Source organism: Lolium rigidum, chromosome 1 (assembly GCF_022539505.1).
Source record: "Lolium rigidum isolate FL_2022 chromosome 1, APGP_CSIRO_Lrig_0.1, whole genome shotgun sequence".
Taxonomy (NCBI): Eukaryota; Viridiplantae; Streptophyta; class Magnoliopsida; order Poales; family Poaceae; genus Lolium; species Lolium rigidum.
The window spans coordinates 250338784-250408729 of record NC_061508.1 but is presented as its reverse complement, the minus strand read 5'-3'; the positions used below and the strand labels follow the sequence as shown (position 1 = coordinate 250408729).

General features: G+C 47.5%; 5 protein-coding genes and 1 pseudogene across 6 annotated transcripts; 1 reads left to right on the top strand and 5 right to left on the bottom strand.

Annotated features, from left to right (window-relative positions):
• Window positions 1–2887: 2887 nt before the first annotated feature.
• On the bottom strand, window positions 2888–4999 carry LOC124692576 (cold-regulated protein 27-like). Its single transcript, XM_047225975.1, has 3 exons — window positions 4653–4999; window positions 3740–4157; window positions 2888–3456 (listed from the first exon to the last, which is right to left on the bottom strand). The coding sequence occupies exons 1-3, from the start codon at window positions 4701–4703 to the stop codon at window positions 3338–3340; spliced, it is 588 nt and encodes a 195-aa protein (XP_047081931.1). The 5' UTR covers window positions 4704–4999; the 3' UTR covers window positions 2888–3337.
• A 1996-nt stretch (window positions 5000–6995) lies between these two features.
• Window positions 6996–26339, bottom strand: LOC124692562 (cold-regulated protein 27-like). 2 transcript variants are annotated; one of them, XR_006999590.1, is made up of 4 exons: window positions 25933–26339; window positions 24763–25183; window positions 24278–24554; window positions 6996–7344 (listed from the first exon to the last, which is right to left on the bottom strand). XR_006999590.1 is itself a non-coding variant. In XM_047225961.1 (3 exons), the coding sequence occupies exons 1-3, from the start codon at window positions 25993–25995 to the stop codon at window positions 24436–24438; spliced, it is 603 nt and encodes a 200-aa protein (XP_047081917.1). In that variant the 5' UTR covers window positions 25996–26339; the 3' UTR covers window positions 23892–24435. The 2 variants fall into 2 exon arrangements, 1 of the variants encoding a protein (XP_047081917.1); XM_047225961.1 differs by lacking the exon at window positions 6996–7344 and having other exon boundaries at window positions 23892–24554.
• Window positions 7065–9102, bottom strand: LOC124692584 (cold-regulated protein 27-like). The gene is made up of 3 exons (XM_047225986.1): window positions 8744–9102; window positions 7831–8248; window positions 7065–7621 (listed from the first exon to the last, which is right to left on the bottom strand). The coding sequence occupies exons 1-3, from the start codon at window positions 8792–8794 to the stop codon at window positions 7503–7505; spliced, it is 588 nt and encodes a 195-aa protein (XP_047081942.1). The 5' UTR covers window positions 8795–9102; the 3' UTR covers window positions 7065–7502.
• An 18607-nt stretch (window positions 26340–44946) lies between the features above and the next one.
• On the bottom strand, window positions 44947–48187 carry LOC124657381 (annotated as a pseudogene).
• A 1060-nt stretch (window positions 48188–49247) lies between these two features.
• Window positions 49248–54860, bottom strand: LOC124692543 (15-cis-phytoene desaturase, chloroplastic/chromoplastic). Its single transcript, XM_047225942.1, has 15 exons — window positions 54683–54860; window positions 53715–53988; window positions 53486–53618; window positions 53287–53375; window positions 53072–53129; window positions 52452–52607; window positions 52065–52213; window positions 51469–51588; window positions 51013–51226; window positions 50840–50942; window positions 50703–50750; window positions 50491–50536; window positions 49912–50099; window positions 49645–49807; window positions 49248–49534 (listed from the first exon to the last, which is right to left on the bottom strand). Exons 2-15 carry the CDS (start codon window positions 53916–53918, stop codon window positions 49463–49465), a joined length of 1743 nt encoding a protein of 580 aa, XP_047081898.1. The 5' UTR covers window positions 53919–53988; window positions 54683–54860; the 3' UTR covers window positions 49248–49462.
• A 2807-nt stretch (window positions 54861–57667) lies between these two features.
• LOC124692552 (ATPase 10, plasma membrane-type-like) lies at window positions 57668–62603 on the top strand. Its single transcript, XM_047225949.1, has 20 exons — window positions 57668–57725; window positions 57846–57942; window positions 58036–58155; window positions 58322–58420; window positions 58554–58691; window positions 58760–58894; window positions 58972–59151; window positions 59248–59454; window positions 59543–59662; window positions 59776–59895; window positions 59970–60092; window positions 60233–60337; window positions 60453–60995; window positions 61080–61112; window positions 61188–61269; window positions 61374–61534; window positions 61618–61791; window positions 61906–62088; window positions 62166–62335; window positions 62507–62603. The coding sequence occupies exons 2-20, from the start codon at window positions 57874–57876 to the stop codon at window positions 62601–62603; spliced, it is 2859 nt and encodes a 952-aa protein (XP_047081905.1). The 5' UTR covers window positions 57668–57725; window positions 57846–57873.
• The last annotated feature ends 7343 nt before the right edge of the window (window positions 62604–69946 follow it).

The following is a 69946-nucleotide window of genomic DNA, read 5'->3' as shown; positions in this document are numbered from 1 at the left end:
GCTAAGCAAAGTAGCTTTAAACGAAGGCCTAGCGATAAAGAGGAGGATGACGATGAAAGAAGCCGGAGGACGTCAGCCTCCCTGATTAAAGAAGACCCCGGTGTCATCTATGATTAAAGTAACTTTGTAAAGTAGTTCGTCTAGTCAAAGATGCTATTAGGGTTTCTTCCCCTGTAAGCCACCCTCTCCCCTATATAAGGAGAGGGGGCACACCCGTACTCGGGGGCGACGATCAGTAGAGAAAGAGAGATCCTGTAAGCACAAACTTGTAACCTGTGGAGATCAATAAAGAAGATGATCTAGAGCGAGTTCTTCCTTATGTCTTTCTTCTTCAACCTCTAGCCGTGGCTAAGTTCTTGAGGAAACCATCCGGAAGTTCATCCCATCTAATCACAAACCCTCCCCCGAATCCTCTAGCGTCCATTCGGCCCCAACTTAAGCCATCCTATGGCATCTGTCTGTTCACCACGACGAAAAAATACAAGTAATATGGATGAATATGAGCAGTAGTAACGGCGCCAGAAAAGTACTTGCTGGCGTGCAGATGATGGTAGTAATATTGCAGGAAGTAAAGATGCAGTAAAACAGTAAACAAGCGATGATTGCAGTATTTGGAAACAAGGCCTAGGGATCATACTTTCACTAGTGGACACTCTCAACATTGTAATCATAAAGGGATATAAATAAGCACTTCACTATGCTACTCTGAATTACTCTGTGGCAAGATAACGAACACTAATTCATCATGTAGGCAAACCTTAAAGATGCATTCCCAAGTACTAATGAACACCCCACGCTGTCACTTTGAGCATTCACAGGAGGTACTAACACACCACAATTTCATAGAGACATCCAACTCAAATCATAACTCGGTGAATAAGTATTCGTGAAATATAGCCTAAGAGACCCACACGGTGCACACATCGTCACCTTTACACACGTGGGACAAGGAGTCTCCGGAGATCACATAAGTAAAATTCACTTGAATAGCATAATGACATCTAGATTACAAACTCATCATATGGATCTCAATCATGTAAAGCAGCTCATGAGATCATTGTATTGAAGTACATAGGAGAGAGATTAACCACGTAGCTACCGGTACAGCCCCGAACCTCGATGGAGAACTACTCCCTCCTCATGGGAGACAGCAGCGTTGATGAAGATGGCGGTGGTATCGATGGAGGAGCCTTCCGGGGGCACTTCCCCGTCCCGGCGGCGTGCCGGAACAGAGACTCCTGTCCCCCAGATCTTGGCTTCGCGATGGCGGCGGCTCTGGAAGGTTTCTCGTACCGTGGCTTTTCCGTATCGAGGTTTTAGGTCAGGGACCTTTAAATAGGCGAAGAGGCGGAGTCGGAGGGCTGACGGGGCTATGACACAACAGGGGGGCGCGACCCAGGCCCTGGCCGTGCCGCCCTATCATCTGGGCCCACCAGGGCTCCCCTCTGGTGGCTCTCGGGTGTTCTGGAAGCTTCTTGAAAAAATAGGATGCTGAACATTGATTTCGTCCGATTCCGAGAATATTTCCTTACTAGGATTTCTGGAACCAAAAACAGCAGAAAACAACAACTGGCACTTCGGCATCTCGTTAATAGGTTAGTTCCGGAAAACGCATCAAAACGATGTAAAGTGTGTATAAAACATGTGAGTATCATCATAAAAGTAGCATGGAACATAAGAAATTATAGATACGTTTGGGACGTATCAGTGCCTCGCTATCGACGGGAACATCGCCTCCCACTGAAAAATATTACGCATTTTTAATGAGACACCAAAGTGTCAAACCTGAAGTTTGAACTCTGGTGGGTTGGGGTGCCGCTAATGAAAAAACATGGAGCCCCCATGTATAGGAAAGTGCAAGAGAGAGATTCCGGTAAATTCCCTCAAGAATGACACTTCAGTCATTCCATTTCTTATGAACAACATTCCAATTTAGTTGGTCCATTATACCAACATGTGTGTAACATCCATGGAACTGTGGGAAAAAGCAATAATCTAAGACCACTCATTTTCGTGCAAACAAACATGAACACTTCATGCACATGGAAAGAAGCAGTCGTCAAACACACAACAACAACAAATGCATTACACTTATATCTAATAAAATAAAGAGTAAATTCCGTTTTTTACCCTCTAGTTTCACATTTGTGACAACAATTACCCCATTTAACAAAAACTCCTCCAGCTTACCCCATTTAGCTGAACATGTGCCAACTTTTACCCCATTTAATGGTTTACCATGTTTTTAGCTGGACGAAGTTATCGTGTACTATGTGTCTTTTAACATTGGAGGTATATTTTGAACCTAGCATATTTTATCCTTTAGACCTTTACAATATTTTCCTCATAGTCCTCCCCCATTTTGTTATGCCACCGTACCGCACAACGCGTCCTCTCTCGCCGGTTGCTGGCGTAGCCTGACCAGTTTTCTTGCCCTCATCTCCTACCATTACTTGCATCAATCGATGGCTGAAACCTATGGAGAAGTTAGCCCAATGCAAATGCCGGGTGTGCTATTATGTACTGGTAGCAAAACAAGAAAAGTGACTGTATTAAGAGTACAACCAACATATATGTACATCAAATTTTCGAAAGAAAAAACATATACGTACATCAATATGTAGACTACAACTAAAGCACTAGAATGATGAAGCTGAATTCAGTCTTATTTAGTTGTCCCCAGCCAGCAGAACAAGACTACGGGGTAGTTGCCAACACAACTATTGCGGCAACGTTTGGTTGCACAATCCGATAAACCGTTTGTTATTTCGCCAATGGACGGGAGCACAATGCTAGTGCCTTAGCGTGGTACTAATAGGAAGACTATAATGCCAACTTGCCAAGGATTGCATGTGAGATAGAGAGAGCACAACACGATGTGAACGTGTAACTGATTAAAGGGGGTAAAGCCTGGCATAAGTTTTACTAAATGGGGTAAACAGAAAGAATTTCTGCTAGACGGGGTTATTAGTGTCACAAAAGTCAAACTAAGAGATAAAAAATGGAATTCACTCTAAAATAAACCATATTACCTAGCTACAAGTGGTGAATGAGTTGCCTCACAGGATAGTGACTCGAGTGGACTACTCAAGCTAAAGGAAACTGCAAAATAGACAGATACATAACCAGAAGAATCTAATCTGTTAAAACGCCAACACTTAACTCCTCAGTACTAACTGCTGGTTGCACATATACTGAGAAATACTCTGTCATGTTTTACTTCAGAGCATCCTGGCTCCAATTTCCCAATAGATTTTGAGGTAGCAAAGAAGCTCTTTTGAGTAACTGGGTTTGTTGCTTTTCATAACGTTTGACTAATATAGTTAATCACGTGGATTCACTTGATCATTCGGTCGCAGTACATGGAAGTAATGCTTAATCTCCTTTTCTTGCATGCTTTACTTGATTCTGCATCAACTTCCCCCTCATCATCAGCAAAGTTCTGATCAGAGACCTCTGCAGAGAGAAAATTGGCATCAGAAATTTAGTTCATGGCAGGACGCTGCTTCAGAACATGTTAGCAGCATTCTACTGCGCCCATATCCAACTGTTAAAATAGGTACATTCAGACAGAAAGAACCACAAGTGTACTATATGTTGGAGCTTAAGCACAATGATTTTTTTTCATTGTTCATGCATATCTTCCAAAAAATCAGTTAGTGCTAAAAAAACATAAGTGTGTATTGTAAATTTGTAATGCACCAGACACCAAATGAGGCAATTGAGTTAAGCTAGCTACCTGCATTTTCAGCGAGAAGGTTTGCTGCCTTGTAAGCTCCCAATTCCCTTCCATGCGACAGCGAAGTCCTCCCATGGACAGTTCGGATACCCGATTCGTGATCACCCACTGAAGTTTCTTCCCCATCACCTCCTGTATTACCGTTGTATTCACGTGGTCTAAAATGTCGGATCCACGGGCTCGCAGGCAGGCGGCATTTGCCACTGACTGGAGCAGAAGCATTGGTCCGCTCAAATTTGAGTTTCTCCCACACTCCACCGCGGAGAACCTTGAACCCATCGCCGCTTGGATCCTTGTGGTTCGCATTGCGTCCATGATTGTAGAGTTGGTCCATGAAAGAAGCTTCCATGGAGCTTATGTAAAGCGTGTGCGTCTCATCTGTCCAGCCTGCTGACACCAAGTCTGAAAACTGATTACCCTGTCAAAGAACAGGATGACACCAATAAATCAGCATATTTCCAGGGTATAGGTATTTGCTAGCAACATGAAGCAAAGGAGGGATTCCGTATTCATGTTCAAAGACAAACTTGTTCTATTGAAAAAATGCGAGAGCAGTACTGTATTCATTACTTACTCGTTCAACTGTATGCACATAATGAGCAGGAGCACTGTGTGTGAATTTTTTTTTTCATTTTGTGAAAAGAGAGTAGTATTATGTGAAAATAACTCATTCTAAACAATGGCATGACGATTCAGACAAACACAATTAATAGACCATGAAATTTACCGAATAGTTCTAGCAGATCGAACAAGCAGGCATCATATAGCCATAGACTGCGTAGCTATCATGATAAAAGAAGCACATGGAATGGAACTAATGAGCGGTATGGAAAACTGAGAATGAAGATAACTCAGAAAAACTCAGTAAACAGGATGTGCCAATAAGAACAAAGAACAGTTCGTTGATTATTACCTGGGCCACCCGCTCTGCCTTAATCGGTCGCTCCAGAGACATACCACCCATCTGATCCTTCCTTCCGAAGAAAAGAAGGAACCAACAAGGGGGCAGAAACGATTGTTTTTTTTTGTCCTGAAACTATACGAATACGAGATCTTCTCCTCGTAGATATTTTTTTGTGAACTCTCTGTGGAGCGGTAGGAGATCAAGGAAGAAGCGATTTGTGAGAGAAGGGCAGAAAGATTCCGGCGAGCGCTAGAGCGGATCAAGAAATCGTGGGGGAAGAAGAAGATATTTATGGGATTTCGCCGGGCCGTGGGGAGGAGAGAGGCGGCACGGAGAGAATGACCAAAGTAGACGAAGGAAGGAAGCCACGGCCGTATGGGGACGCAAGTATGAAAGCAAAGCGGAGGCGCCTCCTGTTCCTTTACGCCTACGTGCCGGCGCTTTTTCCAGGTGGCGCGGCGGAGGAAAATATCTCGCCTGCTCGACGGTCGACGCCCGATATTTATCGGCCAGAAAGATCTGCGGTGAGGCCCGCGAGCGCGAGGTCTCCGTCCGACGCCGCAGGAGAAGAAGAATCTGCGTGCGCAAGCCCTGCTTTACCAGCCCGGCAAGTGGCAACCGCGAGGTCTAACCGTTTCCTTTCTCGTAGGATTACGTTAACGAAGCTGGGGTATGCATGTGCACCGGCGACGAAGGTGGCAACGTTTGTGACGTGCACCGGTTTAGGGCATCTCTAGCCGATCCGTGACGGCTCATCATATAGTCATATTTAGTCTGCTAGTAGCTAAAAACGGTTCTACCAATCCAGCTGATCACTGAGCTTACAACTCTCTAAACAAAGAAACTCATCTAGTTAATTCGTCGGACACTTCGAGGTCAAAGGAGGTGAGAAGGTTGGCAACGCATTGAGCCGATGCCGAAGCTATGAGAAGGGCGGCGGGGCTCCAAGACGGCTGGAAGTTGACGGAGTGACTCGGAGGACAAATCTTACCGGTTGCCAGTTGAATTTTCCGGTGACCAAATCGACGCGGACGTGGTGGATCTATGGCTTGATTCCAGCAGCAGCAACGAGGGAGCGGCGAAGGGGCTGTTATACGGCCAGGATTCGACAGAGGGGCTCGAAGGATGAATCTTGCCACTCACCGGTTGGATTTTCCAGCGACCAAATCGACGCGCCCGCGGTGGAGCTATGGCCCAAATCCGGCAAAGGCCGAGGGGTGGCGGGGCCGTAAGACAGTTGGAAGTTGATGGAGGGGCTTGGAGGACAAATCTTGCCGGTCACCGGTTGGATTTTCCGGCGACCAAATCGACACGGCTACAATAGAGCTATAGCCCAATTCTAGAGACACTGGCAACCGGCGATCGGTTGCGGGGCTGCAAGATGGCCAAAAGTCGATGGAGGGGCTGGCATGACGAAGCTTGCTAGTCACCAGCTGGAGTTTTGGACAATGCAATTGACACGGCGACTGCTGAGCTATGGTTCGATTCCGGCGACGACATCAACCAGCGAACGAGTCGGAGTGAGGGTGGCGGAGGCTACAGGATCTCGGTGGAGCCTAATGGTGGTAGCCAGAGGCAACAATGTGATGCCTATGGAAGAGCCTGTCGGCATAAGGTGGATGATAGTAGCTTTACTTATCGACTCAGCGGCCGAGTATATTTGAGAGTGGGAGATTTACTCCTCTAGTCTTTAAAGGATCGGCAAGATCTTGTGTAGCCTCTTAAAACGAAATTTTTATTCCTCTAATGCCTTTTAGAGATCGGCTAGGCATGTCCTTGCTCACTGTAGGTGACATGTCTGTTAATTACCATGGCTTTACTACAGATTAAATCAATTTAATTAATTCACAAAAAAGATTAAATCAATTTAATTACACCTGCGACACCAGGATCCATTTCATCTGGTAACATCCGCGTAATCAATTCATTTTCTCACCTATATTTTGGCGTTGTAAAAAGAGAGAGATGACTGGTGTACATGCTATGATACAGTATCAAAGAAGGTGGAACTAGAAAAATTAGGCCCATAAATCTTATACATAGCTTTACATCGATATTTTACAAATTACTATATATAATAATAATATTATGTGATACGGAGTACTTCATTATTAACGGGAGAGTTGCCTTTTGGAGTACAGGGGACATGGAGCTCTGTTCCCAGAAAATCAAAATCTTTGTTCAAAATTTTAAAATAAAACCAAATAAGAAATCATGGATGTAGTCAATAACATATTCTACCATTGTGGCGACATTTACTAATTGAGTCATACAAAATGACTTGTACATAAACTCTTCTTTATCTATCAATGCATCGAAACGCAAGGCTTTTACGTTTTCGCGAGAAAAAAAAAACTGCGGACTTGACACCTTCCTAAACAAGGATCAAAAGAAACAACATGTGTTTTACAACAATTCAAGTGTTGCAAAAAGGAACAATTTAGGACCAATCTCATCTTGTGGCCAGCAGTAGCCATAACATACAGCGACAACAAAAATCACTACATCCATAAAATGAAACGATATTGTCTACTACTACTAAGTTGTTAGTAAGCTTGCTTGTTGTTTCTTCTGACAGATACTGAGACACTAGAGTGAACTACACAGCTCACAAACACTGCAAAATAGGCAGATACATGGCCAGAAGAATCAAATATGTTAAATCGCCAACACTAAGTCCTCTATTGCTCACTGGGTGTACCTTAACCGAGAAATATCCTTCCATGCTTTACTTCAGAGCATCCTTCCTTCGAAGTTCCAACAGATTTTGAGCTAACAAACAGCCTCTTTTCAGTCATTCAGTGTTTTGCTTTTCATCTCAACACTTGCAACAGACTACCTATGATTAATCATGTGAATTCACTTGATCAATGGGGCACAGTAAGTGGAAGTACTGCTTAATCTCCTTTTCTTGCATAATTGGCTTGATTCTGCATCAACTTCTGCTTCGTCGTCAGAGAAGTTCTGATCAGAGACCTCTGCAGATGGAAAAATTGGCATCAGAAATTTGTTCACTACATGATGCTCCTTCAGTACACGGTTTAGCAGAATTCAACAGAAAGAACCATATAGTAATATCTTGGGAGTTTAAGCCGAATTGATTTTTCTATTTTTCATGCATCTTTCATAAAATCAGCTAATGTTGAGAAAATATATGTTTGTATCATGACGAAACAGAGCTAGCTACCTGCATTTTCAGCGACAAGGATTGCTGCCTTGGAAGCTCCCAATTCCCTTCCATGCGACAACAAAGTCCTCCCATGGACAGTTCGGACACCCGACTCATGATCACCCACTGAAGTTTCTTCCCCATCACCTCCTGTGTTACCGCTGTATTCACGTGGTCTGAAATGTCGAATCCACGGGCTCGCAGGCAGGCGGCATTTGCTACTGACTGGAGCACAAGCATTGGTCCTCTCAAATTTGAGTTTCTCCCACACTCCACCGCGGAGAACCTTGAACCCATCGCCGCTTGGATCTTTGTGGTTCGCTTTGCTTCCATGATTGTAGAGTTGGTCCATGAAAGAAGTTTCCATGGAGCTTATGTAAAGCGTGTGCGTCTCATCTGTCCATCCTGCTGACATCAAGTTCGCAATCTGATCACCCTGTCAAAGAATAGCAAGACACCAATAAATCAGCATATTTCCAGTGTATAGGTATTTGCTAACAACATGAAGCAAGGGTGGGATTACATATTCATGTTCAAAGACACACATGTTGTCTTAAAAAAATTGAGAGTAGTACTGTATTAGTTACTTACTCGTTCAACTGTATGCATATAACGAGCAGGAGCACTGCGTGTGATTTTTTTTTTCATTTTGTGAAAAGAGAGTAGTATTATGTGAAAATACCTCATTCTAAACAATGGCATGACGATTCAGACAAACACAATTAATAGACCATGAAATTTACCGAATAGTTCTAGCAGATCGAACAAGCAGGCATCATATAGGCATAGACTGCGTAGCTATCATGATAAAACAAGCACATGGAAGATGGAACTAATGACCGGTATGGAAATCTGAGAATGAAGATAACTCAGAAAAACTCAGTAAACAGGATGTGCCAATAAGAACAAAGAACAGTTCGTTGATTATTACCTGGGCCACCCGCTCTGCCTTAATCGGTCGCTCCAGAGACACATCACCCATCTGATCCTTCCTTCCGAAGAAAAGAAGGAACCAACAAGGGGGCAGAAAGGATTTTTTTTTGTCCTGAAACTATACGAATACGAGATCTTCTCCTCGTAGATATTTTTTGTGAACTGTCTCTGTAGCGATAGGAGATCAAGGAAGAAGCAATTTGTGAGAGAAGAGCAGAAATCGCTCGAGATTCAGGCGAGCGCTAGAGCGGATCAAGAAATCGTGGGGGAAGAAGAAGATATTTATGGGATTTCGCCGGGCCGTGGGGAGGAGAGAGGCGGCACGGAGAGAATGACCAAAGCGACGAAGGAAGGAAGCCACGGCCGTATGGGGACGCAAGTATGAAAGCCCTCCTGTTCCTTTACGCCTACGTGCCGGCGCTTTTTCCAGGTGGCGCGGCGGAGGAGGAAAATATCTCGCCTGCTCGACGGTCGACGCCCGATATTTATCGGCCAGAAAGATCTGCGGTGAGGCCCGCGAGCGCGAGGTCTCCGTCCGACGCCGCAGGAGAAGAAGAATCTGCGTGCCGTGCGCAAGCCCTGCTTTACCGGCCGGCAAGTGGCAACCGCGAGCAGAGCACGGTCTAACCGTTTCCTTTCTCGTAGGATTACGTTAACGAAGCTGGGGGTATGCATGTGCACCGGCGACGAAGGTGGCAAAGTTTTTGACGTGCACCGGTTTAGGGCATCTCTAGCCGATCCGTGACGGCTCATCATATAGTCATATTTAGTCTGCTAGTAGCTAAAAACGGTTCTAGCAATCCAGCTGATCTCTGAACTTATAACTCTCTAAACAAAGAAACTCATCTAGTTAATTCGTCGGACGCTTTGAGGTCAAAGGAGGTGAGAAGATTGGCCGCCGATGCCGAAGCTATGAGAAGGGTGGCGGGGCTCCAAGACGGCTGGAAGTTGGCGGAGTGACTCGGAGGACAAATCTTACCGGTCGCCAGTTGAATTTTCCGGTGACCAAATCGACGCGGACGTGGTGGAGCTATGGCTTGATTCCAGCGGAAGCAACGAGCGAGCGGCGAAGGGGCTGTTATACGGCCAGGATTTGACAGAGGGGCTCGAAGGATGAATCTTGCCCACTCACCGGTTGGATTTTCCAGCGACCAAATCGACCGCTCGCGGTGGAGCTATGGCCCAATTCCGGCAAAGGCCGAGTGTTGTGGGTATACTTCATAGGTGTACCATCGACAGTGCCTAGATCCGGCAAGCCCGGGTGGCCCACAGACGGTGATGAGGCATGTGGCCCATCGGGCGGCCCAGTTGCTGTTGATCATGAAGGAAGAAGTCCAGCCCAGGATCAGCAGGCCGGATCCGTACCGACATAGGAGTAACCCGGATCCATGGAGGCCCATGAAGAACCCGGATCCAGGACGACGTGTATGGAAGGCGGATCCGTGACGTGCACGGCAAGATATTGTACCGTAGATAGTCTATCTGTAATCCGGCTAGGACTCTCCATGTAAACCCTAGATCCGTGCGCCTTTATAAGCCGGATCCCGGGAGCCCTAGAGGCACAACCACAACTCATTGTAACAACGCGAAAGCGCCCGGATAATTCCGGACAAGCAGCAGTAGGCCCCGTCATCGTGCGGGTGTTCCGAAGGCTGGGTAACTCGCGTACCACCGTCCCGTGTGCACTCCGCCCTATGGCCCCTACTTCTTCTCCCCTCGTGAGGATCCCTCCTCCGAGGTACCGTCGATTAGGCAACGACAGTTGGCGCCCACCGTGGGGCCTGCGGCGTCCGGAGGCCGGAACCGGGAGGGTTCCGCCATGGGAAGCTACGACGACACCATCGCTGTGGGGCGTGTCCTTTACGCCGGAAATCTGCCGATCGTCCCTCCGGATGAGTGTTGGATTCCGGCTAAAACCGACCCCGTCAAGCTCTCCATCATCCCAGTTGGCGGCATACACATCTTCATCGGGGAGACTGTCGATTCCGACGGAAACCCACTGGTAAGTAACGCAGACGCGACCGCCGCAGAGCTGGACGCTGTCGCGAAGATCCAATCTGAGACGCAGGAACTTCCCAAGAAAGATTCCGCCTTAGATCTGGAAATTTCAAGGCCCACCCAATCCGCCCCTGAGCAGGAAACAAAGGTGGAAGACCAATGCAGATCCGCCTGGGTCTCCCAGGTGTTAGAAAAGCAGAGGTGCCACTTCGTACACTTCTTGGCCCATACCGCCGGAACCGCCCCTCAAGAAGTTGGAGCTGGTCCCGAGCAGGAAGAGGCACCGGAAAGCGGCGCAGATCCGGATCAGGCTCAGCCTGTCGGAGAAAGCGAAGCTCCGGTTGAAGAGTCGATCTTGGGCAATCTGAGCCCAATTTCCGGAGACACCCCGTCCATGGAATCTGATGACTTCGTACGCAAGTTGGAGGAGTATGGTCTCGGCGATCAGCCTGAAGTCAACTCCGCCCAGCCGAAGCAGGTTCTCGCAACGGTAGCAGCGCTGGGACAAACCGGATCTGGAGACCAAGTTAGCCAATCTGAACCATCCCAACAAGGATCTCCAATGTCTCGGGTGCGACCCCAAAGGGATTCCCCTTCGGAGGAAATCCTGTCAGCAGAAGAGGTGGCCGCGCGAGCAGTTCTTAACACACCTATAACTCCGGGCCACGCCGCAGATCTGGAGGCTCTAGAGACCGCCAGAAAGGAGATGCTGGCCACGGCCAAGAGGCTCGCCGACACCGAAGCTGCATTAAAGATAGGAAGGGCAGATCATGCAGCCTGGCTGGAAAACTTCGACGGACGAGGACCGCGAGATTACTACCACACTCGGGCACGTCAAGAGCATGAGGGCTGAGTGGGAAGTAAAGATGACCTACGCGCGAGACGGAGGCTGATCGTATTGTCGGAGAAGCAATTCCGCCTCGCAGGATAGCCTTCAACACGCCCGCAGTTCACCGGCCCGCTGGAAACTCCAAAGGACAACATGCTGAAAGCAGCGGAATTGCTCGAAGAAGAAGGACGAAGAAGTTGATATCAACCATCTCCGCACACTTGTCGCTTCAGCAATGCGGCAGCAGAGCAAGGCAGATACTTCGCGCAGGTTGGAATCCAATCCGGATAACTGTGTATCTACCGCGCAGAAGGACGCCCGCGCCGATCGGCATCCCGACGATGAATCACACACCGGATCCTCAGAGCGCAGAAGAAGGGCCAGGGAACACCCAAATCCGATCCCCGTCCCATCACAGACGCCTCCGTCGGATCCAAGAAAGGGAAAGGATGCGATGTACTCCGGACGAGACGGATACCGCAACCCCTCTCCTCCGCCCAACGGTTACCCGCGACCCCCTCGCCGCCGTAGTCCAGCCGGAAACACCAGGCCCATAGGGCACGGTGCGATTGTTATCCGCGACAACGTGCTGCCAAGAAACGAAACGAGGAGCGTTCGCCGGAACCTCGCCGGAACCAGAACAATGTTCCCGAGCCCGAGCCCGAAGGAGCCGGAATGAAGACCGCGGCCCAGAACCTCGCCGGAACCGCGATCCGGAACCTCGTCGGAGCCGCGACCCGAGCCTCGTCGGAGCCGTGACCCGGAGCCTCGCCGGAATGACCAGGGCAGCCAGCGCCAAGGTGAAGGCAGCCACAGAAGCCGGAGTCAGCACCAGGAAGGTCGCGGAGATTCAGATGGCGGAAGCAAGAAGTCAGACCGCCCACCTCGCAGGTCTCCCTCACCACCACCTAGCGGTGGCGGCGGAGGTGGAGGCGGAGGAAATGGCCGGAGATCTCGCTCGCGCTCAAAGTCTCCCCGCCACGGCTCGCGCGACGCACGGGACCGCCTTAACGAGTACAGAACTGACTACATTGGTCCGAAATGCTTTGGCAGGATGATTCGAGAGGAACCAAAGCCAAGGAGCTCCCTCAAGCTACCCGGAAATCTGAAGCATTATGATGGCACCGAAAGGCCGGATACCTGGATTGAGGACTACTACAATGCAGTAACCTTTGCCGGAGGAACCCCTAATATCGCCTGCCGCATGCTCCAGCTTGTACCTTGTAGGACCAGCCCGGATCCGGCTCGGTGACATCGAGAAAAACTCTATCTTTTGCTCGGTTCGACCCGAAGACCGCTTTTGAGAAACACTTCGGAGGCACCTACAAAAGACCCGCCACGGCAAGCGACTTACAAGCTTGTATCCGGAAGAAGGGAGAAACCTCAAGAAACTTCCTCACACGATGGTTGGCATGCGAAACGAGTGCGAAAACGTCGATCACACCACTGCCATGTACGCCTTTATTGGTGGACTGCAGAGAGGAGGATTGCTGAGGCATAAGCTTACATGTTTGGCTAACGCCAACAAACTGACTTTGGATGAAATGATCTCCATCGCCAGTGACCACACTGCCGCCGATGACGACGCAGGCGGTGATATCGCAGCTACAGCAATCCCCCTGCACCAGCAAAAGAAGAACCGTGACAACGGTAACAACAGCGGCCACAAACGCAAAAACCCTGATGACCAGAAGAATGGCGGATCCGAGATGGTCGCCATGGCGTTCCAGCGCGGAGGTTCAGGAGGCGGAAGAGGACGCGGCCGTGGAGGCGGAGCCGGCAGGGGTCAGCAGCATGGCACTGAGGTCACCGCTGGCGGATCCCGCGCCCCGCAAACCTACGAGGAGTACAGAGACATGCCCTGCCCGGCCCACTTGGATCCGGCTACGGGGAAGTCCACTCATACCAACCGCAACCGCAAGTGGGTCAACGACCTCAAGAACGACCCGGAGGCGAGGATACAAGCGAGCCCGGAAGCACCGCCCACGCGGCAAAGGAGGCAAGGGCAAGAACAAGGACAAGGAGGAGGACAGTTCCGAGGCGATGGACGAGGATGATAACTCGCCGGATCCCAAAGCCGGATCCGCGGGAAAATCCAACCCCTTCGAGAAAAAGAGCGTGGGGGCTTACCACACTTTCCTCGGAACCCCAACAGTCCGTGCTACAAAGTCAGCTACCCGGATCCTGAACGCCACAGTTCCGGCTGTGCCGCGATATGTCGAGTGGTCGGAAGTTCCGTGCACATTTGATAGGGAAGATCATCCCGCCATTGTGCCAAAAGAATACTACGCCTTGGTTGTGAGTCCCCGCATAGACGGGTATGACTTCTCCAAGTGCCTCATGGATGGCGGAGCCAGCCTTGAACATCATGTACCCGGAGACTCTGGAGCGGATGAACCTCACCAAGGAACAGCTCAAACACAGCACAACTGAGTTTCACGGCGTGGTTCCGGGTAAGAAGGCAAACTCCCTCGGCAGCATTACACTCCCCGTGGCCTTCGGCGATGTTCATAATTTCCGCGAAGAGAAGATCACGTTCGAAGTTGTGCCCTTCAAGAGCTCCTACCATGTCATCTTCGGCAGGCCCACCTACCACAAGTTCCACGCAAGAGCGTGCTATATTTACAACAAGCTCAAGATGCCGGGTCCTAATGGTATGATCACCATAACCGGAGACTACAAAAAGGCTCACGAGTGCGAGTTGGGCGAAGCCGCCTTCGCAGAGTCTGTCATATCCGGAGAAGAGCTGAAAGGCTACGGGGCCGCGGTGGATCCGACCGAGATGCAGACCACCAAGAAGCGGATCTCCGAGCAGTAAAACCTCTTTCAAGCCCGCGATAGAAACCAAGAAGCACGACCTCATTCCGGGTGACTCTTCCAAGCAGGTTTCAGTCGGGGCCAACATGGACCCCAAATAGGAAAGCGCGCTCGTCGAGTTCCTCCGCGCTAACATGGATATCTTCGCATGGCAACCTTCTGACATGTCCGGAGTACCTAGGGAACTCGCCGAGCACTACCTCAACATAAATCCGGGGCTAAACCAATGAAGCAAGCTATGCGACGCTTTGGAGATAAGAAGCGCCGCGCCATAGGAATGGAACTAGCAAAGTTACTAGAAGCAGGTTTTGTAACAGAAGTTATCCACACCGATTGGGTCGCGAATCCCGTCCTTGTACCCAAAAAGAACACTGAAATACTAAGAATGTGCATCGATTACTCCGGCTTGAACAAACATTGCCCGAAGGCTCCGTTTCCCTGCCGCGCATTGACCAAGTCATTGATTCGACGGCGGGGGCGGAACTTCTGTGTTTTCTTGATGCGTATTCCGGGTACCATCAGATCCGGATGAAGGAATCCGACCAAAAGGCGACTTCATTCATCACCCCGTTTGGTACTTACTGCTATGTTACTATGCCTTTTGGTTTGAAAAATGCAGGTGCTACTTACCAACGTACGATGCAGCGGTGCCTGAAGGACCAAATAGGCCGGAACGTGCACGCTTACGTCGACGACATCGCGGTCATGACCCGGAAAGGATCCGACTTGATCAGCGACCTCACGAAACCTTCGACAACCTCCGCAGGTACAAGATGATGTTGAATCCGCTGAAGTGCGTCTTTGGCGTACCAGCCGGAAAACTCCTTGGCTTCATAGTCTCTCACAGAGGCATTGAGGTGAACCCGGAAAAGATCAAGGCAATCCGGTGCATCAAACGACCAACTTGTCTCAAAGATGTGCAACGACTAACCGAGTTGCGTCGCAGCAATCAGCAGGTTTGTTAGCCGTCTTGGCGAGAAGGCGCTACCTCGCGTACAAGCTGCTGAAGAAAACGGACAAATTTGTCTGGGACGACGCAGCCGACGCAGCTCTTCGTGGGTTGAAGGAAATACTTACCTCCCCACCTATCTTGGCAGCCCCAGCAGAGTCAGAGCCAATGCTCCTTTATCCGGCGGCTACCAACAAGGTCGTCAACCTCGTCATCGTGGTGGAGCGAAAGGAAGAAGGTCATGAATATGACGTACAGAGACCTGTCTACTACATTAGCGAGGTGCTGACAGAATCAAAGCAAAGATACCCTCACTTTCAGAAGCTTGCTTATGGAGTTTTCCTAGGCAGCCGGAAGCTGAGACACTATTTCCAGGAGCACCCAGTAACAGTTGTGAGCAAAGCTCCGCTGTCAACAATTCTCAACAACGCTGACGCAACAGGACGAACAGCTAAATGGGGCATCGAATTATCCGCCTTCGACATCGCTTACAAGCCAAGGACTGCGGTCAAATCCCAAGTCTTGGCAGATTTCGTTGCAGATTGGACGAAGCTCCGGATGCAAGTCTGGAGCCGGAACCAGAAACATGGGTCATGCACTTCGACGGATCCAAGCAGCATCAAGGCTCGGGAGCCGGAGTCACCCTGAAGTCCCCTACCGGAGAAGAACTGCAGTATGTTCTGCAGATCCACTTCGAAGCTACAAATAACATGGCGGAATACGAGGCTCTACTGCACGGATTGCGCATCGCTAAGGAAATAGGGATTAAGCACATCATTTGTTGCGGAGATTCCGACCTGGTGGCTCAGCAAGTAGCCGGAACCTGGAACGCCAGAAATTCCGTCATGGCGGCCTACGGAGACGAAGTTGACGAGATCGCCAAGAGCTTCCTCGGATACGAAGTCAAGTACGTCGAAGAGACGACAATACAGCGTGCAGACATGCTATCCAAGCTCGGATCCGCGTGAAAGCCAATTCCGCCCGGAATTTACCTAGAGCATCTCCGGATACCCTCTCGTGAAGGGCGCTAACCCGGAAAACCTGTAAGTGGCCGTGTCTCCGGCTAAAGAGGTATTGGCTACCATTCCGGCTTGGACACAGCCTTTCCCGGACTACCTCATCGATCGAAGTTGCCGGAGGACGAGGTCCTCGCACGCCAGATCATCAGACGAGCACGATCCTACACAATTGTCGATGGACAGCTCTACAAACGAAGCACAACAGGGGTGTTTCTCAAATGCGTCTCCAATCAAGATGGCATTGAAATCCTCAGAGAGATCCACGCAGGGGACTGCGGGCACCATGCCGCTCCCAGGTCACTCGTTGCAAAAGCTTTTCGGCTAGGCTTTTATTGGCTCACAGCTAAAGAAGATGCTGATAAGATAGTCAAAACCTGCCGAGGTTGTCAGTACTACGCTACTCAACCAAACGCTCCAGCCCAAGAGCTGAAGACCATACCTATCACCTGGCCATTTGCGGTCTGGGGGCTCGATATGGTTGGTAAGTTAAAAAGATCATCTCCTGGTGGTTGTGAATACCTCCTGGTCGCTGTTGACAAGTTCAGCAAGTGGATCGAGGCCAAGCCAGTGAGAAAAGCCGATGGTGCTACGGCACTAAAATTTGTCATCAGCCTCGTAATGAGATTCGGCATCCCGCACAGCATAATCACAGATAATGGCACAAACTTCGCTCAGGGAGAATTGAAGGATTATTGTGAGACAATGGGGATTCGATTGGACCTTGCATCTGTGGCTCACCCACAATCCAATGGTCAAGTTGAAAGAGCTAACGGTCTAATATTATCGGGAATCAAGCCACGCTTGAAGAACCGCTGCGACGAGCAGCTGGAGCTTGGGCCGATGAACTAGACGCTGTCTTGTGGAGTTTGCGAACTACCCCTAACAGGTCAACAGGGTTTACCCCTTTCTTCCTGGTATACGGATCCGAAGCCGTGATTCCCTCCGATATCATCCACGATTCACCGCGAATTTCCGCCTATACTGAAGAAACAGCCGACGAGGCCAGACAGCTATCTCGTGGACCTGATCGAAGAAGCTCGGAACCTAGCTGACCAGCGCTCCGCCATCTACCAGCAGAAGCTCCGACGCTATCACAGTCGTCGAGTTCGGAAACGCTCCTTCATGGCCGGAGACCTGGTCCTCCGCCTTCGACAGGTGAAAGACCATAAGTTGCAATCTCCATGGGAAGGACCCTTTGTCGTCAGCAGCAAGTGCTTCATAACGGATCGTACTACCTTGTCGATTTCCGCGAGCTGAGGGATAGACCCGCTAACCGGCGCCGGAAACGCAAGCGTGAGGATCCGGATGACATCTACGATGAAACAGATCGCCCTTGGAATATAGCACAGCCTACGTCCTTTCTACACTTAGCATATTTTTCCGAGTTACAAACTCTGTAATAGTTATACATGATCAATGAAATAAAGCTTATGGTTCACTCTTTGAGTCTTTTACCTCCTTTACTTGTTCATTTTAGATCGTGTATGTTTTTTCCGACTAAAACCGCAGAGCTGGATGTTTTCCGCCTAGGCGTGTATAACAGTTGTGATTTCTAAAATCGTCCTTTAGGACGTAAGCTTAAGTTTTCTGATTAAGTTGTTATCTGTTGCGAACTCGTGGATTCCTAGTAGCGATTTCCGGCACCTATGCCCGGGGGCTTGTTTCCGCGGTTATGGACGGATTGCCATTGGGCTTCGTCGCCGCTGGCGAGCATTTCCGGCTAAGGTTTTCCGGCTCGTGGAAGGTCAAGCGGGCTAGCCGGAAAATAACGAGATCAGCACTTGCTTTCCGACATAAAACGAAACATGCACATAATAGTAAACGGATAGCAGGATAAGTGTTTCCGCCCCATGCATAATCGTTTCGTTCCTAGCTACTTAAGAATTTAAAGTTTTATTACAAACCCTCGCTGGGGCCAAAATGATGCATTGTTTTTCCCGCAGGAATAAAAGTTCTCACTCCCCCTTAGCCGGAGAAGTCTTGCCCTCTCGGATCTTGTTCCTTGGCGCCTTCGGCCGGAGAAGACACATCTTCTTCACTTTCTTTTTCAGAAGCAGCAGCGCTGGTCTTGGGTTCCTCTTGGGGAGTTTCCTTGGAGCTGGTCCAGGTGAATTGGGTTCCGGATTCCGCAGGTCGCGCCTTGGCAGCAAGCTCCTTCTGAAGTTCAGCTTCTAAGGGCTCGTCAGCAGGGAGGACGACCTTGTCGTAGAATTCCTCGTGCCGGATCCTGCGCGCGATACGGGTGTCGTAGCCGCTCACTGCATCCAGTAGCGCGTTGACATCCGCATCCGGAGGAACGCCCGTGGTCACTTCATCAAGATCAAGATCCGGAGTATGTGCCGGGCACATGGTTAAGGCCATTGCAGCTGCGCCTGGGCTGAGGATGCTTGCGGATCCGTCACCGGTTCCGGCAGGATATCCATCTTCCCGATAAGTTTCCGGACGTCGCAAGTGCGGCTCCTCTTGATGGATAAGTTGTAACATATCTTGCGGGAGGCGGAGATAAGATCTTTGCAGTCATCGCCTGCAAGTTGAAGGAGGTCGTCACGTGGGTACAAATTCCGGCGCTCTTCCGAGTACCCAAGCGGCTCGCACAACACATTCGGGGTATAAGCATACAGTATTGAGCATAAAATAAAACGTCGGAACAAATATCCGGGCAGGGTTCCGATATTGGTACCCATGATGTTCTCATTGAGCAAGTCCCGGTGCTGCTCCGCCGTCCTCATAAATTTCCGGAGTCCGTCAATCTCTTTTTGCTGCCTCTTGATGGTCTCGCTATCAGCATTCTTTTTTAGTACCAGCTCGCCCTTTTCCCTGATATGCTCGGAGTTTTTCTCCGCCAGTTGCTTTTCAGCTTGCTCCCTCTTAAGTTCCGCCTCCTTCAGCTTCGTTTCCAATTCTTGGTACGAGGAGCGCAGGTTCTCAAGTTCGGTTGAGGCTGTAGCAAGGGAAGAGGATGCGCCTATAATAGTATAAGTTAACAATAAGTTCAAAGTCGGAAATTGGTTAAGGACGAAGAAGGCGGAAACCAACCTTGGGCGTCCGCCAGTTGTTTAGCCAAATCTGCATTCTCATCCTTCAGGGTCCGGATATTCTCCGCCTGACTCAGAGTAACGCGGCGCTGCAAGGCAATGTTCTTGTGCAGCTCGTAGTGCAGCGCCTGGCTGTTCTCGTAAAATTTAAACGGTGCAGGAGTAAAAATTCCGCCTGTAGCGAGTGGTTTCTCTTAAAAGCATCATTGCCGGAACCTTTCCGCCATAATGCTTGGGGGCTACTTGGTTCATTCTAAAAAACTTTCCCGGAAGTAATCTTTCTCTAAGCATCTAAGCGCTAACTACTTTTTCAGTTTCCGCTTACATGCTTGGGGGCTACTGGGGAGTACCTTTTGCTTGCAGATGAGTTGGTCGCAGAACCGGCCAACATTTTTCTTGAAGTCTTGGATTTCCGACGTCCTGGAATCAGGTTTCCCCCAGGCGTTGTTCAGCATGGCGTTAAGCAGGTCTTGTTGAAGCTCCCACTTTTCCGCCTCAGTCAGCTTGTTGAAAAATTTAGTGGCATAGGCCTTTGGGGTGGAAGTGGTGTCGACCGGATCTCCAAAGTTCTTCGGGAAAACGACCATGTCGCCAGCCGCCTTCCCGGCTTTCTCGGAAGAAGTTACTTCCACCTCTCCTTGTACTTGTTTTTCCGCCTCCTCTTGGGCTGGGCCTTTGGCCTTAGGGCCTTCATCGCCCGCATGCTCGCTGCTAACCGGAATTATTTCCGGTGGAGTGTTTGCAGCAGGTGGGGGAGATGGATCCGCCTGAGGGGGCGACGGTTGGGGAGTTGGGTGGGTGACGCTTGGTGGAACTGGGGTAGAGGGACCAACAACCGGAGATTTCTTCATATATTTTGTGATGGGCTCTTGGCTGGTGGTCCGCGTGGCAGTGATTTTCGGATTCCTGCGAACAAATGAAAGGGTTTAGACAAGAGATAATTTCGTTAAGATAAAATCGCGTCATGACTCGGAAACTTACGGGCGCCGGGGATGATGGGGCGCGTGCCTTGGCCAGCCGTTGAGAGCATCCTTATACGAGCACGCTCCGCTTTCCTTGAGTCTAGCGGAGGTGGTTTTACCGTCTTCGGTTTCTTGGCGGAGGCCTCGCCGCTAGCTCCGGCTTGGAGCCGGAAGCCTTGGCGCGGGGACGCTTCGTAGGTCGAGGGGCCGCCTTGCGAGGTGCCTGTTCCTCTTCCTCCTCATCGTCATCCGGAACCTCCTCCGCCGTGTCTTCGGTGACGGGGACGCGGAGAATGGCGCGAAAGTCTTCCTCCGCCAAAGTGTTGAGCTGGAAGGAAGATGGATAAAAGTTAAGTTAAAACATCTAAAAACTTGTGAAGTTTGAAGCACTGAAAGGAACAAAGCTTACCGGAGGACACTGGTCGTTTGTAAAGATGTCTTTGGTCAGTTCCGGGACCTGTTGGCCCCTCGGAATCTTCACCAGCGTCTTGATCCTTCTCTTCAGAGAATCGGCCGGAAGGTCGTGGCGGGTTACTCGGAGAAGATCATCCGCCCCGGTGTAAGCGCACATCAGGCGCGCGTTGTAGCGTAGAGGCTGGATTCTCCGAGAAAACCAGCTAAGTGTGAGCTGGGCTCCGGTTAGTCCGTCGTGGACTAGCCAGGAGATTCTCCGCGCAGCCTTCTCCGGAGCTGGGGTCCGGGCGAGCGAAGGGACGAAGCTCCAGCCTTGCAAGCTCTTCCGGAGGTTCGTTGACAAGCGGGGGAGGCCTTCATGAACTTTCGGAACTGAGGCGTTCCTCTCATAAAACCATCCGGCGTTCCAGTACCGGACGGATTCGTGTGAGTCATGAGGAGGGTACATGCGACTAGGGCGGAGCATAAATGTCATGCTTCCGCAGTTCACCATAGCTTTCTCCTTGGTTTCTTTCTTCACCCGGAAAAAGAACCGCCACAACTTGACGTCCGGCCGGATCCCAAGATGTCCTTCGCGAGAGTCACGAAGTTGGACAAAAGAAGGTATGAGTTCGGGCAAATGTTGTGGGGCTGGAGCCCGTAGGTGCTGAGGATGGAGAGGAAAAATTCCGAACAAGGAAGTGAAAGTCCGCGTTCCACCCAAGCCTTAGTCATAACAACTTCTCCGGCTTCTGGCTTGGGGACGACGGAATCACGTGTGAAGCTCCAATGCGAGGAGATCATTCCTTCGTTCTGGAGCTCTCTAAGCTCCATGTCTGTGGTTTCGCAAGGCCACCATTGACCCCGTTCTCCTTCGCGGATCCGGGCCTTGGACGCCTTCTTGTTTTCCGCCTCCTGCACCTTTGCTGCCATTCGAGCTTGTCCCTCGAGTTCTTCTTGGAGCTCTTGAAGGGTAGGAATCCGGCTTGGAGCGGTGCTGGAAGATGCGGAAAAAGGTTGAGCTAGTCTGATGTCGGAAACATACGGTGGCAGGAATGATATGGGATCCGGGCATATGGGTTCTATCCGATTGGGATCCGGGCTACTCGAAGAGCTACCAGTGCAAAGTGACGATTCGAGTGGCATGCTTCCGGCTGCACCCATACAAAGTGTTTGAGTACCCGGATCACTAAGCCTATCCTCTACACTAGGTTGTCTTCTACAAGGCCGGCGTACTTACCGCTAATGGCGCGGTGGCTCGACGGAGCTCCGGCGGAGATGAGGTCGCCGAACTTGAAGGAAAACGGCCCGCGTGACCACGAATCGGCGGCGGAGCGAGTTTCTCGTTCAACCGTGAGAATCTTGGTGCGAGGGGAACCTTGGTTCGGCGGCGCGCGAAGTTCACCGTGGCGAAGATCACCGGAGTCGAGATCTGGCGAGCGGCACTGGCGCGAGGAGGAAGACGATGTGGTGAGAGGGGGTGAAAGAATGATTTTTTACCGAGCCGCAGGGTATTTATAGGCCGCGTTCGGAGATTCGGGATCCGGATCCAACGGTGGAAACTGAACGGTCACGCCGTTGGATGGATGACACGTGTTTAGGTCAAATGCGGTAAAACGACGTGGAGGTAATTTAACCATGCACTCCCGAAAATTCCGGCTGAAGATTTGCGTCCGCGAAAATTTAGCGCGGGAAATAAGGAAGTTGTGCGCGGGAAATACGGAACTTCCGTTGTTGCGTGTGATCTGAAGATGAAGGATTTCCGAAGCTGTTTGAGTCTCTTAAGATTCCGGGTAAATAAGTTGTCTCTCATTCGAGTAGGGAGTAACCCGGAGATGTTCATTTGAACGTCGATGGATGAAGTCCCGCGGGGTGGGAGTATTTTCCGGCTATAAGTTGGAAAAAGGAAAATGCAAAGTTGGAGCTCTTCAAGTTTCTCCGCGTTACCAACGTTTGCCGGAGATTGTGATGAACCGACAAGGCGGAAACCGCAGGTGAAACTCGGAGAACTGCGGGGGCTACTCGTTGTGGGTATACTTCATAGGTGTACCATCGACGGTGCCTAGATCCGGCAAGCCCGGGTGGCCCACGGACGGTGATGAGGCATGTGGCCCATCGGGCGGCCCGACTTGCCGTTGATCATGAAGGAAGAAGTCCAGCCCGGGATCGGCAGGCCGGATCCGTACCGACATAGGAGTAACCCGGATCCATGGAGGCCCATGAAGAACCCGGATCCAGGACGACGTGTATGGAAGGCGGATCCGTGACGTGCACGGCAAGATATTGTACCGTAGATAGTCTATCTGTAATCCGGCTAGGACTCTCCATGTAAACCCTAGATCCGTGCGCCTTTATAAGCCGGATCCCGGGAGCCCTAGAGGCACAACCACAACTCATTGTAACAACGCGAAAGCGCCCAGATAATTCCGGACAAGCGGCGAGTAGGCCCTGTCATCGTGCAGGTGTTCCGAAGCTGGGTAACTCGCGTACCACCGTCCCGTGTGCACTCCGCCCTATGGCCTCTACTTCTTCTCCCCCTCGTGAGGATCCCTCCTCCGAGGTACCGTCGATTAGGCAACGACACCGAGCGGCGAGTATATTTGAGAGTGGGAGATTTTACTCCTCTAGCCTTTAAAGGATCGGCAAGATCTTGTTTAGCCTCTTAAAAACGAAATTTATATTCCTCTAATGCCATGTCCTTGCTCACTGTAGGTGACATGTCTGTTAATTACCATGGCTTTACTACAGATTAAATCAATTTAATTAATTCACAAAAAAGATTAAATCAATTTAATTACACCTGCGACACCGGGATCCATTTCATCTGGTAACATCCACGTAATCAATTCATTTTCTCACCTATATTTTGGCGTTGTAAAAAGAGAGAGATGATTGGTGTACATGCTATGATACAGTATCAAAGAAGGTGGAACTAGAAAAATTAGGCCCATAAATCTTATACATAGGTTTACATCGATATTTTACAAATTACCATATATAATAATAATATTATGTGATACGGAGTACTTCATTATTAAAGGGAGAGTTGCCTTTTGGAGTACAGGGGACATGGAGCTCTGTTCCCAGAAAATCAAAATCTTTGTTTAAAATTTTAAAATAAAACCAAATAAGAAATCATGGATGTAGTCAATAATGTATTCTACCATTGTGGCGACATTTACTAATTGAGTCATACAAACTGCGGACTTGACACCTTCCTAAACAAGGATCAAAAGAAACAACATGTGTTTTACAACAATGCAAGTGTTGCAAAAAGGAACAATTTAGGACCAATCTCATCTTGTGGCCAGCAGTAGCCATAACATACAGCAACAACAAAAATCACTACATCCATAAAATGAAACGATATTATCTACTACTACTAAGTTGTTAGTAAGCTTGCTTGTTGTTTCTTCGAGACACTAGAGTGGACTACACAACTCACAAACACTGCAAAATAGGCAGATACATGGCCAGAAGAATCAAATATGTTAAATCGCCAACACTAACTCCTCTATTGCTCACAGTACCTTAACCAAGAAATACTCTTCCATGCTTTACTTCAGAGCATCCTTCCTTCCAAGTTCCAACAGATTTTGAGCTAACAAACAACCTCTTTTGAGTCATTCAGTGTTTTGCTTTTCATCTCCACACTTGCAACAGACTATCTATAATTAATCATGTGAATTCACTTGATCAATGGGGCACAGTAAGTGGAAGTGCTGCTTAATCTCCTTTTCTTGCATAATTGGCTTGATTCTGCATCAACTTCTGCTTCATCGTCAGAGAAGTTCTGACCAGACACCTCTGCAGATAGAAAAATTGGCATCAGAAATTTGTTCATCACATGATGCTGCTTCTGGACATGGTTTAGCAGAATTCAACAGAAAGAACCGTATAATATATTGGGAGCTTAAGCAGAATTGCTTTTCTATTTTTCATGCATCTTTCATAAAAAAAACAGCTAATGTTGAGAAAACATGTGTTTGTATCATGAGGTAGCAGAGCTAGCTACCTGTATTTTCATCGAGTAGGTTTTCTCCCTGGCAAGCTCCCAATTCCCTTCCATGTGACAGCGGAGTACTCCCACGGACAGTGCGGATACCCGACTCATGATCACCCACTACAGTTTCAGCCTCATCGCCTCTTGTATTGCTGCTGCAGTCACGCGGTCTGAAACGCTGAATCCACGGGTTTGCAGGAAGGCGGCATTTGGCCGTGACTGGAGCACGCGCGTTAGTTCTCTCGAAATTGAGTTTCTCCCACACTCCACCGCGGAGAACCTTGAACCCGTTGGCACTTGAATCGTTCTGGTTCGCATCACGCCCGCGTTTGTAGAGCTGATCCATGAAAGAAGATTCCATGGAGCTTATATACAGCGTGTGCCTCTCATCTGTCCAGCCCGGCGACATCATCAAGTTTGTAATCTCATTAGCCTGTCAAAGAAGAGCAGAACACTAAATCAGCTCGTTTCCATGGGGAATAGGAATCTGCTATGGTAAACTTCATGTTCGAAGTCACGCTAGTACAAAGTTTTCCTTATTTTTTTGCGAGACTGCAGTGTTTTCAGGACTTGCAACTATATGCAAATAACTCGCAGGAGCAGTTTGTTTTCGTCTCTGGGGAAGCGGAGGAGCACTATCCCAAGTAATTGCATGATGATTCAGAGAAAGAACAAGTGTTAAACTCGTTTCCATGGGGAATAGGAATCTGCTATCGTAAATTTCATGTTCGAAGTCACGCTAGTACAAAGTTTTCCTTATTTTTTTGCGAGACTGCAGTGTTTTCATGACTTGCAACTGTATGCAGATAAGATAACAAGCAGGAGCAGTTTGCTTTCGTCTCTTGGGAAGCGGAGGAGCACTATCCCAGCCATAGTAAAACTTATATCTGAGTAATCGCATGATGATCCAGATAAAGAACAAGTGTTAAAGCACGTTGGTATTTATTCTTTTTTTTTTCCTTCCTAATATGATATGAACCTAGTACTAATATGTTTTTTTGCGGGTAGTATGAACATCATGAATGAAAAGGAATTGCAAGCAAGAATTAGTACCAGAAGAGTAGGAGTTGACCAAATAAATAGTACTAGTTGCATACAAATTGATAACATAGGTAGCATGGTGATAAATCAAAATCTGAACCCGATGGGCAGCAGCAGAAAAGAAGATGAGGTGAATATTACCTGGGCAATGGCGTGGGTCGCTGGCTCTGCCTTAACCGGTGGATGCAGTGACACATCACCCATCTGATTCTTCCTCGGCTGCAGAAAGAAACTCCCAAGAAAGAATGGATTCGCCCGAAGCTACACGAGATCTCCCCGGCCGCAGAGTGCGGAGAGAGGGAGATGGACGCGATCCGGGGTAGGAACAAGGAAGCAGATCCGTCGAGGTTCAGAGAATACGAACGCGCAAAAGGATTTGGACCTCCAACAACCGGAAAACAAAGAAAGCCAAGGAAGACCCAAACAAATTTCGCAGGACGAGGGAGGTGTGCACAGATGAATCGATCGATCGTCGCAGGGGGAACGGGATATTTATTTATGGGATTTGGGCGGGCCAAAGGGGATGGATGGATTCGAGGGGAAGGCAGAGAAGGAATGGATGACCATCCAAACTGACGAAGCCGACGCAAATATCTAGTCTAGTCTAGCAAGGCAAAGCGGAGCCGCATCCTACGTGCCAGCGCTTTTCCGACGTGGCGTGGCAGGGGCGGGCGAAAATATCTGGCGGGCTCGGGGTCGGCGCCAGATATTTGTTGGGGAGGGCCGCCACAAAGATCTGCGGGGAGGCGGGACCCACACCGCCGCGCCCAGATCCGTGTGCGCCACAACGACCAGAGTAGGGGAATCTGCGTGCTCTTTGCTTGCTTTTCCGCCCTGCCGGCAAGTGCCAGCTGCAGCTGCAAACTGCTTTCTCCTATGATCAATGTATACGTGGATAGGTCTTTTTTTTTTGCTGGGATATGAAGCGTAGTGAGGTTACGTCCGCACGTACTCTACAGCTAGCATGTTCTCTTAATTACCGTGGTTTTGCTACGGATCACGTCCAAGTGCACGTGATTTTTTTTATGAAACAACCACATATTTCGATAATAGAAAATTAAGTTGCATGAGTAAGCAAATGTAGAAACTAACATACAATAAAACGAGAAAATAGGTGATCCGCAAACTTAAAAAAAAAAACTATCCCTAGGGTTTCCTGCACTCGCCGGCTACCACAAAACTCTAACGCCGCCTAGACGCGCACGCGTTGGAAGAGACGCCAACCTCCAATATTACCAGACCCAAAAGAGCAAAATCGCCAACGAGGCTTCGAGAGTCGATGAACGAGCCCGCTTAAAGCAGCGAGACTGGTGACGATGTGGCACGTCGACTAGGGGACGTCCCCATGCTAACTTGGATCAAGATCTGCCGCATCCCATCCATGAAGTCGAGGAATAAGGACAAATCCACCGCCTCCGGACCTAAATCCTCGCACCAGAGCATCCACCTTGCTCCGGTCCCTAGCGCCGCCATGGATAACGACGAACGCCAGCAACACGCCGAGAAACGAATCTCGCCATATTTGAAGAAAGGCAATGTCAAGCCGTCGATCTGAAGAATCGACAAGCACACGATGCCATCAACTCCAAGATCGACGTCGTCGTGAAGGTCGATGTCGGTGTGGGAATAGAGTTAAGGCGGATTTATTTACCCGGCCCCTCTCCCACCAAACCAGTGGCGCACCACACTAGACAAACCCTAAACATTAAAAACTAGACCATAACAGATGAGCGAGGTCCCCCTCCCTCATGCCGCCAAAGCGGTAATCGCAAGGAGAGGAGACCATCCCTCACGCCGACGGAGATCTGGGGGCGGAGAGGTTGTCGCCTCCGCCTCTATTGCGGGAGATGAAGATGTTACATTGCATGGGAATTCAGTTCCTCTCGAGAAGCCCTCAGATGATGAATCTTCCATTTGTGTGAGTGTAAGCCGGAACAAGAAGGGAAAACATATCTCAGTGCACTCTATTTTCATCGAGTCAGGATTACCTCTTGCTTCATGGTACGATTATGTATCTAGACGCGTTTAAGTATGTAGATACTGCTCGAATTTGGCCTTGGACCTTAGCCCATGCCCCAATACAAATTATGAAATTCTCTTGACCAATGTGGGAATGGCAAGGGGTGGGACTAAAGTTTACTCCCACATTGCTAGTTGGGAGAGAGTTAGAGTGGTATATAACGTGGGTTGTTCTAGTCCTTGTAACTGAGTGAGAAGAGAGAGAGCCTCGCGCACTCCTCCTCCTCTGCCGCCCGCCTCGCCTCGTCACGCACGTTCACGACGCGCCACGGGTTTCGTTCCAGTTTTTCTGCATCGTGGACTCGGATGTGGGCTGCGCTCCACAACCTTCCCGAACCGCACTATATAAGCGCGGACGCGAACCCTAGCCTGTACGACACACCATATGCGACCGCCTCTTTCCGGTACATTGCGCCACCGCCTTCTTCTTCCTCATCCCGTTCTTCGGCATGTACCGAGCGACGGGACAGTAGGCCTCCGGAACCTTGCCTCTCGTAGACCTATACGGGTGAGGGGCAATCAGGTATTTGGGGAGCGCTTACGCGCGACTACTAGCAACACGACATCGTGTTCTGATGTTTCCATGTTTTCTTCTTATCAGATTGCAAGGACTTGCTCCGTGCTAATGGGAAATGGCTCGCGTGCTTCTGTTCATGGTGTTGGTACAGTAATCTGAAGTTTACTTTGGGGAAGACCATCCAGCTGAAGAATGTGCATCACGTTCCTCCATCAATAAAAATCTCGTCAGCCGATCGCTTTTATGTCGAGATGGTTTTAAGTTGGTTTTTGAGTCCAATAAAATTGTAATTTTTAAGTATGGACAATTTGTTGGAAAAGGTTATGAGTGCGGAGGCTTGTTCCTCTTATCTTTATCAGACGTATGTACTCAAATTATTAATCATGTCTGCAATGATAGTGAGTCCAATATTTGACATTCATGACTTTGTCATATTAATTTTGGGTGCGTGATGCGGCTAACCAATATGAATTTAATTCCGAAATTTACTACTGACAAGAGTTCCAAGTGTCAAGTGTGTGTGCAAGCTAAGCAACCTCGCAAGTCTCACAAGACTGTTGAGGTAAGAGATTTTTCACCGCTAGAACTCATACATTCAGATCTTTGTGAGATGAATGGTGAGTTGACAAAAGGTGAAAAAGATACTTCATGACTTCAATTGATGACTCCACTCGATATTTTTATGTGTACCTTCTGAAATCTAAATTTGAAGCTTTTAATCACTTCAAAATCTATAAAGTTGAAGCAAAAAACCAACTTGATCGAAAGATTAAACGGCTTAGATCTGATCGTGGTGGAGAGTATTTTTCAAATGAGTTTGATTCTTTTTGTGCAGAGCATGGTATTATCCATGAGAGGACGCCTCCCTATTCACCTCAGTCTAATGGGGTGTCCGAAAGAAAGAACCGTACTCTAACTGATTTTGTTAACGCCATGTTAGATACATTGAGTCTATCCAAGGTATGGTGGAGGGAGGCGATAATGATAACGTGTCATGTCCTAAACCGTGTTCCCACAAAGAAAAGAAAAAACCATTACCCCATTTGAGGAATGGGAAAGAAAAAGGCTAAAACTCTCCTACATACGGACTTGAGGTTGTTTGGAGAAAGTGAACGTGCCAATACCCAAGAAGCGCAAGCTTGGACCAAAAACTTTGGATTGTGTTTATTTATGCATTTCATAGCATTGTCTTAGATTTTTTATAGTCAAATTTGAGGTATCCGACATGCATGTTGGTACAATTATGGAGTCGAATGATGCGACTTTATTTGAGGACATCTTTCCTATGAAAGACATGTCTAGCTCATCAAATCAGGAGATGCCTAGTTCATCCAGTCAGGAGTTAATTACAATTCCTGAACCTACCATTTCGATAGAACACTTTGACAATCCTGTGGAAGACGACAATGAAGCTCCCAAAAGGAGCAAGAGACAGAGGAATACAAAGTCCTTTGGTCATGATTTCATTTTGTAACTCGTGGATGATACTCCCACTTCTATCTCAGAAGCCTATGCATCTCAGGATGTTGCTGTAAAGAAGGTGTCCGTAGTGATATGGACTCCATCTTAGCTAATGGAACTTGGGAGGTTACTGATCGTCCTTATGGGCGCAAACCTGTAGGATGCAAGTGGGTGTTCAAGGAAAAGCTTAGGCCTGATGGTACTATTGAAAAGTACAAGGCACGACTTGTGGCCAAGGGTTATACTCGTAAAGAAGGCGAAGACTTCTTTGGTACATACTCACATGTAGCTCGACTGACCACTATTCGAGTACTACTTTTCTTGGCTGCCTCACATGGTCTACCCGTTCATCAAATGGACGTTAAGATAGCTTTCCTAAATGGAGAGCTCGATGAGGAAATTTATATGGAGCAGCCTGATGGATTTGTAGTAGATGGTCAGGAAGGAAAGGTGTGTAAGTTGTTGAAGTCTTTGTATGGTTGTAAGCAAGCACCTAAGCAGTGGCATGAGAAGTTCGAAAGAACCTTAACCGTTGAAGGCTTTGTTGTAAACGAAGCTGACAAGTGTGTATACTATCGCCATGGTGGGGGCGAGGGAGTTATCCTTTGTCTCTATGTGGATGACATATTGATATTTGGGACCAGAGGTCAAAGAGTTCCTATCTCGCTGCTTTGAGATGAAGAACTCAGGAGTAGCTGATGTAATCTTAAACATCAAGCTTCTCAAGGATGACGACGATGGGATTACATTGCTTCAATCACACTATGTGGAAAAGATATTGAGTTGCTCCGGGTATAGCGACTGCAAGTCTTCCCCAACGCCTTATGATCCTAGAGATCAATTGAGATATTCTCAAATCATTGGCTCGCTTATGTATTTATCCAGCGCTACTAGGCCTGATATCTCTTTTGATGTAAGCAAATTGGCTCGATTTGTATCAAGACCTGTAGATGTTCATTGGCATGCTCTTGAGAGAGTGTTGCGCAATTTGAAAGGCATTGCGAGCTTACGTATTCACTATACTGGGTATCCGAGGGTACTTGAGGGTTAAGTGATTCCAACTGGATTTCTGATGCTGATGAGACTAAGGCCACGAGTGGTTATTTGTTTGCACTTGGTGGTGGCACTGTTTCCTAGAAGTATTGCAAGCAGACCATCTTAACGAGGTCATCAACGGAAGCAGAACTCACAGCACTAGACACTGCCACTGTTGAAGCAGAGTGGCTTCGTGAGCTCTTGATGGACTTACCTGTGGTTGAGAAACCAATACCCGCTATTCCTATGAACTGTGATAACCAATGTGATCATCAAAGTAAACAGTTCTAAGGATAATATGAAGTCATCAAGGCATATGAAGAGGAGATTGAAATCTGTCAGGAAAATGAGAAACTCCGGAGTTATTGCGTTGGATTATATCCAAACGTCTAGAAACTTGGCAGATCCTTTCACAAAGGGTATATCACGAAATGTGATAGAGAATGCATCGAGGGAGATGGGCTTGAGATCCACATTATGAGTTGCCTACAGTGGTAGCCCACTCTATGTGATCGGAGATCCCGTGAACTACAGTTGGGATGTTAGTTAGCTGGGAGGCCGGAGAGTATCCCTATACTAGATTTACCCTCTCCATGAAGATGCAATACTCTCCTGGTCTGCATGGAAGGTTGATATTTATCTTAATGTGTTCTAAGTGGCTTATTCAAGCAAAGATGTTGTCATGCAGAACATCCTCTGAAGAACACACTTATATGAGTCTGATTGTTAAACGTCTCAATCTATGAGAGTTGGGTGCTCTCTAATAAAATCATGAAAGACTCTGGATTATAACGTATATGTAGGATAACGTAGCATAGAAAACAAAAATTTTCCTACCGCGAACACGCAATCCAAGCCAAGATGCAATCTAGAAGACGGTAGCAACGAGGGGGTATCGAGTCTCACCCTTGAAGAGATTCCAAAGCCTACAAGATGAGGCTCTTGTTGCTGCGGTAGACGTTCACTTGCCGCTTGCCAAAGCGCGTAGAAGATCTTGATCACGATCGGTTCCGGCGCCACGAACGGGCAGCACCTCCGTACTCGGTCACACGTTCGGTTGTTGATGAAGACGACGTCCACCTCCCCGTTCCGAGCGGGCAGCGGAAGTAGTAGCTCCTCTTGAATCCGACAGCACGACGGCGTGGTGTCGGTGGTGGTGGAGAAGTCCGGCGGAGCTTCGCTAAGCGTGCGGGAAGTGGAGGAGCGAGGCGGCTAGGGTTTGGGGAGAGGGGGCGCCGGCCACTATAGGGGTGCGGCCACCTTGGTGGTGTTTGAGGTGGCCGGCCCCCTCCCCCTTGTCCCTCATTATATAGGTGGAACCCCAAGAGGTGGTGTCCAAGTCTTCGAATAAGACCCGAACCAAATCCTTCCATAGGAGGGGGCAATCCTAGCCCAACTAGGACTCCCACCCAAAGGTGGGATTCCCACCTCCCATGTGGGGGTGGCCGGCCCCTAAGGGGAGTCCACTTGGGACTCCTCCCCCACTAGGGTTGGCCGGCCATGGGGGGTGGAGTCCCTTGTGGACTCCACCTTCCTTGGTGGTTTCTTCCGGACTTTTCTAGAACCTTCTAGAACCTTCCATAGAACCTTCCGCGACATTTTATTCACATAAAATGACATCCTATATATGAATCTTATTCTCCGGACCATTCCGGACTCCTCGTGATGTCCGGGATCACATCCGGGACTCCGAACAAATATTCCAACTTCATTCCATATTCAAGAACTACCATTTCAACATCCAACTTTAAGTGTGTCACCCTACGGTTCGAGAACTATGCGGACATGGTTGAGTACTCACTCCGACCAATAACCAATAGCGGGATCCGGAGATCCATAATGGCTCCCACATATTCAACGATGACTTTAGTGATCGAATGAACCATTCACATACATTACCAATTCCCTTTGTCTCGCGATATTTTACTTGTCCGAGGTTTGATCTTCGGTATCACTCTATACCTTGTTCAACCTCGTCTCCTGACAAGTACTCTTTTACTCGTACCGTGGTATGTGGTCTCTTATGAACTCATTCATATGCTTGCAAGACATTAGACGACATTCCACCGAGAGGGCCCGGAGTATATCTATCCGTCATCGGGATGGACAAATCCCACTATTGATCCATATGCCTCAACTCATACTTTCCGGATACTTAATCCCACCTTTATAGCCACCCATTTACGCAGTGGTGTTTGGTGTAATCAAAGTACCTTTCCGGTATAAGTGATTTACATGATCTCATGGTCATAAGGACTAGGTAACTATGTATCGAAAGCTTATAGCAAATAACTTAATGACGAGATCTTATGCTACGCTTAATTGGGTGTGTCCATTACATCATTCATATAATGATATAACCTTGTTATTAATAACATCCAATGTTCATGATTATGAAACTAATCATCCATTAATCAACAAGCTAGTTTAAGAGGCATACTAGGGACTTCTTGTTGTCTACATATCACACATGTACTAATGTTTCGGTTAATACAATTCTAGCATGATATATAAACATTTATCATAAACATAAAGATATAAATAATAACCACTTTATTATTGCCTCTAGGGCATATCTCCTTCAGTCTCCCACTTGCACTAGAGTCAATAATCTAGATTACATAGTAATATACCTAACACCCATGGCATTCGGTGTTGGTCATGCTTTGCCCTAGGGAGAGCTTTAGTCAACGGATCTGCTACATTCGGATCGGTGTGTACTTTGCAAATCTTTACTTCTCCATCTTCGATGTACTCGCGAATCGAGTGGTAACGCAGCTTGATATGCTTCAGCCTCTTGTGTGACCTTGGTTCTTGTGCATTGGCGATGGCACCCATGTTATCACAATAAATGATTAATGGGTCCAATGCACTAGGAACCACACCGAGCTCTACAATGAACCTCTTCATCCATACCGCTTCGATGAAGCCTCCGAAGCCGCTATGTACTCCGATTCCGTTGAAGACTTCGCCACCGTGCACTGCTTCGAGCTTGCCCAGCTTACTGCAGCACCATTCAATATAAACACGTACCCAGATTGTGACTTAGAGTCATCAGGATCAGTGTTCCAACTTGCATCGGTGTAACCGTTTACAACGAGCTCTTGGTCACCTCCATAACAAAGAAACATATCCTTAGTTCTTTTCAAGTACTTCAGGATATTCTTGACCGCTGTCCAGTTGTTCCATTCCTGGATCACTTTGATATCTCGCTAGTCAAACTAACGAGCATGTGCTATATCCGGTCTAGTACATAGCATGGCATACATGATAGATCCTACTCGCCGAGGCATAGGGGATATTATTCATCCTTTCACTTTCTTCCGCCGTAGCCGGTCCTTGAGTCTTACTCAATACCTTGCCTGGTAACATAGGTAAGAACCCTTTCTTACTTTCGTCCATTCTAAATTTCTTTAGAATCTTGTCCAGAATATGTACTCTGTGATAGCCCTATTAGGCGTCTTGATCTATCTCTATAAATCTTGATGCCTAATATATATGATGCTTCACCAAGGTCTTTCATTGAAAAACTATTATTCAAATAACCCTTAACACTCGCTTAATAGTTCTATATCATTCCCGATCAATAATATGTCATCTACATATAATATCAGGAATGCTACGGAGCTCCCACTCACTTTCTTGTAAATACGGGCCTCTCCATGACATCGTATAAACCCGAAGTCTTTGATCACCTTATCAAAGCGTCGGTTCCAACTTCTTGATGCTTGCTTCAATCCATAGATTGAACGCTGAAGTTTGCATACTTTGTCAGCATTTTTAGGATCGACAAAACCTTTGGGTTGTACCATATACAACTCTTCCTCAATGTCTCCATTAAGGAATGCCGTTTTGACATCCATCTGCCAAATCTCATAATCGAAAAATGCAGCTATTGCTAACAAAATCCTCACGGATTTTAGCTTCGCTACCGGTGAGAAAGTCTCATCGTAGTCAACTCCTTGAATTTGTCGGAAACCCTTTGCGACAAGTCGAGCTTTATAGACAGTAATATTACCATCAGCATCTGTTTTTCTCTTGAAGATCCATTTATTCTCGACAGCCTTTCGGCTCTCAGGTAATTCTACCAAAGTCCATACTTTGTTATCATACATGGATCCCATTTCGGATTTCATGGCTTCTTGCCATTTGTTGGAATCTGGGCTCATCATCGCTTCTTCATACGTCGCAGGGTCCTCATCATTGTTATCCACAATCATGACATTTAGACAAGGATCAAACCAATCAGGAGTGGTACGTTCCCTTGTCGATCTGCGAGGTTCGATAGTTTCCTCGTTCGAAGTTTCATGATCATTATCATTTGCTTCCTCTCATTGCCGGTGTAGGCGGTACAGGTACAACTTCCGGTACTCGCGCTACTCGATCAACGAGTATAGATTCATCAATCTCATCGAGTTCTACTTTTCTTCCAGATCACTTCTTTAGTGAGAAATTCTTTCTCAAGAAAGGTTCCGTTCTTAGCAACAAAGATTTTGCCTTCGGATCTGTGATAGAAAGTGTACCCTATAGTTTCCTTAGGGTATCCTATGAAGACGCATTTCTCCGCTTTGGGTTCTAGCTTGTCCGGTTGTAACTTTTTTACATAGGCTTCGCAAACCCCAAACTTTCAGGAACGACAGCTTAGGTTTCTTATTAAACCATAATTCATACGGTGTCGTTTCTACGGATTTTGATGGTGCTCTATTTAAAGTGAATGCGGCTGTCTCTAATGCATAACTCCAAAAGATAACGGCAAATCAGTAAGAGACGTCATAGAACGAACCATATCTAAGAGAGTTCGATTACGACGTTCGGACACACCGTTTCGTTGTGGTGTTCGGTGTCAATTGTGAAAGTATTCCGCATTTCTTTAAATGCATGCCAAACTCATAACTCAGATATTCACCTCCACGATCAGATCGTAGAAATTTAATCTTCTTGTTACGTTGATTTTCTACTTCACTTTGGAATTCCTTAAACTTCTCGAAAGTTTCGGATTTATGTTTCATGAAATAGATATACCCATATCTACTCGGATCATCTCGTGAAGGTTAGAACATAACGATAACCACCGCGCGATGCTACGCTCATTGGTCCGCACACATCGGTATGTATGATTTCCAATAAGTCGGTAGCTCGCTCCATCATACCGTAAAATGGAGTCTTAGTCATTTTTCCCATCGGACATGCTTCGCATCTATCAAGTGACTCAAAGTCAAGTGATTCTAGTAATCCATCGATATGGAGTTTCTTCATGCGTTTCACTCCAATATGACCAAGACGACGAGTGCCACATATAAGTAGAATTATCATTCAATTTAATTCGCTTAGCATCAATGTTATGTATATGCGTATCACTACTATCGAGATCTAACAGAAATAAGCCATTCTTTTGTGGTGCTCGACCATAAAAGATATTATTCATAAAAATAGAACAACCATTATTCTCGGACTTGAATGAATAACCGTCTTGCATTAAACAAGATCCGGATATAATGTTCATGCTCAACGCAGTACATAATAACAATTATTTAGGCTTAAAACTAATCCCGAAGGTAGATGTAGAGGAAGTGTGCCGATTGCGATCACATTGACCTTGGATCCGTTTCCAACGCGCATCGTCACTTCATCCTTCGAGCAGTTGTCGTTTATTCTTTAGTTCCTGTTTCGAGTTACAAATATGAGCAACCGAACCAGTATCAAATACCCAGGTACTAGAACGAGAACCAGTGAAATGAACATCTATAACATGTATATCATATATACCTTCTTTCTTCTTCTTGACAAGGCCGCTCTTCGGATCAGCCGGATACTTGGAGCAATTACGCTTCCGGTGTCCCTTCTCCTTGCGATAATAGCACTCAGCATCGGGCTTAGGGCCGTTCTTAGGTTTCACGGAGGCGTGGCAGCTTTCTTGCCACCCTTCTTGAATTTTCCCTTAGACTTGCCCTGTTTCTTGAAGCTGGTGGTCTTGTTGACCATCAACACTTGGTGCTCTTTCTTGATCTCAATCTCAGCAGCTTTTAGCATGCCAAAGAGTTCGAGTAACTCCTTGTTCATGTTCCGCATATTGTAGTTCATCACAAAGTTCTTGTAACTTGGTGGCGAGTGATTGAAGGACACGATTAATCCCCGATCTATTAGGAATCACTATTCCCAAGTCACCGAGTTTCTTCGCATGCCCGGTCATGGCGAGCATGTGCTCACTAACAGAGCTGCCTTCTTCCATCATACGAGCTGAAAAATTGTTTCGATGCTTCATAGCATTCCACGGCCGCATGAGTCTCAAAAATAGTCTTCAACTCTTTCATCAACTCATGAGGATCGTGGTGCTCAAAACGTTTTTGAAGATCGGATTCCAGACTGCATAAGATGGCACACCGAACTTGAGAGTACCGAGTTTTCCGAGTCGCGTAAACAGCTTTTACTTCATCGGTTTCAGTTTCTGCAGGAGGGTCACCTAGCGGTGCATCAAGCACATATTGCAGATTTTCGCCAGAGAGGAAGATCCTCACATGACGGAACCAGTCGGTGAAGTTGCTACCGTTGCTCTTAAGCTTTTCTTTCTCTAGGAACTGGTTAAAATTGATTGGGGACGCCATCTCTACAACATATATTTGCAATAGTTTAGACTAAGTTTATGACAAATTGAGTTCAAATTTTAATTCTACATAATTAAAAATCTAGATGAACTCCCACTCAAAACAATATCCCTCGCATTGTCTTAGTGATCACACGAACCAAATCCACCGCACCTAAACCCGATCATCACGAGAAAAGGTGTGATTTCATTGGCGAACACTCAAAGTGTTCATCATATCAACCATATGATTCATGCTCTACCTTTCGGTATCATGTGTTCCGAGACCATGTCTGTACATGCTAGGCTCGTCAAGGCCACCTTAGTATCTGCATGTGCAAAAGCTGTCTTGCACCCGTTGTATGTACTTATTGAATCTATCACACCCGATCATCACGAGATGCTTCGAAACGACAAGACTTGATAACGGTGCTACTAAGGATGAACACTTTATTATCTTGAGATTTTAGTGAGGGATCATCTTATAATGCTACGTCGCGATCTAAGCAAAATAAGATGCATAAAAGGATTAACATCACATGCGGTTCATATGTGATATGATATGGCCCTTTTGTCTTTGCGCCTTTGATCTTCATCTCCAAAGCACGGACATGATCTCCATCATCTTCGGGCATGAACTCCATCATCGTCGGCGAAGCACCAAGGTCAATGGCGCCGTCTTCATGATTGTCCTCCATGTAGCAACTATTACAACTACTTTGAAATACTACTCAACATGAAATTTAAAGACAACCATAAGGCTCCTGCCGGTTGCCACAATACAATAATGATCATCTCATACATATTCATCATCACATTATGGCCATATCACATCACCAAACCCTGCAAAAACAAGTTAGACGTTCTCTAATTTGGTTTGCATATTTTACGTGGTTTAGGGTTTTTCGATATAGATCTAATCTACCTACGAACATGAACCACAACGTTGATACTAATGTTGTCAATAGAAGAGTAAATTGAATCTTTACTATAGTAGGAGAGACAGACACCCGCAAAGCCTCTTATGCAATACAAGTTGCATGTCGAACGAGGAACAAGTCTCATGAACGCGGTCATGTAAAGTTAGTCCGAGCCGCTTCATCCCACTATGCCATAAAGATGCAAAGTACTCAACTAAAGATAACAAGAGCATCAACGCCCACAAACCATTGTGTTCTACTCGTGCAACCATCTATGCATAGACACGGCTGCGATACCACCGTAGGATAACGTAGCATAGAAAACAAAAATTTTCCTACCGCGAACACGCAATCCAAGCCAAGATGCAATCTAGAAGACGGTAGCAACGAGGGGGTATCGAGTCTCACCCTTGAAGAGATTCCAAAGCCTACAAGATGAGGCTCTTGTTGCTGCGGTAGACGTTCACTTGCCGCTTGCAAAAGCGCGTAGAAGATCTTGATCACGATCGGTTCCGGCGCCACGAACGGGCAGCACCTCCGTACTCGGTCACACGTTCGGTTGTTGATGAAGACGACGTCCACCTCCCCGTTCCGGCGGGCAGCGGAAGTAGTAGCTCCTCTTGAATCCGACAGCACGACGGCGTGGTGTCGGTGGTGGTGGAGAAGTCCGGCGGAGCTTCGCTAAGCGTGCGGGAAGTGGAGGAGCGAGGCGGCTAGGGTTTGGGGAGAGGGGGCGCCGGCCACTATAGGGGTGCGGCCACCTTGGTGGTGTTTGAGGTGGCCGGCCCCCTCCCCTTGTCCCTCATTATATAGGTGGAACCCCAAGAGGTGGTGTCCAAGTCTTCGAATAAGACCCGAACCAAATCCTTCCATAGGAGGGGGCAATCCTAGCCCAACTAGGACTCCCACCCAAAGGTGGGATTCCCACCTCCCATGTGGGGGGTGGCCGGCCCCTAAGGGGAGTCCACTTGGGACTCCTCCCCCACTAGGGTTGGCCAGGCCATGGGGGTGGAGTCCCTTGTGGACTCCACCTTCCTTGGTGGTTTCTTCCGGACTTTTCTAGAACCTTCTAGAACCTTCCATAGAACCTTCCGCGACATTTTATTCACATAAAATGACATCCTATATATGAATCTTATTCTCCGGACCATTCCGGGACTCCTCGTGATGTCCGGGATCACATCCGGGACTCCGAACAAATATTCCAACTTCATTCCATATTCAAGAACTACCATTTCAACATCCAACTTTAAGTGTGTCACCCTACGGTTCGAGAACTATGCGGACATGGTTGAGTACTCACTCCGACCAATAACCAATAGCGGGATATGGAGATCCATAATGGCTCCCACATATTCAACGATGACTTTAGTGATCGAATGAACCATTCACATACATTACCAATTCCCTTTGTCTCGCGATATTTTACTTGTCAGAGGTTTGATCTTCGGTATCACTCTATACCTTGTTCAACCTCGTCTCCTGACAAGTACTCTTTTACTCGTACCGTGGTATGTGGTCTCTTATGAACTCATTCATATGCTTGCAAGACATTAGACGACATTCCACCGAGAGGGCCCGAGTATATCTATCCAGTCATCGGGATGGACAAATCCCACTATTGATCCATATGCCTCAACTCATACTTTCCGGATACTTAATCCCACCTTTATAGCCACCCATTTACGCGGTGGTGTTTGGTGTAATCAAAGTACCTTTCCGGTATAAGTGATTTACATGATCTCATGGTCATAAGGACTAGGTAACTATGTATCGAAAGCTTATAGCAAATAACTTAATGACGAGATCTTATGCTACGCTTAATTGGGTGTGTCCATTACATCATTCATATAATGATATAACCTTGTTATTAATAACATCCAATGTTCATGATTATGAAACTAATCATCCATTAATCAACAAGCTAGTTTAAGAGGCATACTAGGGACTTCTTGTTGTCTACATATCACACATGTACTAATGTTTCGGTTAATACAATTCTAGCATGATATATAAACATTTATCATAAACATAAAGATATAAATAATAACCACTTTATTATTGCCTCTAGGGCATATCTCCTTCAGTATAAGCTCCACACCGCGAGGCTTCCTCGCGGCTGCCCTGTATCGGTCTAGACTTTGTGTGAAGCTAGTTCGCAGAAAACTTGTAGTTCAAGGCGTAGTCCACTATTCAAGTTACAAACTAGTGTAGTATGAAGTTCTTAGTGGAAGTTTAACTTAACAGTCTCCACCGTGCACCGGTATATAAAAAATGTTCCGGAATAATGGTATTAGATGTCCCAATGAGACTTTGTGGGGGATTGCTGGAATTTGGCCTTGGGCCTTAGCCCATGTCCCAATACAAATTCTGAAATTCTCTTTGCCCATGTGAGAATGGCAAGGGGTGGGACTAAAGTTTAGTCCCACATTACTAGTTGGGAGAGAGTTTGAGTGGTATATTAGGTTTGCTGTTCTAGTCCTTGTAAGTGAGTGAGAAGAGAGAGAGAGAGCCCTCGCGCACTCCTCCTCCGCTGCCGCTCGCCTCGCCTCGTCACGCACGTCACGACGCGCCACGGGTTCCGGTTTTTCTGGATCGTGGGCTGCACCCCACGACCTTTCCGAACCGCACTATATAAGCGCAGACACGAACCCTAGCATGTACGACACACCATATGCAACCGCCTCTTTCCAGTACATTGCGCTGCTGCCTTCGTCTTCCTCATCCCGTCCTTCCGTGCACCGAGCGACTGGACAGTAGGCCTCCGGAACCCTGCCCCTCGTAGACCTGTACGGGTGAGGGGCAATCAGGTTTTTGGAGAGCGCTTACGCGCAACTACTGACAACACGACGCCGTCCGATGAGGAGTTCTCGAACGATGACTTCTTCCCTGACATCGACAACCTCTTCGGCAACCTCAACATGGGCGACAACCAGGATCCTGTTGCGGCCGCCAACATCGCCGCTGCTGCTGCGGCGGCGGCCAACGCTGGACGGTATGGATTTATGTCCTCCTGGTTTCAGATCTTGCTAGAGTTTCTAGTACTGCTATTTGGAGTAGATGCGGTAGGTTTACCTTGTCTAGATGCTATCTGTTGATCTACTATGTTGATCTGCATGATTAATTCATCTGCTATTTATGTAGTTATAATTTATCAAGTATTAGTTCGTATTAATTCATACGATAACTTGCTTATATATTCAACAAATACACGTGAATCTAGACAATTTTAATAGAACATTTATTTCCGCGCATCATGATTTAATACTGGTAAATAGATGCCATGAAACCTATGCGTATGTACCCCTGAGATTAGAAAAGGATGCAACAATAATACTCACAGGAAATGTATTGCAGTGCATTTTCTCAGGGCTTCGTTACCAATTCCTAACAGAGCCCTCTGATACTTAGGGCGGTAGAGAATTGCACAATTGTGCAATTCCTTGTTATGATGCTTTGCTTAGTTAGGGCATCTCCAGCGGCGCGAGGCAAACGGACGCTGAGCGACCGTTTTCGTCCGCCGTTACCGGAAATGTATGGGTCCTGCTCCAGCGGGGCGACGCGAAGTGAGCGGGCAGTCCGCGGAGATGCAAACCTAGCCCAAATATCCGCCAGGTTTGCGTCTCCACGGTCGCGCCGAGCGTCCTCCATTTGTTACCCGGTCCCGCAAGTCAGGAACAGCGAAATCGACCGCTTCGATTTGCTTCTTTTTCCCCTTTTTTGCTGCCCTAGTGCGACGCCACCACCCCAACCCCACCCGCTGTCGTCCCGCCGCAGCGCCGCAGTACTCGCCGTCGGCTCCGTTGTCGCCGCACGGGAGATCAGGATCGTACTCGGGGTTTGCTCCGGCGCGTACCTGCCGGCTGTTTTGGGGCCAAACGTTGCCGGTTGCGCCGCCCTTCCGCGCCGCCCACGACATGTTCGGTCAATTGCGTCGGTAGGTTTCTTCTCCTTTTTTCGACGCTATTTGTGCGCGGTCATTGATCAACAGTTTGTACCCACGCAGATGGACATGAGGCATATGGTGGAGAAGTTCCACGCGGAGGTCGTTGACTCCTCTTCAAACGAGGAGTCCGATCAGTCGACGCAGACATTGGCAACTACAGCGGCCTCCATGATCCACGAGTTCACCTCAAACCCGGGGCCGGTGCACCGGGGCTATGTGAAGGGGCGCTCCAAAAACCTGCCGCGTAACGGAGTGGCAGGGCAGGCCCGCCTCCACAAGGACTACTTCCACCTCACCAATCTGGTGTTCCCGGAAAAAGTGTTCCGGCGCCGGTACAGGATGTCAAGGGACCTGTTCTTGGTCATTCTACGCGGCGTCAGAAACTACGATCCCTACTTCCAATGCAGGCCCGATGCAACAGGTGCGCTAGGCTTCACCTCCTACCAAAAATGCTCCGCGGCTATTAGCATGCTCTCATATGGAATGGTTGCGGATATATTCGATGAGTATCTTCGAATGGGTGAGAGCACCTGCCTTGAGGCCATGTACAGGTTTTGCTGAGCCGTGATTGCCGTGTTCGAACAGTATTATTGTAGGGAGCCAACTGTTGAGGATACAAGGCGGCTCCTGTCTATCAACGAGTCTAGAGGGTTCCCAGGAATGATTGGCAGCATAGATTGCATGCACTGGGAGTGGAAAAATTGTCCATTTGGATGGCAGGATCAGTACATCGGGCATGAGGAGGGACGGACTGTCATTGTTGAAGCTGTCATATCTCAAGATTTATGGATTTATCATTCATTCTTGGGCATGGCCGGTTCCAACAATGACATCAATGTGTTGCACCGATCACCAGTTTTCAACAGGCTCATGCAAGGCAAAGCTCCTCGGGTGAGCTACGAGATCAATGGAAATGAATACGACAAGCCATATTATCTTGCTGATGGCATCTACCCTGACTGGGCCACACTGGTGAAGACTGTCCGTAATCCAAACTCCAAGAAGACGAGGAGGTTTGCCAAGATGCAAGAGGCTTGCAGGAAAGATGTGGAGCGCGGATTTGGTGTGCTCCAAGCTCGGTGGGCAATTGTCCGTCACCCGGCAAGAACATGGTCGCTGAAGATCATGCATGAGGTGATGACATGCTGCATGATCATGCACAACATGATCGTTGAGAACGAGCGTCCTGATGGCCGCAATAAGAACCACTGGGAATTCCAAGGTGAGCTGACTGCGCCACTTTCTGGAGCTTTATCTTGGGAGGACTATCTACATATGAATGTAGAAGTCACTAACGAGAACATCTGCAAACAGCTGCACACGGATCTAATTGAGCATCAGTGGACATTGGCTGGCCATGAAGATCATGCCTAGAGGAATACTATCTTCTTATTTTCATGTAGACTTTTCAAAATTTGATGTAATAACTATGACTTCGTTGAATTCTTTATTTTGTTGTTTGGAAACTTCATAATTGACGTCCAAAATGCGTCGCCCCGTTGAAAATGCCCTGATATGGTCTACTACAGTAGTTAGCATCTCAGGCATGGCCTACTGGCGTACTACTCCTGCTATCTCATGTTGAGCTGAGACCCCAGAAAATATCTCGCACGTACAATTATTGAGGCCCCACGGGAAATATCTGAGAGCCTAATCCAGCCTGTGTCTCCCTTTTCAAAATGCAACTCGGTTCTGCAACTGATCAATATAATAAGCCCATCCATATATATCCACACAGACAAGATCTTGGATATTTGGATATTGTCCATGCTTTCTACTCTTTTGCTGACGCAAACCTGAGTCTTTTGTGTTATACACGTCCAGAGGAAAACTAAACACTTATTGATCAGGTTCCCAGCTGCAAAGAAATATAATACCCTCCCCGTCCAAAAAAAAATGTCTTAGATTTTTCTAAATTTGAGTATATCTAAAATTCCTTTTATCACCTTCACCCTGTGGAAACATCTAAGAGCAAGAATTGGTCCAAGTGAAAGAGTTTTTTTTTTCTTGAAGCAAGGTAAAAGATTTTCCATTTTCATTAACACAAAAGAAAATTTTAGATCAGGTTTAGCCTCAGACAAATCCTAGGCATTACACGACAGACTACTCTCTTGGGATTACATTACTCAAATATTTGGCCCCAGCCAAGCACCACACTCTGGTCTCATATTTTACCTTATTGATTAATTACAACGTTTGCCTTAGATGCATGGTTCCTAAAAGAGTATGAAATTGACGTTACTCTTTGGACATTGTTGTATCGGTGTCTCTTGGTCTCGGGTGAGTATATATCGGGATACAAAACTTGACTTGAAGGGAAGAAGCCTCCTAGAGATAATACCCACTCTATTTCAGCATACATCACAATACCAAATGCATATACTATGAAAATATATTCCATAGTGGTTCTAATAAGAGTGATATGATATTTTAGTTGTTGGTTTTTTCCATATAATTAGTCAAACTTTATAGAATGCATTGCATTGGCATCCAATAAACGAAACAATATTATCTACTACTCCAAGTAGTGAGTGAGAGCGTCTGACAGGATACAGACAGGCTCCGAACAGATTTTGAGGCAGCAAACAGGCTCTTTGAGTAATTCGGTGTGTTGCTTTTCATCTCAATGCTTGCAACACACTATATGCTAATTAATCATGCGAGCTCACTTGATCATTCAGTAAGTGGAAGTACTGCTTAACCTCCTTTTCTTGCACGATTTACTTGATTCCGCATCCACTTTCGCCTCGTAGTCAGAAAAGTTCTGATCAGAGACCTCTGCAGGGAGAAAAAAATGGCATCAGATAACATAGGTACGTTCAGACAGACAGCATCTTGGAGCTTACACACACTTGATTTTGAATTGTTCATGCATCTTCCATAAAATCAGCTAGTGTTGAAAACATATGATACACCGGAAGTTGAATGAGGTAACTGAGATAGCTACCTGTATTATTATCATGGAAAAGTTTTTCTCCATTGCAAGCTCCCAATTCCCTTTCATGCAACAACGGACTCCTCCCATGGATAGTCCATATACCAGACTCGTGATCACCCACTGCGGTTTTTGCTACATCACTTCTTGCATTGCTGCTGCTGCTGCAGTCACGCATCCACGGGTTTGCAGGCAGGAGGCATTCGCCCGTTACTGGAGCATGAACATTGGTCCTCTGCGATTTGAGTTTCCCCCACACTCCACCGCGGATGATTTTCAAGCCATGGGCACTTGAATCTTTCTGATTTACTTTGTAGCCATAGAGTTTTTTTTAGATAAAAGGCACTCAAGTGCCCGACTTTGAATTAACAAAGCCCCGAACGGCGAGAACGATACAAAGTGCTGAACCCAGCTTACAGAACGACACCACACACCCACACAAACTACCAAAGAAGCTACGACCGGAAGCGCGACCAACAAGCTCAGCCAAAGCGCCTACAAGACTCGGAGAAGAGCTGGAGTCTACAGTGTCGGGCCGGAGCTCACCCGAGAGCGAGCCATTTTCACGCGCGCCTCAACAACACTCCTCCGACGCAGGAACGCCACCGGAAGCCGACCACCACCGGGGACCAAGACGCGTTGCTCACAAACCGAGAAGCAGCACCAAGGGAGCTCGACAAGGGAAGGGCACGGAGAAAGCCTTGCCGAAGATCGCCGAAGAATCACCCCCGTCACAACCTTCGGAGAGCCTCGTGCTGTGGGCTCCAAGACGGTGTCTTCAAGAAGAGCACGACACCGGAGTGCCGCCACCGCCCGATCCGAGGATCTTGGGTTTTCACCCGGAGGAAGAAGAGGGACGGAGATTGGCCTCACGGCGCCTTCAGCAAGGGAACGCCGTCCGCGGACGCCGCCACCGTGGCCCGAAGGCAAAGGTTTCCCTTTGGCAAAATCACAGCCATCTACACCCCACAACATTCAACTCGCCGACTACCACGCCGCCCTCACGGCCGTGGTCTCGGCCAGCACCAGAGTCATTGGCTCGCCCGCCGACCAACATGACTCCCACCTTCCAGGGCCGCCGCCCCGGCGTCCCAGCCCAGAGAACAGCCGAACAGAGAGCAACGCTGCGAGAGCACTACACGCCGACGCAGGAACTCGACCACGACCACTGCGCCACCACCTCGGCAGGGGCAAGATCCACGACCAGAGCAGCAACCTACTGCCCCCATGGCTGTCAGGTGCCCTCCAACTCTGGAGCAACGGACGGGGGCTCGATTGGGCCCGGGGCCCCTGCCCCGGCCCGCACGAGGACGGCCAGATCTGGAGCCGCCATGCCAACCACCGCCACAGGGAACATCCGCGCCGCCGGCTCGTCGCAGCGTCGTCTCCGGCCAAGCCCAGCCGCATCAGGCCCCGCAAACCCAGCCCTCGGCCAAGTTGCCTCGAGGACGCGCCGCCCGCCGCCGCCCCACGCGGAGGAACCGCTGAAGCTGCCACGAGCACGCCCAAGGACCACCGCGAAGCCGCCACGCCGCCGGGGAACGGCCGCGCCGCCGCGCCCTACGCCAGCGCTGCGCCCTCGCCGACCGCGCCAACCCGCGCCGCCGCCACCTCGCGAGGGGAGAGAAGGCCCCGGCGACGCCCTCGGGCGGCGGCGAGGGGGAGGGGAGGGGCGCTGGGGGCGAGAGGAGCTGCGCCGCCGGGAGCTCCCAGGCCGCTCGCGGGAGCGGCTCTAGGGTTTTTTTCCCATCTCCATCGTTATTGTAGCCATAGAGTTGATCGATGAAAGAGGCTTCCATGGATCTTATATAAAGCGTGTGCCTCCCATCTGTTCAGCCCGCCGGCATCACGTTCACAATCAAGTTACCCTTTAAAAGAACAGCAAGATAATAATATTTTTATTTCAAGGGTGTAGGAATTTGCTAACAACATGAAACAAAGCAGGGATCCAAATGCATGTCTAAAGGCTAACTAGTATCGTTTCCAATGAACTTATAACTTTGTATATGCACATAATCAGCAGGAGCAGTGAAGCACGATGTTTTGAAAATACCTCCTCTTCCTTTTTAAGAACGGCATGACGGTTTCAGAGAAACAACTTTGGTGTTTCTCTCTTTATTTTTTTGTTCTGAACTTTTGGACTCAAAAAAAAAAGAAGGGTTACGTACCCTGCCAAAGAACAAGACACTAATCAGTTTAGTATGTCAAGGCCTCAAGGGTACAGGAATATGATAGCAGCATGAAGTAGAGCAGGGGCCCAAAATTCATGCTGGGAGGAACACAAGTTTAATTTCCATAAGACCATACCGGCTTGTGCTTCCATAGACACCCAAATTTCAAAACAGTGTAAACCCCCGAAGAGGTATCTTCCTGAGTGAAACAGCAATCGGTTTTGAGATTTGGGGATCTATGGAAGCATAAGCCTATAGTTATATATATGCACATAAGGAGCAGGAGCAGCATATTCTGAAGATACCTCTTTTTGAGCAATGGCACGAGGGTATATATTTCAGAGAAACAGCACACTTGGGTGCTCCTTTCTTTGTTTTTTTCTGTTACGAACAAGATTTATTTGTTTTGGACTTGAAAAGAAAAAGGTTAACGTGCCCTGCCAAAGAACAAGACAGTAATCGGTTTATTATGTCGTCAAGGCCTCAAGGGAACAAAAATATGATAGCAACATCTATGTATGCAAATAATTTCGGACTTGGAAAAAATAAAAGGAGTTTTATGTCCGCAACAAGAGATTGACCATGAATCTGCCGAATGTGTAACTGTTAGTAAATGGAGAAAGCATATCATTAGGAAGCGAAGCATGAAACCAATGAGCAGCAAGAACAAAAATGAAAATAAACAAGGACGACGTGCCTGCAAGAGGCGTTGTTGTTACCTGAGGAATGCGGGTGGCCGGTGGCTCTGCCTTAAGCGGTCCATCCACAGACGCTTCCCTCATCTGATACTCTTCGCAGTCCCCGGTGATCATCAGACACAGAGAAGGATCGACCAAAGGAGGCAGAAACACCCAAGGCTAATATGTGGAGCTCGGAGAGGTACTAGGAAGGAGGTGGGATGGTTCTGTGGGAGCTCGGAGAAGATGATATATGGACCTCCAACAACCGGAAAACAGGAAGAAGACGCGCGCCACGGAGCCAAGGGAGGAGACCCAGCAACATAGTATTTCGCAGGATATATTCAGGACCCTTACACGGATTGATCACTTGAGGACGTCGCCGTGGGAGGCTATGGGATTCGGCCGGGGCCGAACATGGGAGAGAGAGAGAAAGAGAGGCAATTGGACGGAAGGAAGCAGGGCAGGTGCCGCCTTTTTGATCTTGAAACGAAGAAATCTGGCCCTGTTATCTCTTGCTTTCTGGCATGTAAAGAGCAATAGGTTTGCTCTTAGATTGTTTTTTGTCCTCGGGCTACTTGTATCCATATGAGCCCCGCAGACCAAGATGGCACGCATGTGTAACCAGAAATAGAGAAACAACCCAAGATGAAATGCGAGCATGTTCTAGAATGCACTGAAATGAAATGCATTCCCTATTATTCTTTATCAACCAATACACTAGTACTCCACCAATTCAAGCCTCTCATAATATCTTCTATTCTGATGCTCTGTTCAGCTATGCGAAGGAAACCCTCAAGCTCAAGTATCTTCCAGAAATCCATCATGCAGGACAGCCATTACCTTCCCAAAACTGATGTAACCTACTAGCATCTCGGGCATGACCTACTATACCAGCCTACTACTACCAATACCTCCTGTAGGGAGCGCAGCAAATATCTCACTTACTGAGGCCCCGTCATCTATCTCGGGAGAAGGTTATCTCAGGGCTTGTCTCTGTGCCTCCTTTTTGTAACTGCAACTTGGTGTTGCAACTGCCAAATATCATAAATCCCATTTGCTTACAAGATTTAGATGCTAGGATATTACATGATTTCATCTCCTTTTGCTGACACGAACCTTAGGTTTTAATGTTTACACAATTCCAGAAAAGTAAGCGGTTAATGATCCAGTTCCCAATTGTTGCAAATGAAGATAATATCTAAGATCCCTTTTTTATCACTTTTGCCTTCCGGAAAGGTCTAACGTAAGAATTGCTATATGGATCAGAGCTGCTTTTATGCAGCTTCTCGTTTTACAGATTTCCTTTTTCACAATATGGATATCAGCTCAATCACCTGTTCAACTCTACAACAGTGTGAAAATACCACAGAATGTGCTAAGAATGAATTGTGTGCTAACTAAATACACCTAGGAAGCGACGGGAACTTCGGATTTTGTCTTCAGACTTTCCTGGCTCCTACGGGACAACAATTTAGAATCCTGCAAGCAGAGAGGTGATTTGACCACAATAATGCCATACCATAACGCACCAACACAACAATAGAAGTTTGACTCATCTATGTGCAACCAGAACCGTGGAGAGCATTTACCTGGACTATGGACTGGGCACAGAGCTTCCCGGATAAAACTGCACCCTCCATGGAAGCCAAATATTTCTGCTTCGTGTAATCGCCAGCCAGATAGAACCCTTCGATCGGTGATCGTTGCAGAGGTCGGCAAGGCTCACAATCTGGGATGGTCTTGTAAACAGATCTGTAACAGCGAGCCAGAAAAATATAAACAGTGTAAGAGAACAAGACCACATCAGGTGTCCTTTTGATTAATCATCAGGATGGGTGTTAGCAAAATGTCCTCACCTCGGCGTCTTCACAACATGGTATTTACGAATTTTTGCTTTACTCTGATCAGCAGCAATTTCATCAGGAAATAACTTGGCTAGCTCTTGCATGGTTGCTTCGATGATTTCAGCGTCGCTACGTCCAATCCATTCCTCTGCTGGAGCAAAGACCAACTCCAGCATTGAACGGTCTGGATCATAGTACTCCTGCATAGAGTTAAAGAACAAGGAAAAAATAAAATTACGAGTATGCATCCATGTCCTTCGTTCTTTCAGTTAAGCTAGCACGGTTATTCAGTTATTCTAACTAAAATGATTCACGAAATCAACAGCCAACGGACATGTTAGCAATGACAAAAATGCTATACTTCAGTAATTGATAACTACAATTTGCAATGCCAAAGGTATCTATAATTTTAAGTTCAATAATGATTCCTTCTTAGCAAAAGCATTTTGGGCCTTTGGTCAATAGTCCTCAAAGTACAATTCCGGTTAACCCGCAATCAATACTTAATATGGTGGATTCCAAGAAGAATACAGGATCACATGCCTCATACATTAGTATCTATGCAATACAAATAACTCCTTGAGTTAGTACCTTGCAAGCTACTGACATGTCTGCATAGACGCTTAAAAGGGGACTCCTGAAACAGAAGTGAACAAAATCAACATAAGAGACATCTGGTATTTGGTATCAAACAAAAACACATTCAAAGCATGTAGGGGTAAGATTGAAGACGCCCGATCTGAATACAAGACAAAAAAATGCACTAGGTGCCAAGAGGAAGATGAGAATGACGAAAGGAATACCTGCTGAAAAGAAGGTGGTCGTATGTGTTTTTCAGTTTTCTGTCAAACCTGAAATAACACATGAGGCAGGACCATATAAGTCGAACCAAAAACACAAAGATGTCTTGACTTAGAACCAATAGTTTCAATCAACTCACCATATATGAACATTGATGACAGGAACTCCCACCAACTTATCCAGCCTCTTGAAATAAGAGATCTCTCTCCACTGTTCCGGTACAAGAAGCTTGAAGATATCAACTGAATAACAGGCTAGTCAGTTAAACTGAACAGGTGTAAAGAAAACATGATTCTTGAAAATAAATCACACCTGGTGCAGCACAAACATAAGCATCTCCAGTTATTTGAGTCCCATCACTCAATGCAAAGTGCTTCACAGTCCCGTCAGGGTTCAGTTCAATTTTTTTAATACGAGAGTTCAGGCGGACCTCACCACCCAAAGACTGAATGTGGTTGACAATAGGCATACATAGCCTTTCAGGTGGATTACCATCCAAGAATGCCATTTTTGAGCCATGCTTCTCCTACAAATTTACGCAGTTCTTTTACTAAATGATAACGAAGGACCGATAACAAATACTCCCTCCGTCCCAAAAAGGATTTCTCAACTTTATCTAGATTCGCATGAATCTGCACACTAAAACTTATCTAGATTCATGCGTATTTAGAGAAAGTTGAGACATCCTTTTTAAGACGGAGGGAGTATTAGATATTTTGCAAATATGTAGCTATCTCTCCAGGAGGAATAGAGTAATTGGAGTTGTACCTGGAGAAAACGGTTTAGAGCAATAAGAATGCACTGCATGGATAACTCATCAGGGTTTATGAAATTGAGTGCCTTGGACATTGCAATAAAAACCTCATCGTTGACTCGATCAGGAACACCCTGTGCTGATTAAATAACTGTATCAGACACCATATGACTCCATTATTGAGAAGAACAAAAGAAAGAAACATCTGTATTACAAATAAGAAAAAGGAAATTAAGGATGTCTTGTATATTTAGCCTTCTTCATTATGTACATTTTCAGATTTTCAGCTCTAATAGTTTAACATGTTCTTTTACCTCGAGGGGAGGAGGTAGCACATCGTTGTGCATTTGGAATTTAATTACAAGATTAATAGAAATATAAGTATTACTTAAGCCTACATTGCATACAGAAGGGCTGGGTGGAAAAAAGTATGGAAACTTGAGCATATAGTTTCATTTATGGACCTAGCCACACTTCTTCATAAAAATATAACAATAGAAGGAAGGCAGCAATTTATCGCGTTACAACATATCCTCATATATCAAGTGTGAATTGAGACAGCTGTGTTCAGTACAAAGAGATGAGTCTAACTGACTTGGTGGGCTCATACCTGCTTTTCCATCCACTCTGAAACAGTTAAGCCATCTTGAGCTTCAACATAAGCTTGGCCACCAAGCATTGCTGGAAGAAGTCCAATAGCGAACTTCACCTTCTCCGGCCAAGTAAGCATTTCATTGTTCTTCAGTATGGCCCATATTCCTGTTAAATACATGCATAATCAATGATAAACTGACGTTGATGGGAAGAGAACAGCTGGATGGCCATGACAATGTTGTTTGCACTAATATACCCCACTAGTTGCATTCAAATATTAGCAAAATGAAAGAACTAACGCTAGGTGCATTCCTAAATTTTCTTGCCATTCTTTCATCTATTAAGCAACATTGTCATAGAGTGTTCCTTCCATTGCAAATACCAGGGCTATGTATGATCTTACCGTTTAAAGGCGCTGGCAAAACCTCTGGGAAATCAAAACGGCTGTATTCTCCTGGCTTGTTTGGCATGGCAAATATCATAGAGTGTTCCTTCCATTGCAAGCGATCATTAATACCAAGCTCACCAAACAAATTCTGTACGTTGGGATAAGCTCCAACTTAAAACCCAAAAAAAAACATATGGTTACATACATGCACAGAATGAGAAGTACCGTACACAAGCTACCGGCAGGGAGGAAAGGCTGGTAGAAGAGAATTTATAGACAAAAAAGAATTCAACCAGGCCAACAATGATGTATGGAACATTAAAATCTAAGCTACTGTATGCGTGAATCCCTTATATATTTCCATACAGTCACGCAAAAAACCCACTAAAAATATTATTAAGAGAATGAGGCCCATTAATAAAATGCAAACAACCTAAAAATTTGACAGTATGAAACTCTTCTCTTATTTGCAATTTCAGAACCTCAATGTGGCTCCTCAAAAATCACTTTGTACTTCACTCAAGGTGTTCTATCTTATTATTGTGTACATATTTGTCTGAGGCATCAAATACTATCTGTACACTGCCAATGGATATAACCTATACACAGAGTACAAAGGAAGTATCATAACTTACAGAAAATATGAAGACCAGTCTCATACCAATCACCATCTTCATCCTTCCAAGCAGCTAACTGTTCAAGGCCCACAAGGATAGAAGCAATCAAGCAACAATAATGGTAAAAGTGAAGGTGAGCTATTCAGAATGATGACAACAAATGAAAACTCAGATTAAGTTACCAGTATAATTTTAGGAGATTAGATAAGAAATGATGTAAGAAATTATCAAACCTTTCCACCCAAAACATCTCTGGCCTCAAGTAATATGGGTTTATGGCCAGCATCTGCTAGATACTTTGCAGTTGATAGTCCAGCCAATCCTGCACAATTCACGTCAGAGAGTAGTAACGCTTAGAGGCAATTTAATTCACTCAAGGGGTATCTAATTTGTGAAATTCATATATGTTCTAGCCCAGGAGTTACATCAGACCTGCACCAGCAATCACGATCTGTAATGGTTTACTGGGGCGTTCACTGCTTCTAAAAGATGAAGAAAGCTGCCCCGCTTCCAGATAGTTAATTGTGTTTTCCAGTGGAGGTCTTGGTAAATCCTGGGAAACAACCTGCAGAAAATGCAAACAATTATTTCAGAAGAAAATGGTATGGTGAGATAAAATAGAGAAACCACTTTATTTTCCGAACAGGGACGAAATCTTAACCTGCAGAGCAGCAAGCCCACGGCGCGATTTTTTCCCTCTATTCCTTGAGCCAAGAGACGCCAAACCAGCGCTCGTTGGGGAACTACTTTTCAGCGGCTGGACACTGCTGCTTGTGAAGCACCTCTGTGTATGAAGTTGCCCCACAAAGGACCGCACTTGCGCAGCTCCAGTTATGTTCATAGATGATAAGCAGCCGGTATCCATAACGAAGCAGCTGCTGGTAGATTCGATCTTGTCAACCCTGGTTTAGTCAACGATAAGCGCGAGAGGAGAGCTGCATAGTCAAGAAGAGCAATTAATGTCATCCATAGTCAAGAAGAGCAATTAAAATCATGCATAGTCAAGGGCCTCTGTTATGAATGCTAGCCGAGTGTGTCACAGGTCGACCGATCGAGACTAACATAACTTTGTAAACAAAAGTCACAATTTGCTGAGAAGCCAAATGACACAGAATTTGACCCACTCAACGTGGTGTGGTCTTTGAATTCGTAGAAATGCAGCATAAAAATATAGATAGAAGGAGCAGGGCAGTTGTATAGTGTAAGTTCAACCGGATATGATAGGCTTAAGGGATCCATTTATTTTTACAGTAGAAACATGAGTTCATTATTAACTAACTAAATAATTCCCTGAGTTGTTTCCCTGCGGCTGTGGTCCATTCAAATTTGCTGAACAAACAAATAATGCATGAAATGGGAAACTGGGATCTGGCTGTACAGTAATTCCTTAGTGTAAGTAATCAAGCATATGCAATCGGGGATTTCCAACGCCTGCCTCTAAAGTACTCCTCCTATAAACCCTGAGAAAATCCCCAATTCCAGAACTAATCCCCACCCCACCCCAACGCTTTGTGGATTCCTCCTAGTCCTAGTAGCGCACCGGCCCGGAGGATTAGCAGGGGAGAAACGGAAACCCCACCCGCAGCCAGCGGGTTGGTGCGGGAAGGGGCGCGCGCGGAGGAGGCTTACCGGAGGCGGAGAGGGAGCGGCGAGGCTTGGGTCAACGGGAGGGGAATGGGAGGGGCTCGGGAGTCCGGTATATTTATGGTGCGGGATAAGGCTCGTCGCCGGCTGGAGTTGGAGGTTTTGGGGCGGTGGGAAAGCGACAAAGCGGAGGGGATCACTGAGGCGAAGAAGATGTGGTCGTGGAGGATGCCGTTTGGCGCCTGCTGCGCTCTACGTTTGCCCTGGAATATACCGCCGCCGCGACACCTCACTCAGCACACCGGCCGGTTCAACACCAATTTCGCCGGCTTAAAATACTTGACCCTCTTTTGTTGGAGTATACTTCTTCAGTTCTAATAAATATTTGTTGTAGATTGTGAAAAACATGTGAACTACAAGATTGTATGAACATTTGACTGTGCAAAGAAAAGAAAAAAGTTCTTCCCGAAATATTATTTTTTTATAAAGGGAATATATTAATATCGAGAGATACCAATTATACCCAGCCTCTGCAACAACACACCACCATAATGGCACTACGGACGCACACAGCCAACAAAAGGTAAAGAAAACTAAGAAACAAAAGTCCCGCTACAGTATCTCGGGCCTAATAATAGCAATACATCCACCACCATGACAACACCTGAATTGCAGACTCTCCAAAAAACGACGCCTCCAAGAAGGGAACAGTGCTCTAACACCGTCGTCGCCCGATCAAAGATCTTAGGTTTTCACCCAGAAGATAGTCCCCACTCTCAAAACAATGCCTCCACCAAGGTCACTGCCAGGCACAACCAGTTAAGGCCAGACCTTGGGTTTTCACCCTGAAAGGTAGGACTCTACGCATCACATGTGTTGTCGCCCCCACTTTCATACCGCTGTTGTGAAGCCCGGACACCAAGAAAACCCCTCAACAGCGCTGAGACTTTAACCTCCCTTAGCTAGTCCTCCCCTCCGGCCTTCATGAAATTCTCTTCTTCCGACTTTCATCATGGATCCATAGTCACTTGATGTCAACAGAGAAAAAGAGCTTCGCGCCGCTCCCTCCAGAACCAAACGGTCGGAATAAAAGCATGGGTGCGCACGACCGAATATCTCACATCCAGCAAACTGCAGGCATCGTTGCACTGGTACATTCGCCGGTGGAGCATTCCGGAACTCAACATTCCGGCCAAATCGAGAGAAACCAGCCTCAAAAAGATCTTCATCTTCGCACAAGAAGAACCCTAGGACAGCCACCTTTCTTCAAAGAATCAGACGAACAGGCCCCCACGCCGCCATCCGTCGTCCAACACCGACAAACGAGGTTGAAGCAACCTCCACCGCAGAGACCTGGCGGGATCGAGCAGCAGGCCACAACCCACGCTACCCAGATCGGGCCCACGCAGCCCAGATCAACCCAGATCGGGCCAGATCAGCCCGCACGGTCGGCCGCCGGCAACGCCGCGCCGCCTCGCGCCGGCAGGCCTGGCCGCCGCCCGCCGGATCCCCGCGTCCGCCGCCGGATCCCCGCGTCCGCCGCCGGACGCACCACCACCGCGCAGCCCTTGAAGAATCGCCCCAGCGCGGAAGGGCTCCGCCTCGCTGCGCCTCCTTGCCCTCCGCCGTTTGGCAGCTGGGCGCCGCCACCACTGCCCGGGCCGGCGGTGGCAGCGGCCAGGGAGGCTCGGGAGGGCACGCTCTAGTCGCCGGTCTTGGGGCCCTCCGGAGCCGCCGCCGCGCGAGCAGCCCGGGAGGGAGTTACCCCAAAAGTCGAGTTGTACATGTTGAACTGGATTTATATTTTCATTCCAAGTATTAAAGCTGGTGCAGATGAATCATACGGAATAAATTATATGGATTGCTATAAAGAAGTCAAGTCTTGTCGTTGGAGCCTCTAGGGTTCCCCCCGAAACCATCGGGCCTAGAATTGGATTTTTAATATATAAGCTCACCTTCTACCTCACTTAGGTGAGACTACTCCATTAATCTCTCATTTATTGTTGCAAAGCTTCAACTTTGAGATCTCGCTCCCAACACTCGCATCATGTTTCTTTTAGGGAAAGATAGAGCATATACCTAGATCTACCACTTCATCAAAGGATATATGATTTCCTTTGTTTTCCTTTATGAATCTAAGTACTCATGGTGTTTGGGCTCCGTACAAGGAAGGAGATTGTCCAGGCGCCATTACTTTGTAGATTGTGCTTTGAGCAAGCTTCGGGAGATTCGAGGGTGTGGTGTGGCTCCGAAAAAATTTGTAAAGGTTTGGTGACTACCTTCAAGGGTACTACTACTAGATTGAGGCATTTTCCTTGTGTGAAAGTCTCAAGTAAAAGAAGATGGGGCGGTTTGTTGACTACCTTCAAGGATACTACTAATAGATCGAGGCATTTTCCTTGTGTGAATGTCTCAAGGAGAAAAGGATGAGGCATCTATGATGTATAGGGGGCATTTTGCCTCCGCGCCTCTCCAACGGGGAACTTTAGGATACATATGTGTCTCCCTATGTGGTTATTTCACATCCTTGCACTTTACTTATTTGTTCACTAGCTTATTATCTTGTTGATTTTGTTGAGCTAATTGTATCTTGCATATAGATTGTTGTCACCTAGTTGCATATCTAGAAAACCTATATTGTTGTTATCCGTAAATTTTAAGAAAAAAACAATACAAATATGCAGTTGCATATTCACCCCCTCTAGTCGACCTTTTCGATCATTTCACCTATAAGACAAAGCGACGTGGAAGGGTATGTTTTTGACGCTGGCATAGAAGATGGTGGCACAATTGCTGGGATCGGCGAAGCAGCGGCCCACGATGGCAGAGGTATTTCGGAGCTGTGAAGCCGCTACGGTGCTGTTCCACACATCCACTCGACCGGTTGGTTTGAAGCGACCGTCTGCTCACTGCCGTGGAAAGTTTGAATGGTGGATGGGCTTGGACGAACCATGATCCCAAAACGCGGGAAAAGGGGTAGCAGCCGGGCTCCACTTCCTCTTAACTCCTCATCGAGAGTAACCACCAAAATACATTGCCAACAGTACACGAGCGACTCCATTCCACCAGATTCTAAAAGACTTGAACGGTGAGTTCTTCCATCCGGCGTCACACTTCGTCTCCCCAAATATTTTCTTGAAACGAATGCGCAGACGTGCAGTTCTCTTCGTATGTGATCTCATTATGTTCTGATCGATGAACCTTGCAGACCTTCGCGCCGGCCTGAAGCTGCAAGCATGGATGATGACGGGCTGGGAAAACCGCTGCTTGGACCTGAGAGTTTCAGCACCGAAGACATTGATCTGGTAAGTTAATTTCATCAGTTAGGGTAGAGACTGCAATGTTCATGCTCCCAGCATTGTGTGCAAATGTCGTTCATGACAACGGTGCGTGAGCAGGGGAACCTGCCCCTGGAAGACGTCTTTGAGCAGCTGAGCACGTCCCGCAGTGGACTCTCTTCAGCGGATGTCGCGGAACGGCTGCAGCTGTTCGGCGCAAACCGACTGGAGGAGAAGCGTGTAAATTCACCATCTCTACTACTCCCTCCGTTCCTTTTTAATTGACTCGAATTTAGTACAAACTTGTACTAAATTCGAGTCAATTAAAAAAGAACGGAGGGAGTACTAAGTACTAACTCTCTGTTTACCTGTTCTGAATTCCTAAATTTTTTTTTATTTCTGACAGGAGAACAAGGTTCTCAAGTTCATCAGTTTCATGTGGAATCCATTGTCATGGGTGATGGAGGCAGCAGCAATCATGGCACTGGTCTTGGCAAACGGGGGTGTAAGTCAACTACTATGCTATGTTCTGCTACCGGTTCAGTCAAGAAAGTCTTTGAATTTTCAGGAGAAATGTACTATTCCTTAACAAAAGACGAGTGATGGAGTTATTTGGTGTTTGTTTCTTATTTCTTTAGAGTCAGGGTCCGGACTGGGAGGACTTCGTGGGAATTGTCTGCCTTCTGATCATCAACTCAACGATCAGCTTCGTGGAGGAGAACAACGCAGGCAATGCCGCGGCTTGTCTCATGGCCCGCTTGGCGCCTAAAACAAAGGTTTGTAGGAGTAGCATGCAAGCGATGATGCATTGATTTAGTCTGACCATGGCTTGGTATGACTGCAGGTTCTTAGAGATGGGAAATGGCAAGAGCTGGATGCTTCTGTATTGGTACCCGGGGACATCATCAGCATCAGGCTTGGTGACATTGTTCCTGCAGATGCGCGACTGCTCGAGGGGGATTCTCTCAAAATTGATCAGGCAATTACAATTACCATGTAGGCCTGATTGTTCTGTCAAGTGATCTGGTCTCTTACTGTTTATTTTCAATCTTTCAGTCAGCTCTCACTGGAGAATCCTTACCTGTCACCAAAAGAACTGGCGACCTAGTATTCACTGGTTCAACATGCAAGCATGGTGAGATCGAAGCTGTCGTCATCGCAACCGGAGTCCGCTCTTTCTTCGGGAAGGCAGCTCATTTGGTGGACTCTACAGAGGTTGTTGGCCATTTCCAGAAGGCAAGTCACCACACTAGAATGTCATTTGATGTGTTGAGCATTAGTTGCACGGAAGTGTCTATGGGGTGAGCTGAATTTTCCTACTGAAAATTTCAGGTTCTTACCTGCATAGGCAACTTTTGTATCTGCTCCATCGTGGTTGGGGTGATCGTCGAGGTTATCGTCATGTTCGCGGTCCAGCACCGGTCATACCGGGTCGGAATTAACAATGTGCTTGTGCTTCTGATCGGAGGGATACCGATTGCGATGCCGACTGTTTTGTCGGTCACACTTGCAATAGGTTCTCATCACCTATCTCAACAGGTGGTGTCTGGATATATTGCTTCCACCTCTGTTCAGTTAACAGAGTATATGTATTGTGGATCACAGAATTTTTTCTGAAACTTTGCAGGGTGCCATCACCAAAAGGATGACAGCCATTGAGGAGATGGCAGGAATGGATGTTCTCTGCTGTGACAAAACCGGAACGCTCACTGTCAACCATCTTACTGTCGACAAAAACCTAATCGAGGTGCTTCCCTTTGCACCTAAAAAAGGAGTATAGTCACCTTTCAAATTTTAAAAATTATGCAGTGTAACGGTTTTCATGCAAAGCTTATCCATCCATCATTTTGGTAAGTTCAGGTTTTCAGCGGAGGAATGGACAGGGACATGATTATCCTGTTGGCTGCAAGAGCATCAAGAGTGGAGAACCAAGATGCTATCGACATGGCCATCATAAACATGCTTGCTGATCCCAAAGAGGTTCTGAATCTGTTTCACTTGATCTGAGCCTGCACATTAATAATGGTTCACGGACGTTACCTGTTCATCGTCAGGCACGCGCTAACATCACTGAAGTTCACTTTCTCCCATTCAATCCCGTCGACAAAAGGACGGCGATAACATACATTGATTATGGTGGCAATTGGTTCCGGGTCAGCAAAGGTGCTGCTGAGCAGGTACTCCTCTCCACCTGTTGAAGAAATTCATCAGTGTATCTCAGTGCTGCTAAATGCTAACTGTCAACAAAATGGGACTTTATTTACAGTGTTTAGCCATAGCCTAGAACATCTCTGATCTGATTTTGATCATCTTACAGATCCTCAACCTGTGCTACAACAAGGATGACATCGCCGAGAAGGTGGAGCGTGTCGTCAACAGATTTGCGGAGAGGGGCCTCCGATCACTAGCAGTTGCTTACCAGGTACTTGTAATTAAGTAATATCAGACTCATAGTAGTTCAAGTAGTAGTCTAGTAGCACCAAGTGAAACACTGCAGTCTAAATTCTGAAGCACTGCCATTTGATAACTGAGATCAGGAGGTCCCGGAGAAATCAAGGCACGGCCATGGCGGGCCGTGGGTCTTCTGCGGCTTGCTGCCACTGTTCGACCCGCCGCGGCACGACAGTGCCGAAACCATCCGCAAGGCACTGGATCTCGGCGTGTGCGTGAAGATGGTCACCGGCGACCACCTGGCCATCGCCAAGGAGACAGGCCGGCGCCTCGGGACAGGGACCAACATGCACCCGTCGGAGGCGCTGTTCGGCCGCGGTGGCGATCGGGCGGCGGCTCCGGTGGAGGAGCTCGTGGAGAGCGCGGACGGGTTTGCGGGCGTGTTCCCGGAGCACAAGCACGAGATCGTGCGGATCCTGCAGGCGCAGGGCCACGTGTGCGGGATGACTGGAGACGGCGTGAACGACGCGCCAGCGCTGAAGAAGGCCGACATCGGCATTGCAGTGTCCGACGCGACGGACGCTGCCAGGGCAGCCGCCGACATCGTGCTCACGGAGCCCGGCCTCAGCGTCATCGTCTCCGCCGTCCTCACCAGCCGCACCATCTTCCAGCGCATGAAGAACTACACGGTAGATTTGAGTTCAGTTTCTGTCGCTTCGTGTTCTTGTACCAGTACAATTTTGCTTCTGACGATTTATGCCTTACCGACGCAGATTTATGCAGTGTCCATCACTATACGGATAGTGGTAAGAATGCAGGAATCTGATAATGATCTGGTGATCAATAGGCATTGCACTAATATGTGTCTTGTACGGTTGCAGCTTGGGTTTGTTCTTCTGGCGTCAATATGGGAATACGATTTTCCTCCATTTATGGTCCTGATCATAGCCATACTGAACGATGGTAATGCACTAGTAACTCTGAACTTATCATGTGAGAATGAGGCTTGCTGCATCCGGAACCGATGCTAATAGCTCGCAATGTTATCGATGTGTCACCGTGATCAGGGACTATCATGGCGATATCGAAGGATCGAGTGAAGCCATCGCGGAGACCGGATAGCTGGAGGTTGAACGAGATCTTCGCAACCGGGGTTGTCATAGGGACGTACCTCGCACTGGTGACGGTGCTGTTCTACTGGGCAGTCACAAGAACCACATTCTTCGAGGTAGAAACATTCGGTTCAAACAAGTAAACCTCCAAGACTGAATGTATTTTGACCCATAATGATTCCATGTTTCTGAATCACAGTCTCACTTCAGTGTGGGATCTCTGAAGAGTGACACCGAGAAGATCTCGTCGGCAATGTACCTGCAGGTCAGCATCATCAGCCAGGCCCTGATATTCGTCACGCGCAGCAGGGGCCTCTCCTTCCTCGACAGGCCAGGGACTCTGCTCGTCTGCGCTTTCGTCCTAGCTCAGCTGGTAAAGCTTTTGAAATTTCCCATCACGCGCGCAACGATGCGTGGTTTGTAGACTTGTAGTAGTAACTGACAAAAAATGCAAGGCGGATTCTTGATCGGCGTCTCTATCTGCAAGGTGGCTACCCTCGTAGCAGTGTACGCCACAGTCAGCTTCGCGTCGATCAGCGGCATCGGGTGGCGCTGGGCCGGCGTCATATGGCTGTACAGCTTGGTGTTCTACGTCCCGCTCGATCTGATCAAGATCGCCGTCCGCTACACCCTCAGCGGCGAGGCGTGGAACCTTCTCTTCGACAGGAAGGTACATCACACTTGCTCAGACTGTTAGAGCAACCACTCTGGTTCATGCCTACACATGTTCATTACTTCATTTTTCAGACTGCATTTGCAATGAGAAGAGACCACGGTAAGGAGGCGAGGTGGGCGCTGTCGAAGAGAGGCGGCGTGCAGCGGAGGGCGCTCTCTGACCATCTCATCAGCAGCAGGACGCCGCCGTATCGGCATTCTCTCGCTGCAGAGCACGCGAAGAGGCGCGCCGAAATCTCCAGGTACAACAATATTCTACTACCTCCGTTCCATAATATAGGATGTTTTGGCAAACTAAACGTCTTACATTAAGGAACAGAGCTAATAGCATTCTTCCCAACACCGCAAAATTGCAAAGTAATTTCATGGAAGGGACGCTCAGAAAGTGTAGTAACGTTTTGTTCCTTTAGCAGGCTGGGAGAAACACACGCTCTGAGGGCGCACGTCGAGTCTATGATGAAGCTCAAGCGTGTGGGTTCGCACGTCGTCGGGTCAGCGCACTCCCTTTGATGATCTGCTCCGGATGCCTTGAAATGGTATTCCCTCTGTTCATAAAAGAATGTCGAAAATTTGTCCAAATTCGACTGTATCTATTCACTAAAACGTGTCTAGATACATTTGAATATGGGCAAACTTCCAACATGCTTTTATGGACAGAGGTAGTATGAATGTTCAGAGGAAAATGCAGCAGCTACTTCTCCTGAAACAGTGCCACGCAATGATCACACCCAATGATCCGATGATCTTGCTTTTGTAAGCTGATACGGACAGCAGCAATTTTAGTTATCAGGAGTTTTGATATGGCTATGTTTATTCGGGGCACTCGTAGATGATTTAAGTTAGATAACCTGCCAGCAATAAAATGTGATGTCAGGGTACCGCAGCACATTTTAACGAGAGTTTCAGTAGGGATACACAAGGACAACATTGACTCTGCCACCTACCATCTCAGTCTTAGTAAAAATCCTGCGTTTTTTTCAAGGCATTACAAGCGTTTGCTTCCATGCTACGCTTCAAATGAGATTTGTTACATACATATAATTTTTTGTTGCATTTCCATATGTGAATGCTGCAATGTTTTTTGCTTGTTTTTTATATTACATAAGCGGAAAATTAAATCAAGGAAAGCCCTAACCAAAACCCCTAACCTAGCGCCCCCAAGGACCCCCCTCCCCCTCCCCCGCAGCGCCACCGCCGGAGAAAAAAAAATCAAAGAAAATTAAATCAAGGAAAGCCCTAACCAAAACCCCTAACCTAGCGCCCCCAAGGACCCTCCCTCCCCCTCCCCCGCAGCGCCGCCGCCGGAGGGGGCGCCGGCGCAGCCGGGCGCGCCTCAAGGATGGTGGCGGCGGGGCGGTTCTTCTCCGCCTCTAATCTTCCCCTCGCGTTTCCCGGCGCAGGGGCGCTGCAGGCGGAAGCGGCGGCCACGGGCGGGCGCGCGGCGGGCTCGAGCGGGCGTGCGGCGCCCACAGGCGGGCGCGTGGCTGCCTTGCTAGCTTGACCCAACGAAGATGCCCCGGGTGGCCGCGGCGGTGGAGACTCTGGGGCACGACGGTTGTCGGCGCCGGGGTGGGTCTTTCCCTGCGTCGTCTTGGCGTAGGGGCGCACGGGGCTGGCCTTGGTGCTGGATGCCGGCGGTTGGACGACGGTGGCACGGCGAACTGGCGGCGGCATGGGTCCAATCTGGGTCCGATCTGGGCCTACGGTGGCTCGGTCGCTGCTTTGCCTTCCATGGCCTGCTGCGAGGACAGCCTTGGCCGTGTCGTTCGAGCAACCATGGGTAGCGGCACCGGATTCATGGCCGGGGTACGCAACTTCTGCCGAGTCTTCTTATCTGCGGCCGCCATGGGCTTGGCGGCGACGACTTAGCGAGGCGATGATCGATTTCTGAACCTCCTTCGTCGTCGTCGGGCGGCGGATGGCGGCATGGGGGCTGTTTCGTCCGCGTCGAAGAATAAAGGTGGTGGTTCTACGATTCTTATCGCACCAAGTTTGAAGATTTGTTGGATGCTTGTTCCCACCAGTTTGGGTGGATTGTCGGGTTCCGGAAGGCCCTGCCGGCGAAATTCATTGAACGATAAATGCCTGAAGATTACTAGATTGGGTGGTTTCGGTCGTTCGCACCCATGTTTTTTTATCTGACCGTTTGGTTTCAGAGGGAGCGCTTCGAAGCTCTGCTGGCTGTTAATATCATGGAGTTCGTTTTCTTTCCATGGTGCTAGCGGAGAAGGTCATCAAGCCAAGATCGGTGGAATAGCTATGATGGTCGGATCTTGGTGGTGAGGTGGAATTGGCTTGGTGCTTCGTGACTTGAAACAGTGAATTGGTATGTGGGGGCGACTGCATAGGAGAAGTTCAGAGTCTTATCTTTCAGGGTGAAAGCCCAAGGTCTGGCCTTAATTGGTTGTGTCTGGCAATGTTTTTGTTGAAGACATTGTTTTGAGAGAGATGACTTTCTTCAGGGTGAAAACCTAAGATCTATGATCGGGCGACGACAGCGTTTGTGCAATGTTTCCTTATTGGAGGCGTCGCTTACGGCGAAGCTGATCTTCTGGTGTTGTCTTGATGGTGTTAGTGTTGCTGTTTCAAATTATGGATCTCTGTAGCGAGACCTTTCGTCGCAACGACCGAATGTATCTAAAACAACTAGTAGTGAGTTAAATTATTCACAAATTTCAACCAAAAAGTTCTATTAGCAAAAAAGAAATGAAAGGAAAGGCGGTTGGTCGCAGGGTATCATTGCTCGGCCAGGGCCGTGTTAGAGCATCTCTAGCAAACCAGGTCTATCGGCCTCGAATTTAAACTTCTGGCCAATGTATAGATTTGGACGATTTTTTACAGAATAGAACCCGTACACACGTGTGGCCCTCTATTTCGTATAGCCCACCGAAAACTTCCTCGTGTGGCCGCTATATGTACCGGCCGTAGTATACAAGCGCAAACCTGAGCTCTTCCCCACCGCATCCTCTACCCCTCTGCCACATTCCCCTCCGCAATTCTGCCATCAAGGACCGCACCGCGCCCGAAACCTACAGATCTTGCACCCCCGTCACACTATATCGTCGAGGAGGTCTTCAATCGGAGTCGGGACGCGGCCGAGAAGGTCACGGGGCATCCTCGCACGGAACCGCCTGCGACAACGACGAGGCGCATAAGCGACGCTCGAACGCGGCGCTCGGTGCCACAACAACTTCGGCCTCACGTAGGTGCCCACGTTCTTCCTTTGAGGCCAACAACACGGAGTCGGGGCGAGCTTCCTCTCCTCTTCCGGCGAAGATGGAGGAGCGCGCACACGAGAAGATCAACCATGAAGACTTCTGCGATGATGCCGACCTCGACCGGGGTCACCATGTTGATCGGAAAATGGTCCCGCCTATTGCTTGCGTGGACTGCCAAGCGCCGGCTACAAGGACAAGGATTTGAATGACCTCCTCTTCTGCACGGGCGTCATCATCGAGCGAGAGAACCTAGTGAGGGAGGAGGAGGGTAAGTTCAATTTCAAACTAACAAATGTTTTGCAAAAAAAGCATAAACTCTTCCATTGAAGGATGGTTTTTATTTTTAGGTTAGACTAGTTGAGCAGTTTCGATTAAGGTTTTATTAGTTTATTATTGGAAACTAAATCAAAGATTTTCAGGATACATCGAAGAGATTAAAAATTAAAAATTAAAGTCGTGCTATAAGAGTAAGAATTCCGCGGATCCTTTCCGCGCTAATCACATAAAGAGGGTAAGGACCCGCTAAGCTCCTACATTTTCATGTTTACAATTTGATCCCTTTGATTACTATAGAGATGAACCCAATCCAGAATATGAACCGTAAAAGAAAACACCTACTAAACCAATCACATGAACAATGCCTATAAGCTAAAGAGAAATTCTTGCAGTAGTATCGGCTATTTCCCCTACTTTCCTCCACATTTTATCAAGTGGTCATGCTAGGACAAAAACAGTCATGGATAGTTATAAGGAGGAGAAGAAGTGGCACCGGAACATTTATAACGTATGATGTATTTTTACGGAATATTTGATAAGGAAGTACACATAACAATCAATGAAAACATGGTAGCACAACAATCTAGTTGATAAACAACAACTATCAATAATTATATCACAAGAATAATATTGGCAGATTATAAGATATGGTTGGATTAGCTTGTTTGACTAGATTGTGCATTTTTACCCAACTAAACGAGCTACTCACCAGCTAGGTGAACTCAGCTCATTTAGCTTGTACTTATTAACGGAAAAATTGAAACGCAGCTCAACTCGTTATGCGTCGAGTTTGAGTGGAGGCGAGTCCGGTCACGAGCTATCTCGCAACTTTCGTGTTTTAATTCCATGCCTAATATAATTGGCTCCGGTGAGGCATCTGAAGCTACATTTTGGAAGAATCAGGGTTAGCGGCGACCAAATTAGGTTAGATGTTGCCATGAACTTAAGTTTGAAACTATGTACAAACTGAGGGCTGCTATATTTATATGTTACCTGAATGCCGACTAACAAAATGTGTTTCACTCACATGTGTCCGTGTTTTAAAATTTGAAGGGTGAGCATCTATAGCAGAATTTTTAAAAGTGATCAAACCCTTAAAATAACATTTTTTCACAATTTTTGTAGAAAACATAGACCCGAAAAGATCCTTTAAAATCGTAGGACTCTTAAGTTTTTTTGAAGGGCACACAAATAGTTTGCACCGAGAAAATTACAAAAAAACCACCACATATCAGGCAGATGTTTTAGAAAACCACCACTATTCGAAAAAGTTTTAAAAAACAACCACTCTACGGTTAACACGTTGCAAGATGCACTGATTCATGTCCGAACTGTTTTTAATGAGGAAACTGACATTCTGGGCCCACTGTCAGGCTTACGTGGCACAACTTAGACAGCGGGCGTTAACGTCCATTAACGGCGTGGCCGGTGCCCTAACATCCCCCGTTCCGACAGGGTTGGAGGCAGTCCACCTCACTTCTCCCTCTCCCGCTCACGCACGGTAGCCATGCCTGCGGCAAATTCGTCCGGTCTGACCTCACCGATCGGCGGCGCCGGAGTTGGAAGATACGGTGGCGTTGAGGGAGAGGGTGGAGACGGCGAGTTTGCTGATTTGGGGGGCCTACTTGCGGTGGCAGGTTCGTCCAACCTCACCTCACCGGTCGGCGGCGCCGGAGCTGGAAGAGATGGTGGCATTGATGGTGAGGGTGGCGATGGAGACTTTGCCGATCTGTGGGGGCCAGGTCGCGGCGGACGTGGATTGCTGCTGGAGCTTGACTGCGGTGACCCTCAAGTTTTATTCATCGGAGAAGGCTGCCGCCGCCGCCGTGGCCAAGGTTTGGAAGGAGCACCCTACCGACAGCACCCGTTGGACATCTGGATTCCTCGGCGGCATCGAGTAAGTAATTCTTTTCTCACATCTTTTCCACTGTGTTACCGATTTGGTCTAGGTTGTGGAATGCAAAATAGAGAACTAAATATTCTTCATCTCAATATTTGTAGTCTGGATGACGAAACATGGGATGTAAGGTTCAATTTAGATGGACATGACAATTTAAAACGTTGTTTATGCCGATTAGACATCACATACCTGAATTTGCTAGCTCTAATTGAGGGAGAGGGGTATGGAATCAATGACTGCATGTATTTTGTGAAAGAAAAGGACAAAGGGATTGCTGGAATGGAATGGAAGTACTGGACGGAATGAGCAAGGTGGAGCATATGATTGAGCTATATGAGGAGAAGAAGTGCATAAATGTCACTGTTATTAAGAGAGGTAGCACACTGGCAGGAAACATCAACAAAGCAGCAGTAGAAGAGCAAATTCCTATGTCAGAAATAGGTAATCCTATTGTTTACACAGTGGATGGTGATGTTGTGGTTTTACCCAGCCAGGAGGAGTTTTTTCAGTACAGTGAAGATTCAGCTATGCTCTACATGTGCACCCAGCAGAGCAATAATGAGAAAGGGCAAGCAGATTGTTGATGAGCAAAAAGAAATTGCATAAGAAAGAGAAGGCTCTTTAGATGATGGGCAAGAAGAAATTGCAGAAGACAAAGAAGGATCTTCAGATGATGAACAAGATGGATATTTCATGGAATAGGATGAAGTTGAGACTGAATATGATGAAGAAAGTGAGCTGAATGAGAGAACTATTGACTTGAAGAAGAGAAAGAGAGGTGGAAGCAGGCAGTTATGTGAGAATGAGGAGGCTGGAGACATATTTTGTGATTCAGAAGCTTCTGGTGATGACAGTGAGTGTGAGGTTTTGCAAGAGACAGTTGTAGTGATGAAAAAGAAATTGCCAGTGAGGAAATGGCCTACCACCAGATCACATTGTAGCCAGCAGAGCACAACACCAGCAGATTATGTGCCATCTGATGATGAATGGCAAGATGGTGATTTAGACCCAGAGGATGATGATGGTTTTGAGACAATGTCCTGGGCGCTATCAAAGGGAAGAAAGAGCAGGGCCAAGAAGATGGAACATAGGGTCTAATGAGCGTAGATTGCACACCGTTGGGGAATCCCAAGAGGAAGGTATGATGAGCACAGTAGCAAGTTTTCCCTCAGTAATAAACCAAGGTTTAATCGACCAGTAGAAGAAATGCGTGACTTCTGAAGGTGTTGCTAGCTGACTTGTGGCAGGGCGCACTACCAGCATCAACAACAACGTGGAACCTGCACACAACACAACCAAAGTACTTTGCCCCAACTTATAGTGAGGTTGTCAATCTCACTGGTTTTGCTGCACACAAAGGATTAGACGTATAGTGTGGAAAGAGAAGTTTGTTTGCAGTGAAATAAAGAACAGTGTGTGAATGCTAGAAAAAGAGTTGTTGCCATGGGAGCTGGCAATAAAATAGAACAGGTATTTGCAGTGTAAAAGAAAGGATAGAGGTCCACAGTTCACTAGAGGTGTCTCTCCGTAAAAATAAATAACATGCTGGGTGAACAAATTACAGTTGGGCAATTGACAAAATAAAGACCATACATGACAAGATGATTACTATGCGATTCATTTGGGCATTACAACATAATACATAGACCGTAATCCAACTGCGTCTATGACTAATAATCCACCTTCCGTTTATCGTCTGAACCCCTTCCAGTATTAAGTTGCAAGCAACAGATTATCGCATTAAGCAATGTGTGTAAAGTAAACAATAGAATTACCCTTGGATAAAACATTTTTCTCCCTAGTAGCAACAACACATCTATAATCTTAGAAGTTATTGTCACTCTTCCAGAAAACTAGAGGCATGAATCTACTATCGAGCATAAATACTTCCTCTTGGAGTCACAAGCATTTACTTGGCCAGAGTATCTACTAGCAACGGAGAGCATGCAAGATCACAAATAACATTTGACAAGTATATAATCGATCTCAACATAGTATTCAATATTCATCGGATCCCAGCAAACACGACATGTAGCATTACATAAAGATGATCTTGATCATGATAGGAAGCTCACAACATCTAAACATGAGGCACAAATTGGAGAAGACAACCATCTAGCTACTGCTATGGACCCATAGTCCAAGGATGAACTATTCACACACCACTTCGGAGGCGGGCACGGCGATGTAGAGGCCTCCGGTGATGATCTCCCTCTTCGGCAGGGTGCCGGGAAGAGCTTCAGAACCCTCCCGAGCTAGGGTCTGCGATGGCGGCCGCGACGAAACTTTTCATGGATGGAGGCTCGGGTATTTAGGTTTTTCTCGAGATCATAAATAAATATGCGGAAGGGTGAGGTCGGTGGCCTCCTGGGGGGCCCACACCACCCCTTGGCACGGGCCCACCTTTGGCCGCGCCATGGGGTGGTCTAGCCGCCCTGTGGCGCCTCCTCATCCCCCCT

Excerpts from the sequence above, each read along its gene's own strand:
- LOC124692576 (XM_047225975.1), bottom strand. The coding sequence starts at position 4,703 with ATGGGTGGTATGTCTCTGGAGCGACCGATTAAGGCAGAGCGGGTGGCC. Across the intron at positions 4,158-4,652 it reads AGGCAGAGCGGGTGGCCCAG|GGTAATCAGTTTTCAGACTT; the intron begins GTAATAATCAAC and ends GTTCTTTGACAG. Across the intron at positions 3,457-3,739 it reads CCTTCTCGCTGAAAATGCAG|AGGTCTCTGATCAGAACTTT; the intron begins GTAGCTAGCTTA and ends TTCTCTCTGCAG.
- LOC124692584 (XM_047225986.1), bottom strand. The coding sequence starts at position 8,794 with ATGGGTGATGTGTCTCTGGAGCGACCGATTAAGGCAGAGCGGGTGGCC. Across the intron at positions 8,249-8,743 it reads AGGCAGAGCGGGTGGCCCAG|GGTGATCAGATTGCGAACTT; the intron begins GTAATAATCAAC and ends ATTCTTTGACAG. Across the intron at positions 7,622-7,830 it reads CCTTGTCGCTGAAAATGCAG|AGGTCTCTGATCAGAACTTC; the intron begins GTAGCTAGCTCT and ends TTCCATCTGCAG.
- LOC124692543 (XM_047225942.1), bottom strand. The coding sequence starts at position 53,918 with ATGGATACCGGCTGCTTATCATCTATGAACATAACTGGAGCTGCGCAA. Across the intron at positions 52,214-52,451 it reads TTTGCCAGCGCCTTTAAACG|GAATATGGGCCATACTGAAG; the intron begins GTAAGATCATAC and ends TGTATTTAACAG. Across the intron at positions 49,808-49,911 it reads CATGTTGTGAAGACGCCGAG|ATCTGTTTACAAGACCATCC; the intron begins GTGAGGACATTT and ends TCGCTGTTACAG.
- LOC124692552 (XM_047225949.1), top strand. The coding sequence starts at position 57,874 with ATGGATGATGACGGGCTGGGAAAACCGCTGCTTGGACCTGAGAGTTTC. Across the intron at positions 59,896-59,969 it reads TGCTTGCTGATCCCAAAGAG|GCACGCGCTAACATCACTGA; the intron begins GTTCTGAATCTG and ends GTTCATCGTCAG. Across the intron at positions 61,792-61,905 it reads CTTTCGTCCTAGCTCAGCTG|GTGGCTACCCTCGTAGCAGT; the intron begins GTAAAGCTTTTG and ends TCTATCTGCAAG.
- LOC124692562 (XM_047225961.1), bottom strand. The coding sequence starts at position 25,995 with ATGGGTGATGTGTCACTGCATCCACCGGTTAAGGCAGAGCCAGCGACC. Across the intron at positions 25,184-25,932 it reads CGACCCACGCCATTGCCCAG|GCTAATGAGATTACAAACTT; the intron begins GTAATATTCACC and ends CTTCTTTGACAG. Across the intron at positions 24,555-24,762 it reads CCTACTCGATGAAAATACAG|AGGTGTCTGGTCAGAACTTC; the intron begins GTAGCTAGCTCT and ends TTCTATCTGCAG.